Source organism: Leucopleurus acutus, assembly GCF_964270905.1.
Source record: "Leucopleurus acutus genome assembly, chromosome: 16".
NCBI classification, from domain to species: Eukaryota; Metazoa; Chordata; class Mammalia; order Artiodactyla; family Delphinidae; genus Leucopleurus; species Leucopleurus acutus.
The window spans coordinates 15,848,325-15,916,556 of record NC_139158.1 but is presented as its reverse complement, the minus strand read 5'-3'; the positions used below and the strand labels follow the sequence as shown (position 1 = coordinate 15,916,556).

The 68,232-nt window shown below is 51.1% G+C and overlaps 5 protein-coding genes across 7 annotated transcripts in view; 1 reads left to right on the top strand and 4 right to left on the bottom strand.

Moving 5' to 3' along the window:
* Nucleotides 1–18,608, top strand: part of ITGAL (integrin subunit alpha L) — a 39,992-nt gene extending 21,384 nt beyond the window's left edge. Inside the window, exons 17-31 of one of the 2 annotated variants that reach the window (XM_082856654.1) lie at nucleotides 48–199; nucleotides 2,031–2,120; nucleotides 4,444–4,497; nucleotides 4,593–4,663; nucleotides 4,991–5,132; nucleotides 7,034–7,144; nucleotides 7,551–7,630; nucleotides 7,746–7,832; nucleotides 9,261–9,336; nucleotides 14,207–14,320; nucleotides 14,561–14,617; nucleotides 14,709–14,807; nucleotides 15,217–15,312; nucleotides 16,326–16,436; nucleotides 18,432–18,608. In XM_082856654.1, coding sequence (XP_082712780.1) covers nucleotides 48–199; nucleotides 2,031–2,120; nucleotides 4,444–4,497; nucleotides 4,593–4,663; nucleotides 4,991–5,132; nucleotides 7,034–7,144; nucleotides 7,551–7,630; nucleotides 7,746–7,832; nucleotides 9,261–9,336; nucleotides 14,207–14,320; nucleotides 14,561–14,617; nucleotides 14,709–14,807; nucleotides 15,217–15,312; nucleotides 16,326–16,436; nucleotides 18,432–18,605 — 1,514 coding nt within the window. In that variant the 3' untranslated portion in view covers nucleotides 18,606–18,608. Of the gene's footprint in view, nucleotides 1–47; nucleotides 200–2,030; nucleotides 2,121–4,440; nucleotides 4,498–4,592; nucleotides 4,664–4,990; nucleotides 5,133–7,033; nucleotides 7,145–7,550; nucleotides 7,631–7,745; nucleotides 7,833–9,260; nucleotides 9,337–14,206; nucleotides 14,321–14,560; nucleotides 14,618–14,708; nucleotides 14,808–15,216; nucleotides 15,313–16,325; nucleotides 16,437–18,431 lie in introns of both variants that reach the window. The other variant, XM_082856653.1, reaches the window with a different exon arrangement.
* A 6,240-nt stretch (nucleotides 18,609–24,848) lies between these two features.
* ZNF768 (zinc finger protein 768) lies at nucleotides 24,849–27,273 on the bottom strand. Its single transcript, XM_082858260.1, has 2 exons — nucleotides 27,049–27,273; nucleotides 24,849–26,757 (listed from the first exon to the last, which is right to left on the bottom strand). The coding sequence occupies exons 1-2, from the start codon at nucleotides 27,134–27,136 to the stop codon at nucleotides 25,139–25,141; spliced, it is 1,707 nt and encodes a 568-aa protein (XP_082714386.1). The 5' UTR covers nucleotides 27,137–27,273; the 3' UTR covers nucleotides 24,849–25,138.
* A 5,837-nt stretch (nucleotides 27,274–33,110) lies between these two features.
* ZNF764 (zinc finger protein 764) lies at nucleotides 33,111–35,978 on the bottom strand. The gene is made up of 3 exons (XM_082857198.1): nucleotides 35,424–35,978; nucleotides 35,162–35,275; nucleotides 33,111–34,369 (listed from the first exon to the last, which is right to left on the bottom strand). Exons 1-3 carry the CDS (start codon nucleotides 35,617–35,619, stop codon nucleotides 33,456–33,458), a joined length of 1,224 nt encoding a protein of 407 aa, XP_082713324.1. The 5' UTR covers nucleotides 35,620–35,978; the 3' UTR covers nucleotides 33,111–33,455.
* A 10,767-nt stretch (nucleotides 35,979–46,745) lies between these two features.
* Nucleotides 46,746–49,713, bottom strand: ZNF688 (zinc finger protein 688). Of its 2 annotated transcripts, XM_082857233.1 has the most exons (3): nucleotides 49,378–49,713; nucleotides 48,952–49,065; nucleotides 46,746–47,824 (listed from the first exon to the last, which is right to left on the bottom strand). In XM_082857233.1, the coding sequence occupies exons 1-3, from the start codon at nucleotides 49,571–49,573 to the stop codon at nucleotides 47,304–47,306; spliced, it is 831 nt and encodes a 276-aa protein (XP_082713359.1). In that variant the 5' UTR covers nucleotides 49,574–49,713; the 3' UTR covers nucleotides 46,746–47,303. The 2 variants fall into 2 exon arrangements, with proteins under 2 accessions (XP_082713359.1, XP_082713360.1); XM_082857234.1 differs by lacking the exon at nucleotides 48,952–49,065.
* Nucleotides 49,714–62,619: 12,906 nt separating this feature from the next.
* Nucleotides 62,620–68,000, bottom strand: LOC309972957 (uncharacterized protein; the record flags this gene model as incomplete). Its single annotated transcript, XM_082856852.1, has 3 exons — nucleotides 62,620–65,474; nucleotides 67,480–67,593; nucleotides 67,796–68,000. The coding sequence occupies 3 exons, from the start codon at nucleotides 67,998–68,000 to the stop codon at nucleotides 64,291–64,293; spliced, it is 1,503 nt and encodes a 500-aa protein (XP_082712978.1). The 3' UTR covers nucleotides 62,620–64,290.
* Between the last annotated feature and the right edge of the window lie 232 nt (nucleotides 68,001–68,232).

The window sequence follows — 68,232 nt, the reverse complement described above, 5'->3', positions numbered from 1 at the left end:
CCCCAGGATCCGCCATCATTCAACTCTTGCCTTTCCACCCTGCCCAGGGCACCTGGTTGCCAACCTCACTTACACTCTGCAGCTGGATGGCCATCGGACCAGAAGCCGGGGGTTGTTCCCAGAAGGGAAACATGAGCTCAGCAGGAACACAGCTGTCACCTCAGTCAAGTCCTGCACTGGGTTCTGGTTCCACTTCCCGGTAAGGAGCCAGCAAGTCTGCTCAGGGGAGGGAAGGGGCGGACGAGCTGACCGCAGCGGGAGGCAGCCCCAGTGCCAGGCTCGGCTCCATCGCTGTCCAGCACAGGTCACAGGTCACCTTGATCTCCTGGTCCTACCGTTTCCTCTTCTGTATCACAGTAGTAACAATACCTTCAGCATATTTTCTTCTAGTCCTTAATCCACATCCATAGGCATCTTAAACATGATTACAATTGTAAAGTACTTACCATTTTTTCCCTACTCTTTTCACACATCATATATTAATGCTGCAGCCCAGCTTTCAGATTATTTTTAATGGCCACAGAATATTCGGTCCTATGGAATATTCAGGCACGGTGGTGTGTCACTATTTGCCAGGTACACGTGGTCATTTTTCATTATTATTATTGAAATATTTATTTATTCATTTATTTGGCTGCACCAGGTCTTAGTTGCGGCACTCGGTATCTTCGTTTGCCGTGTGGGTGTTTTATTATTAACATCCATCCCAGGGCTTCCCTGGTGCCGCAGTGGTTAAGAATCCACCTGCCAATGCAGGGGACATGGGTTCAAGCCCTGGTCCAGGAAGATCCCACATGCCGCAGAGCAACTAAGCCCATGCGCCACAACTACTGAGCCCGAGTGCCACAACTACTGAAGCCTGAGTGCCTAGAGCCTATGCTCCGCAACAAGAGAAGCCACCGCAATGAGAAGCCCGTGCACCGCACAAAGAGTAGCCCCCCGCTCGCCACAACTAGAGAAAGCCTGCACGCAGCCACAAGGACCCAACGCAGCCAGAAATAAATAACTAAATGTATTAAAAAAAAATGCACCCCAGAAAGAATTTTTTTAAGTTCTTGTTAGTTTAGATAACTGCCAAAATACCCAAATTCCGTTTGCTTATATCTGTTCTGTATGAAATAAGCTTGATATTAAATTTTATTCTGGCCTCAAATATTTCATAAGAGACTGAATACGTGATTGGTATACTCAGTATAAGATTTTGAAGTTTATTTTCAAGTTTTTATTATGGGAAATTTCAGACATACAAAAGTAGAAAAAGAGTTTAATGAACCGCCAAACAGCCATCACCCATTTTCAACAACGATCAGCTCACGATCTCATTTCGTTCAGACCCTCTCTGCCTCCTCATACCCGTAACCCGCATTACAAGATTTGGAAATTTTAAACATAAATTTGCCAGAGAAGAGGCACTGTGACATGATGGAAAGACTTTAGACTTGGGAGTTGGACAGATCTGGGTTCACTTCCCAGTTCTAGCCCTTAGGAAAATTGTGTCACCTTTTTACACCTCACTTTCCTCGTCTCTAATGTGGGGATAATAATGCCGACCTCTTCGAATTGGGGGAAACTTTAGGTGAGGACAAAAAGTCCTCCAAGTGAGCGTCTCCAAAGTGTCAGGCACTGGTAATAACATAAAAGACTGAGACCCACCCCTGTTGTCAAGGAACTGGGATATTCTACTTATTCTAGAGTATTCTTTTCTTGTGCAAACTTTGATAATGGTTGCCTAGAGGAGTTTGACAAAGATTCAGGGACTTCTGTTAGGACTCAGTGGGGAAAAGTGTGGTGGTTGATGACTGATGTCTGCCTTGGGATTGGGGCTGAGGGATGAACACTCGTACTGAGAAGCAAGCTGGGCATATCATAAACACCTGATGTATAGCAAACATCCCTCCACTCCTGGTAAGGTCTCAGACAACTAGCTACTGGAATTTCATCCTTTATAAAGTACGGACAAGTTGTGCCTTTAACTGGAAGTGTGGTAAAGGTTAAACTCATGACATAGGGTGTATTCTTATTGCCCTCAGGTGTGCACTCAAGACCTCATCTCTCCCATCAATGTCTCCCTAAATTACTCTCTCTGGGAGGAAGAAGAGACACCGAGGGACCAAAGCGCGGTAAGAAGAGATCAGCTGGAGAAACTGATAGGAAATAAGGGAGAACAGAAATTCAATTTGGCAGGACTGTATTACGTTGGCTTCAAGCAATAGAAATGAAATATGCTTACTTAAGCAGAAAGGAGTCCATGGGAGTTTGTATTTAAGAGAAATTTGGAAAACTGGGATTGGGAAGATGGAGGACCAGGGTAGGTGGAGGCTCTGGGGGCTCTCAAGAGGAAGAAATAATGGATGGACTTCCCAGGGCACGGCCCCTTCCATGCGTCCCTCTGTGCATCAGCTTCAGACCTCATTAGGCTTCTAACCTGGGCGAATACTAACAGATGCAAATTACAGGGAGAGAACACCAGAAAGCCTAGGACCATCCCTTATCTGTGGAAGGACAGGGTATCCTAATTAGCCTTCTCGCCCAAGGGTATTCCGTTGAGGGCAGGTAGTTCCCTCAAAGCCTAATTGGGGTGCCCTTGTTATGTAAAAGAAGAGGAAAGCACTCTCTATCCTAGTCTCCTGGATCCCACGCTCCCTACCCAGTGCCAAAAGCCTAATTTCCTCTTCTGAAATCCTTGACACTCAGCTGGTGGTTTGGCTTCTGTCGGAAGGCAGCAGGGTCTGATGGAAAGAACCTGGGCCTGGAAGCCTGAAGATGTAGATTTGTTTTTTTCTGGCACAAGCAGGTCTGTCCTTCTTTGGGACGGTTTCCGCATCTCTGCATCCTGAGGCCGCTTTCAGAGCCAGAGCTCCGTGACTGATAAACACACTCCTTTTTGTGGTTTTGGCAGCTTGCGCCGAGTGCCCTGCCCCGCAACCTGCCACCCACTCAGGATGTATAGGGACAGCCAGCAGTTTCTCCCATCGGCACTAATTAAAAGAATAAAATAAAAAAGTCAAACTGTGTGGTGCAGCAACTCAGGCTTCAAAGGAGACCTGGGAATTCCCTGGTGGTCCAGTGGTTAGGACTCCAAGCTTCCACTACAAGGGGCACGAATTCGATCCCTGTTTGGGGAGCTAAGATCCCGAAAGGTGTGTCACCCGGCCAAAAATAATAATAAACAAATTAAAGGCTAATTTAAAAAAAAGGGAGAGAGACCTGAGGTCACAGTTGTCAAAAAGTCTTCCTGGGGGAAGTGTCCTTTGTTCCGGATCTCGCAGAATGAGTAGATTTTGCGTAGGTTGAGAGAGAAGAGGCACGATTTTAAGTTCGGGGGAAATGGGGAGGTGGGCTTAGCTTCTGGCAGGACAACTGAACAAGACAGAGGCCCTGGATGCCCCTTTGGGGACAGGCTGTGGTCTGGTGGGTGGTGGGAAATCTGCATGGGAATGTTGGGGTGGCTGCGAGCAGTCAGCAGAAGCTGCCAGGAGCCCCGCCCTTAGGGGAGGGTCTGGAGGCTGCTTGGCAGATGGCCTGGAAGTGGAGGAGGCTGGAGTCTCTTGAGAACATACCGTTGATCACCCATAAAACAATCCTGTGTCATCATTACCCTCAAATGCCGAATATGGCTTGCAAGGCTGGGGGGAATCTGCACCCTGCTTCCCTCTCCTGCCCCTCCTGACACGCGGCACTCCCACCAGTCCGAGCATCTTCCTGCTCCTTACACGGGCACAATCTCTCTTGCCTTGGCCTTCACGTAAACTGTTCTTTCTTCGTCTCTTTCCATTCTCTTCACCTGGCTCCCTCCTCCTCACCCTGTGGATTTCAGTTGAGATGCCATCCCTTCAGGAAGCTTCCCTGATCTCCAAGCGTAGGATAGGATCCCCTTCTACATCCTCTAAACATACCCTGTACCTGTCCCATCCTCACACTTGAGGGTGCCGGGCCGTTTCTCCCACCAGCCGGGGAGGACGGGCAGTATGTCTGTTTTGATCTCTGCTGGGGGGGTCTGGCCCAGAGCAGAAATTCTGGAAATGTTGAAAAAACTGGCCTTGATCTGATAAGAGATGGAGAGCTGGGGTTCACAGAGGAGAACCACAGGAGGAGCTAGTCCCAGGCAGGGGAGTCTAGAGGCTGCGCGGCCAGGTGCCGCTCCCAGCAAAGCCTGGGAGAACCTGGGGGAGTTGCTCTGTCAAGGGCCAGATCTCATGGCCAGGACAGGAGGTGGACACCCTGAGCCTCCCTCAAGGAACTGCCACCAGAGGAGTGTGGCACAGACAGCCTTGGGCTGAGTCGGGAGGTTGGGGCCTGCCCCGGGAAGGCATTGGCTCCTGAGAGGGCCCTGACCACAGCCAGCCCAGCTGAGCACCAAGCTCTGAGCCCCTCCAGCTCTCCTCCATCAGTTCTGCTGCCTCAACTATTCTCTCCTGTCTCCCCCTCCTCCGTGCTCAGCAGGGCAAGGACATCCAGCCCATCCTGAGGCCCTCACCACACTCGGAGACCAAGGAGGTAAGAGGGGAAGAGGGGCAGACAGAGAGGCCAAGGTCCAGTCCTCCTGGGTGTGGGGATCTGAGCCTCCTGGTCCTTTCTTCTTGGCCTTCCAGATCCCTTTTGAGAAGAACTGCGGAGAGGACAAGAAGTGTGAGGCTAACCTGAGGCTGACCTCCACTGCAAGGTCTGTAAGGCCTCCTATTTCACTCGATGTTTTCCTGAGGCAGCTCCTGTGTATAAAAAGAACATAGGACTTCAGGTCGGAAGACCCCCACGGCCACTGACTCCGTTTGTCGTCTGGGCCTTAGTTTCCCCCTCTGAGAAATGCTGGTGCCTTGCAGCTCTCCTATCAGGAATAGATGAGATCGCAAAACTTAAAGCCTATGCATAGGAGCTTATTTTTGTGTATTTCTTTTTTCTGGCCTACCGGATCCTTCAGTTCTGAAAGTCCCCACCTCTGATCCTGCTTCCTTTGTTGGCCCCCGTAACTTTGCCCTGATCCTCCCCCCAGATCCGGAGTCCTGCGTCTGACCCCCTCCGCCAGCCTCTCTGTGGGGCTGACACTGAGTAACTTGGGAGAAGACGCTTACTGGGTCCACCTCAGCCTGAGCTTCCCTCGGGGACTCTCCTTCCGCAAAGTGGAGACACTCAAGGTGAGCAAGAGGGTGGGGTCTGCCCGCAGACCACGTGCCAGGCTTGTCCTGCCTCTTGGAGCCCCAGGCGGTCAGGACAGCCTGAAGATGTGGGCGGAGGTCTTCGGACCACCTCTGGGTTCTCAGCCTGATGGCCACCCTCGAGCTGTGTGAGCTGAGATACAAGGTTCATCCTCTGTGAGCCTCGGATTCGAGACCAAGAAATGAGGCTGGGGACATCACAGGGTTAGGGGGTTGCATGAAATGGAGAGTGTGACAGAGGCTCATGGACCTGGTGACCAAGAAGTTGTGCACAGGTTCAGGGAGACTGAGCTACCTTCCTCCTAAAGGTGACCAACGTGTCTTTGAGGGATGGCCTGGGTTGTTTTATTATTTCATTATTTTTTTCTTCTAATTTTATTGAGATATAATTGACATACAGCACTGTATAAGTGGAAGGTGTACAGCATAATGATTTGACTTACATACATCATGAAATGATCATCACAATAAGTTTAATGCATATGCATCATCTCGTATGGATACAAAATTAAAGAAACAGAAAAAACATTTTTGTGTGTGATGAGAACTCCTAGGATTTACTCTCTTGAGCTGGGTTATTTTAAGTACAACTTTTATTTTTTAAATTATTGTTACTAAAGTAATACATAATCACCACAGAAACCTGGAAATTACAGAGAAGTTTAAAGAAAACAAACACCCGTACTTATACAACCCACAATTATGACTTTTAATATTTTGGTGTTTATCCTTCTGTTTATCTATACACATAGGTACAAATTATTGATACATTGTATATTTATTCTATATTTTAACTAATTGGCATTTTGCTCTCCATATGGTTATTTTTCCTCCATGTTTTGTTTTTTTTTTTTTTTTTTTTTTTTGCGGTACACGGGCCTCTCACTGTTGTGGCCTCTCCCATTGTGGAGCACAGGCTCCGGACGCACAGGCCCAGAGGCCATGGCTCACGGGCCCAGCAACTCTGTGGCATGTGGGATCTTCCCGGACCGGGGCACGAACCCGTGTCCCCTGCATCAGCAGGTGGACTCTCAACCACTGCGCCACCAGGGAAGCCCCTCCTCCATGTTTTTAAAAAAATTTTGAATTTTGAAATTTAAAACAAAAATGTTGAGCCATACAATATTTGTCTTTTTGTGTCTGTCATACATCGCTTAGCAAGATGTTCTTCACCTTAGCGTTATGTTTTTGAGGTTCATCCCTGTGATAGCAGGTATGAATTTCATTCCTTTTTAAGGCTAATATTCCATCACATGGATAGACCACATTTTGCTTATCCGTTCATCTGTGGATGGATCCTTGAATTATTCTTATATAGCAACATTAAATGCTTTCTTAAGGGGTATCTAGTAAAGTGATTGAGAACTTGAGATCTGGGGTCAAACAGACCTGGATTCAAGTTCCTACCAGATCCCTGCCGGGTTACCCAGTTGTGAGACTGGGGGGAAGTCTCTCGACTGCTCTGAGCCTCTATTTCCTTATCTGATTTTCTTCCCAATCTGAACTGAAATCTGTGGCTTCCAGACAGCAATGAAGATGAAGGGTTTTGTCCTCTTTAGCCCAGGATCAAGTTCATTTTGTAAATGGTTGCTGAATGTGTGGACGTAGCAGCATTTTAACTCTCTCCTGTGATTGTACCACAATTCACTGAACCATTCCCACCTCTTTGGATTGTTTGATCACTTCCAGTTTTTCCCTGTGATAAACAGGATTGCAGTGAACATCTTTGTACTGAACCCCTGGCTGTACCCCTGACTCTTCGGCCCCACCTTTCTGCAAATGTGCCCTGGCCGGGGGGAGGGGACCTGAGGGTTGGTGGCCTCTGGGGAACTCTTAGCCTTGCCCACTAAAACGCTCCTTCTCTCTCTTCTCACCCCCAGCCCCACAGCCAGATACCTGTGAGCTGCGAGGAGCTTCCCGAGGAGACCAAGCTTCAGAGCAGGGCCCTCTCTTGCAACGTGAGCTCTCCCATCTTCAAAGCAGGCAGCTTGGTGAGTGCTTCCAGCCCCCAGGAGTCAAGCAGCCAAGGGGCTATAAGCTCAGGAGGGGAGGGAGCTCCTGGCTCTGGGGAAGGTGAAGGTGATTGGAAAGGCAGGGCTTATCCCTACCCCAAGAGAATGTGTGCAGAGGTGTCCTGTGTCGTGTTTGAGAGCCTGGACTTTGGAATCAGAGAAACCCAGGGTTAGGTCATTCATTTTGTGACCTTACACACATGACTTAACCACTCAGAACCTCAGTATCCTCATCTCTACAATGGGGATAAAACACCCAGCCCAGGGCTTGAGATAAGCCGTCACTGTGACTATGGCAGTGGGGGCATGGGGGCTGTGAGGGGCTAAGGCGGCCCCCTGAGGGCCAGGCGCCTTCCTTCTTCATTCCCGTCTCCTCCCCTGACAGGTTGATATCCAGGTGATGTTTCATACGCTGCTGAACGGCTCCTGGGGGGACTTTGTTGAGGTGCACGCCAATGTGAGCTGGTGAGCAGGCCCCAGGCAGGCCCCTGCCAGCATCTCCTCCCACCCTGGCCTCGGACTGTCACACAGTCCTGGCCAGACTGTCTCCTAACACTGCCCTCTACCTTGCCCCCTGCAGCAACAATGAGGACTCAGGCCTCCTGGGGGACAACTCGGCCACCACCAGCATCCCAGTCATGTACCCCATCAACATCCTCACCAAGGAGTGAGTCCTGAGCGGCCGTCCCCCCTCTCCTCCCACCTCAGCCTCCCCACCCAGGGCCCCAGCCTTCCTCCCGGGGCTATCGATCTCTGAGTCAGATCGATACTTATGGTAGAAGAAAATGTGACTGAATGCTGAGCTGATGTGAGCTTCTGCTCCAGCTGCACTGCGCAGCTGAGGGCTTCCCCTGGAGCTTTCGACACCTCGCGAGGCACCTTGCCTCTCTTTGATTTACTGATGAACAATGAGGCTCAGAGAAGGGAGGGATCTTTCCAGAGTAGTACAGCTAGGAAGTACTGACACCAGGATCTGAACTTAAATCTGTCTTACTGCAAACTCCAGCCAAGCTCTTGAACGTTTCCAGCCGTGCTAGATTCCCTCTTCCCCGGGGCCAAGAGTGCTGGAAGAGATAGAAAAGTTTTCACAGTGACTCTTGCCCACAGAGAGTTTATGGTCAGGTTGGAGAACCCAGACACACAGAGTGAGTGTCTTAGAATGCTGTGGCAGGAAGGACCCATGGGGATCACTAGCTGGGTTTTCTCATTTACAGAAAAGAGGATGAAGCCAGAAAAGGGAAGTGGCATTTTTAAGTCGGCTCAGTGAGATAAGGGCGGGACCATGTCTGAGCCGGGGTCCCCAGTGCTTTTGAACATAAATGCCAAACACAATATTGTCTGAGGTGTGATATGAAATTAGAGCCAGGAAAGATGATGTGAGTTGGAGGAGACTCGAAAGAAGTCATGCAGAATAGGGGCTTGAACTGGGGTCTGGAGGATGAGGAGGTTCAGATAAGGGCTAGGAAGAAAGGCAGCCATTCTCATCAGAGAGACTAGCAAAGGGAAAGGCATGGGGGCGGCAAACAGTGGGGCAGATCCGGGGAGCAGGGGGTGGGCAGGCCCAGAGGATGGTAGGTATCTGTGGGGAGCAGTGGGCAGGCAGACTCGGAAGCGGGCAGGTCTGGATGTCGGGGAGCTTTGGACCTGACCCTTGGGGACAGCAGGGAGCCATTGATGGATTCGGAGGAGGAGCGTGGCAGGATCAGAGAGTGATATTAGGAAGGTCATTAGACGGATGGGGTGGGAGAGCGAGCCAGAGGCTGGTGCACCTCTCGACGAGATGAGCAGTGGGGCCCAAGGACAGTGGAGGCTCCGGCGAGGCGGCGTCTAGTGGGGAGGACACAGCTCCAAAAGCCATCCACTTGTGTCCCAGTCCTTGTCCCCCACTGCAGGACTTTGGGCAAGACTGACCCCTTCAGTGAGCCCTAGTTTCCAAAGGGCAAGAGCAGAGCAGTGTCAGGATGACATGAGATCGTGCCTGCGCCGTCTCTAGCACAGTGGCTGGCAACTCCGAGGCTTCCCCTGGCCCGGGGCCCCCTGGGTGACTGGGTTGCTGTCTTCTCTGGCTTCTACAGCTGCTCCTCTCTCTCCACAGCCAGGAAAACTCCACGCTCTATATCAGTTTCACCCCCAAGGGTCCCAAGATCCACCATGTCAAGCACATCTACCAGGTATGAACCTCAGTGTGAAAGGGTCCTTAGAGGTTTCACGTTCAGCCCCATCCTGAGGCCCAAGGATGCAGAGACCACCTAGACTCAGTCCCATCCTCAACGGGCCCAGCCCTCCACCTCGTTCTGTGATCCTTTCCCTGAAATGCTCCCAGTGGCGCATACTCACCAGCTCCTTTCCAACTCTGGATAAATTATTTCTGGAATCGCAGAACTTGAGAGCCAAAAGGGCTCTGAGGGAGAACCTAGTTTTGGGGTTGTTGTTGTTTTAATTTATTTTATTGAAGTATAGTTGATTTACAGTGTTGTGGGGTGTTTTTGTTTTTTGAAGTAGAAAGTTCCCATTTATTTTAGGATTCAATTATATAGACATTTGATCTCCTAATTGCGTTCTCAGTTAGGTACAGAATCAGATTCATGTTTTCCGGAGAGAACCTAGTTTGGTTTTTTTTGCTGCACTGTGAGGCTTTTGGGATCTTAGTTCCCCAACCAGGGATCGAACTCGGGCCAGCAGTGAAAGTGCCAAGTCCTAACCACTGGACTGCCAGGGCATTCCTGAGAACCTAGTTTTTATTCAAACATTTAATGAGCTACCATTCCAGTTTAGGTACTTTCCTAGGTGGTAGGGCATCAATACATAAAACAGGGTCCGCAACCACTCACCAAACCCAAGTTCTAAGCCTGGACCTTTATACATGCAAGCCCCGTAATTCACACCCAACCGTGAGAGCTTGTAAGACAGGCAGTGTCGTTCCCATTTTACAGATGAGAAATCTGAGGCATAGACAGGTCACGTAACTTGCCCTGGTTACCCAGCTAGTAAGGGGAACAGGTCAGATTCAAGCACTTACTTGTATACAAAATCCATGTGTTTAAGTTAGTGGTCCTCATTTCTCCTGCAATGCTCGGTGCTGTAGTAGAGTCATCATTATGGGAACTCAGAAGAGGAAGGCCGCCCCCTGAGTCTAAACCTTGAGGTGTCTAGGGCTTTCTTGAGGTAACCTCAGAGAGGAGCAGGCTCTGAACAAGCCAAGAGCATTTTCATTTTACCGTGGGGGAAACTGAGGCCCCAAAGAGGCACCATCTTCCCCAAGGCCGCACTGAAGTCAGGGCCGACTGGGCAGTAGCTAGCGGGGAAGGACCCGGGGCAGTTCAATCCCCTGCGGAACAAAGGTGGGAGCCATCTCACCTTGACACCTCGATGTCAGGAGAGGAGGGGCCTTTGGGAAGGTCAGATGCCCATTTGCATTGAAATAGAACGTTCTGAGTGACCAGTGGAGTTGGCTTCCAGTGTCTTTCACTGGGATGGCTCTGGGCTCCCTACTGGGTCGACCAGGCCAGTCCTTTTACCACCAGAAGAGCGGAAAGAGTCCGACAAACCCCAACTCTGTCGCCTGCGCTCTGTATGACCTTGGGCCAAGGATTCACCTGTCCATGCCACAGTTCCCCACTGTGACAAGTGAGGTTTGGGATAAGAACTTCACAGGTGGTCGTGAGGTTTAAATGGGTCACCTGCTTCCTCTAGAGTGCTTGGCGCAGTGCCTGGGGACGTGGAGGTCGCCACAGGGGTGACGTGGGTGTCGTGCTGCAGCCCCGGCCTTCCCAGCTACCTGGAAACCTTACATTCTTGCCTCACTCTGCCTGGAACCAGCTCAACCCCTTGAGCACTCTCTCTCTCTCTCTCTCTCTCTCTCTCTCCCCCCGCCTCTGAATAGTCACCAGGGCTAGATGCCTCCAGCATCTTCAGCCATGCATCTGTCTCACTACTGCCTGGCTTGCCAAGTAGCCACTCTTGCTAAAGGCCCTAATGGTCTCCGTTTTAGCTAAACCCAACACGGCATGGGTCATGGGTGATCCTGTCCCTCCTTCCTGAAGCTGTCCCATTAGTCAGGCCTGTTTGCCTCCAGGAGGTCAGCTCTAATAACTAAGGTTTACTGTGGGCTAAATAGGCATGGAAACCCAGTGAGAGCTGGCCAGCTGGGCCACCGGATCTCCTTCCTCGTGGTCTTCTGCTCCCATGGCTGGTTAGGAACATAGGCTTCAGCCAGACCCGAGATCTTTTTGAAGCTCTGCCACTTAAAGCTGTGTGACCTTAGGCAGCTTACTTAACCTCTCTGAGCCTCGGTAAAACAGGGATAATAACACCTACCTTATGGGGTTGTCAGGAGGCACAAATGAGAAAATGCAATTTAATTTAATTTTTTTTTTTTTTTGGCCATGCACCCGCACCCTCGACAGTGAAAGCGCAGAGTCCTAACCACTGGACCACCAGGGAATTCCCAGAAAATGCAGTTTAAGAACTTAGCACAGTGCTGACACAAACGGTATCAGTCAATATTGGCTGTTTTTAGCATTGTTGTTTTCCCCATCATCCAAGGAAGGTGATAGAACAGAGTGGTTCCAGTCTCTGGAGTCACAGCCTGGGTTAAAATGCCAGCTCTACTACTTGATAGCTTCAGACAAATTAGTGAATCTCCCTGAGCCTCAGTTCTCTCATCTGTAAAATGGGGATGATAGTACTGCCCACCACATAGGAATATTGAAAGAACTAAATGAGATCATGCATTTAGTGAGACTCAGACGAGGCCTAGCATGCTAAGCGTTCATCAAGTGGGGATTGTTACCACCTACGTGTTCTAACCCTCCGTCCTCTGCTTTGTCACCATTGCTATTGCCTCCTAGCAGATTCGGGGCTCTGGGCTTGCGCTACTGATTGTTCTGTTGTGTCTGTTTACACTAGGTGTGTCTCACTTCCAGGGTAAGTGTCCCCCTTCCAAATGACAACTCGGAATTGTGTCCCTCTTGCTCCTCCAATGCACCTGTGCCTGCAGCTGGTCACTGATCTCCTCTGGGATGTCCTCCTAGCATCTTTTGGTGTTGTTGTTGTCTTTTAATGGCTTTATTGAGGTAGAATTCACATACCAATTTACCCATTTAAAGTATACAATTCAATGGCTTTTAGTATATTCACAAAGCTGTGCAACCATCACCATAATCTAATTTTAGAACGTTTTTATTACTCCAGAAAGAAACCCAGTACCTGTTTGCAGTCACACCCCCTTCCTCCCTCCCCCAGCACCTGGCAGCCACTACTTTTGTCTCTATAGATTTGCCTATCCCAGACATTACATATAAAAGGAATCCTACAACATGTGGTCTTTTGTTACTGGATTCTTTCACTTAGCATAGTATTTTCAAGGTTCATCCATGTTGTAGCATGGGTCAGTATTTCATTCTCTTTTTTTTTGCGAAATAATATTCCTTTGTAAGACAGGCCATACTTGATTTATCCATTCTTCAGTCTATGGACATTTGGGTTATTTCCATTTTGGGCTATTATGGATAATGCTGCTAGAACATTCCTGTACAGGTTTTTGTGTGGACGTATGTTTTGTTTCTCCTGGATATATAACTAGAAGTACAGTTGCTCCTCTTGAAGCTTTGGTCTCAGGATGTTCGAAACCAAATTTATCATCTTCCTGTAAGCCAGCATCTCCTTTGGTTTGCTTAGAATCCTTTAAAAGCACCACCTTTTCCTCAAGCAAAACTTCCAAGTCTGGGTGAACGTCTCCTTCCTCTGTACTTGGTTCCACTGTCTCCTCAGGTCCTGTTGTCTATATCCTCTTCTCTCTTCTGACCTCACTACTGCTCAGACTGAGTTCCTCACCTTCTTGCAGCTGGACTATGGCACAGGCTCCCAACTTCTTTCCATTCCATGCCTGCAGTGGGTGCAACCCCCTGGAGCCATCTTCCCCTTGGCTGCCTTCCAGGACTGCCCATTGCTTAGTCGTTGGTCCCTAACTTCTGGCCCTCCAGCCTCTGGACACCAGAATCTCATCCCAAGTCTCCTTTCCAGTTTTATCTCCTATCTCTCCTTCCCAGGCACCCTACCCTCCGCCACATCACACTCACCTGGTGCTCTCCTAATTCCCTGCATTTTCTCTTCCCGCTGGCTTCCCCCATCTTCATCTGTTAATCCCCTCTCTACCTTTTACAGCTAAATTCAAATGCTGCCTTTAACATTAGGCCATTTAAATTTAACTTAACTGATGCTTTTAAAGTGTCCACAAATGTTTGTTGAATGAATAAATGATAGAACCCCACAAACTGGATATGTATTTCCCTGCTTGACCTGCGATTCATTGGTGCTACTCCTGTGTCACCTTCTTCTACATTTCTGGGTCTTCCACCCCTAGCACAGACAGATCTTTTCTATAAAAGGCACTTAGGAAATGCTTTTTTAAAGAAAATCTTGGCTGCGCCGCACAGCTTGTGTGATTTCAGTTCCCCGACCAGGGATTGAACCCAGGTCACAGCAGTGAAAGCCTGGAATCCTAACCAGTAAGCTACCAGGGAACCCCCAGGAAATGTTTCTTAAATAAATTCAGTGCACTTGCCAAAATGTTTTTCCCAAATAATTTTTGCATCTATCCTTGTTAAATGTCCTTCCTTCTTTCACTCATTCAAATAACTACTTTTTGCGAGGCTGGTTATGTGCTGGGTAGTGTGTCAAGGCCATAGGAAATTGCAGGTGAAATGAGCCACAGCTCCTGCCCTCTCACAGCTCACAGTCTAGGGGGGATAAACGCACACAAGCAGATGCTTTGCCATCTTGCTGGGGAACGAGGGTGCTGTGGGAGAGTCAGCCAAACCTTCAGGGATGATGTTTGAGCAGTACCTTGCAGGATGGGCAAGGGTTAGCCACATGGAGGAAGCAGAGAAGCGCGTGGAACCCATGCTGTAAGGTTATGGTTGACCATTGCCCACTGCCTAATGAAGAGCGGGCCCTTGGGTCCCAGCCAAGGAGGATTGGATCTGGGGTGGCCATTGGGGTGGCATTCAGGGCTCTGCAGCCCCTTGTCCTCTGTACCAGGTGAGGATCCAGCCTTCTGTCTATGACCACAATGTGCCCGCCCTGGAGGCCTTGGTTAGGGTACCACAGCCTCACGGCGAGGGGCCCATCACGCACAAGTGGAGCGTGCAGACGGTGAGTGTGGGCCTCAGAGGGAAGGGCGTGCAGGTCTCTGGGGGTGAGCTCATGATGTGGGGGTGGGGGGAGATGTGTGGGGACAGGAGTGAGCATGATTGAATCTGCCAGGGGCCAGTGGGGAAGAACTGGGATGCAAGGTGGTATCTGAGAGTGGGGAAGAATGCAGGTCTGGCCTCAAGGGGCGGGCCTCCCCTCTCAGCTCTGGACTAACTGAAGACCTCGTCTCATCCTTCCCAGGAGCCTCCTGTCACCTGCCACCGTGAGGAACTGGAGAGTCCATCTGATGTGGCTGAGGTGTGGGCCGTGACCTCAGAAACTGGGGTGGGGGCTGGCCAGGGGGCAGGTGGGAGGAGACCTCCCTGACCCCCCGCTGTCCTTCCCGCAGCCTTGCTCACTTGGAGCCGAGTTCCGCTGCCCAGTGGTCTTCAGGCAGGAGATCCTTGTCCAAGTGATCGGGACGGTGGAGCTGGTGGGGGAGATCAAGGTAGCTGGCAACAGACTCCAAGTGGTTCTGGGGGGGCCTCGAGGGGTGGGGGGTGGGCTTCCCCCCCAGAGAGCCTCCTTGCATTTTTTGTTCTGTCTTGAGGAAATAGCCCCAACGTTTACACAGTTGCAGATGAAAGAGGACCACGATTTGTTTAAAATTCGCAGGACTGTTTTCAGGGGCCTACAGATAATTCCTAGGTGTTCTTTATAGGAAAAATGTCCTCCCAACAATGGCAAACGGCACGTTAGAATGCTCCAGGAGAGAATGGGGTAGAGATGGCGCACCCACTAGGACCCATTTTCCTCTGCCTCTGCCCCTTGAGTTGCACTGGGGGGCAGAAGTCAGTGGGGTCTGGGTCCTTGTTCCCTCTGGCCTGATGCCCCACCCCCGCCCCTCCCTCCCACAGGCCTCCTCCATGTTCAGCCTCTGCAGCTCCCTCTCCATCTCCTTCAGCAGCAGCAAGCACTTTCACCTCTACGGCAGCAACGCCTCCCTGGCCCAGGTATCTCTCTACCTCCTCAGGAGACCCGGGAACAGAGGGCAGCAGAGGAATGGGAGGAACCCAGGGCAGAGCTAGGAGAGCTGGAGCTGGGAGTGTGGGCAGCCACAGAGGAGGTTTGGGCTTTAGTGCTGTAAGAACCTCCCCACAGGACTTCCCTGGCAGCACAGTGGTTAAGAATCCGCCTGCCAATGCAGGGCACACGGGTTCGAGCCCTGGTCCGGGAAGATCCCACATGCCGCAGAGCAACTAAGCCCGTGCGCCACGACTATTGAGCCTGCGCTCTAGAGCCCGTGAGCCACAACTACTGAAGCCCGCGTGCCACAACTACTGAAGTCCATGCACCTAGAGCCCGTGCTCCGCAACAAGAGAAGCTACCGCAATGAGAAGCCCGCGCACCGCAACAAAGAGTAGCCCCCGCTGGTTGCAACTAGAGAAAGCCCGTGCGCAGCCACAAAGACACAGTGCAGCCAAAAATAAATAAATTAAAAAGAAAAAAAAAGAACCTCCCCACAGCCAGAGCCATCAGCCTTGGCACAAGCAGACCACAAGGTCAAGATGGGTTTGATGGCAACTCAGCCAAGGGGCCCCCACCCCACACGCAGGGCGTGATGGGAGGGGCCCAGCACGTGCAGAGCCTGGCGTTGAGAGAGTGGGCGAGATGGGTTTAAGAGCAGGAAGCTCAGAGCAGGAGAAGGGAAGGGGCAGCTGAAAAAGTAAGCAGAAGCCAGATTCTGAAAGGCACTGCGTGCTGAGCTGGGGTTCTGGCATTTCATCCCGGGGCTAAGGGAAGACTCTTAAGGGTTTAAGGGGGCCGTGGTGCATATTTGCCTGTTCATTCTGGTGGCTGCAATGCAAGGTGTACTGGAGAGGGGGTCTGGCCCAAGCCCCATGTCGTGCGTGACACAGTCCAGATGGGAAATGCGGAGACCTAGGGATTGAGGCCAGATTCACAAGAAATGTCAGGGGTGGGAACGGCTTCTTCCCTGCACTCCCCACCTCTCCTCTCCCCACAGGTCATCATGAAGGTCGACGTTGTATATGAGAAGGAAATGGTCTATCTCTACATGCTGAGCAGTATCGGGGGACTCTTGTTGCTGCTACTGATTTTCTTAGCTCTGTACAAGGTAGGAGCTTCTGCGAGGAACGGGCACCCAGCCAGGCTGGGGAGAGTGGAATTGGCAGGAGTCAGGGAGCAGAATACCAAGATGAGGGGGCTTTAAAGCCAGAAGGGGCCTCAGCCTACTCCTCCTTCTACAGATAAGGCTACTGAGACCCAAAGGGCAAGCAAGACTTTACCAGCATCCCTCAACAAGCACTGGCAGAGCCAGACCTGGGTACCCAGGGAGAGGAAGGAGAAGGACTGTCCCATATATCGAGGGCCAGGCACTGGGATACAGGGGCACAGAACACATACATGGTCCATGGCTTTGAGATGCTCACAGTCCGTGGGGGACACAGACATGAACATTATGGGGGCTATACTATGTGCTCTGGGCCTATGATACAGGGACCTAACTGAGGTTGGGGGGAGTCCAGAAAGGCCTCTCAAGAGAGGTGGCCTTTGAGTTGGGATTTGAAGGATGAGTAGAAGTTAGCCAGATAAAGAGTGCTGGAGGGCAGCTGTTCCACGTGAAAAACTCAAATATTCCAGAAAAGAAAACATAGAAAATCAAAGTTTCTCCCTATTGCAACCCCAGAGGGTTGTCATTAACAACCATTTTGTTTATATTCCTCCATGTTCTAATTTTATTGTTAACGTATATGTGAATGTGTGAGCATGAGAGAGAGAGAAAAGCCAGTGGATGTGTGGATGTATACAAAACATTACTGTATATACTGCTTGGGAGCTTGTACTTCTCCCTGGATATTATATCTTGATGTCTTTCTGTCTGAGCACAAACAGATTTGCCTCTTGCTCTTTAGTTTTGTTTTTATAATTTTTTAAAAAAACTTATTTATTTTCTTGGCTGCGTTGGGTCTCCGTTGCTGCGTATGGGCTTTCTCTAGTTGCGGCGAGCTGGGGTTACTCTGTTGCGGTGCGCGTGCTTCTCATTGCAGTGGCTTCTCTTGTTGCAGAGCACGGGCTCTAGGCGCGCAGGCTCAGTAGTTGTGGCGCACGGGCTTAGTTGCTCCACGGCATGTGGGATCTTCCTGGACCAGGGCTCAAACCCATGTCCCCTGCATTGGCAGACAGATTCTTAACCACTGCACCACCAGGGAAGTCCCTGCCTCTTGCTTTTTAACCCGGGTGGTTTTCCACTGTCTGGATGCCTCACCTTTTATTTAACAAGATCCTTATTGACGAACGTTTAGATTGTTTGGGATTGACCTTTTTTTAAAACTGTGTGCCAAAAGGTGCTTTTATTATTATTATTATTTATTTAGTTTTTTTTTGGCTGCGTTGTGTCTTCGTTGCTGCGCTCAGGCTTTCTCTAGTTGCGGCGAGCGGGGGCTACTCTTCGTTGCGGTGCACGGGCTTCTCATTGCGGTGGCTTCTCTTGTTGTGGACCACGGGCTCTAGGCACACGGGCTTCAGTAGTTGTGGCACGCGGGCTCAGTAGTTGTGGCGCATGGGTTTAGTTGCTCTGCAGCATGTGGGATCTTCCCAGACCAGGGCTCGAACCCGTGTCCCCTGCATTGACAGGCGGATTCTTAACCACTGTGCCACCAGGGAAGTCCCAAAAGGCTCTTGTTACCAACATCTCTGCACACTTGTCCAGATGTTTTTTAGAATCAATTCCTAGAGCTGGTATTACTGAGCCAAAGAATATATATCTTTTGAGCTTTCACCAGAGAGTGCATGGCCCCTACTAATAAGCCCTATATAAGTGCAGGCTCTTGCTCTTAGTATTACTAGATATTGTCAAATCACCCACCCGCAATAATGGTACATGACATTTTGATGAGCCTCAGGAATGAACTATTAAACATACAGCTTTTTAACATATTGCCAAGAAGCAGGTGTGGCAGATCCCCTCGCCCCATCCCCAGAGCAGATGCCACCTGTCTGTGGCATGTGTGACTTATCCCTATAAACGGTACTTTCATGTTTTGCAGGGGCCGAAGGGTCCAAAGGGCTCTGTGGACTCTTTGTTTACTCAAGTCTTGTCTTCCTACAGGTTGGTTTCTTCAAACGGAACCTGAAGGAGAGGATGGAGGCGACCGTAGATGCTTCAAATGAAACCACTGGAGAAGACACTGGGCAGCCGGCGTCTGGGGAAGAAGCCAAGGACCCGGGCTGCCTGGAGCCCCTCCACGAGAAGGAGGCCCATGATGGAGGTGGCAGGGACTGAGGTGCAGGCTGGATGCAGTAGGCCCAGGACTGGACTCGGGATGCCTGGTGCCAGCCTGCCTCTACCTGAATTTCACCATGTGTCGTTGGGCAAGTCACTGCCCCTCCGTGAGCCTCACTTTCCCTATCTTGAACATGGGCCCATTCCTGCCTGCCTCCTTTGCAGGCTTATGGTGAGGATCCTTTGAGGGATGGGCCAGGAAGGCCGCAGAGGTGAGGCCTTGTAATTATCATGTGGTCCTGGCTCCCACCGGCCCCTGTGAGTTTCCTTCCCTGGAAGAGAACATCTGATCTAAATTTTGGAGAAACAGTCATCTCAGGACCTAGCGACACTCCAGGCCCTCATACCCACCTGCCCTTGGATGTCCACAGAGGCCTCAAGCCCCCAGAACCTTGCGTTGCATCCTCTCCTGCCTGGAATGCAGTCAGCTTTCAATTCTCCTACCAGAGAGCAAATCTCATCTGTGTCACTACATTGCTCCTGGAAACCCCTTGCCCTTTGGCTAACAGTCAGGTTCCTTAATAGGCCTTCCAACGTCTGCAAAACTGGGCTGTTCCCTTCCCAGCCTCTTCTCGAGACAGCCCGCCTCCCTTTCTAAGTGCCAGTTAACCAGCCTTTTCACTTGCCCAGCTCCTTCCTTCACCCAGACTCTTCTCACTTCCTGGAACATTCCTCCTGCCTCCTTTTCCTGCCTAACCCTCTCTCAGCCTTCAGATCTCAGTTCACGCATAACTTCCGCAGGGCAACACCCCAACCCCAACTCAGTTTGGTTCCCATATTATACACGCTTACACTAGCCCGCACTTGTCCTGCATAGCACTGATCATATTCGTTAATTGTTAAGTGATTTACTTAAATTAAACAGTGGACTCCAGCGGGGTAAGGATCATACTTCTTGTTCACCTTGGGACCCCTGGTGGTGTCACAGAACCAGACACATAGTAGGTACTTGAGACAATTTCACTGAATTGTGAGGGTGCCTGTGGGAAGATAGAGAAAAAAGCATGGATGGGCCCCAGGGCAACCCCATCCGACAAGGCTCAGTCTGCCCCAGGCGCCTGCCCCCTCCCTCCACAGCCCCACCCCGGTACTCCATCACATCCCACTGTGGCCCCCACCATCAAGGATGGAAACTATGTCCGTTTACCTGGCTCCCAGTGCCAAGCACAGCGCCTGTACATATTTACCAAATAAATTAAAAATTCTGCCCAATTTTGTGATGTTTTTGTGCTGGTGTGACATTCCAGCCTGGCACAATTAAATGAAAATTTCCTGGAATTAAATGGGAATTCCAGTGGTCAGAACTTGGAGTTTTCACTGCCAAGGAGCCGGGTTCGATCCCTGAGCGGGGAACTAGGATCCCACAAGCCACCTGGCGTGGCCAAAAAAAAAAGAACATTTCCTTCTCAACCCTCCCACTAAGTGGGACCAAAACAGTCAAATCTTTTTTTCTTTCCTTTCTCCCTTCTCCTTCTCCTTTTTCTATTTGCCGTGATGACCCTCAGAAACTGACACGTGCAGGACGTTGTCAGTTCATTCAAAGGAAGCAGCGACAGAGACACAGAAAATGAGGAAAGGTTAGGGAGGCATTGACAATTTATTAAGCTGTGAGAATAGACCTTCTCTGATACCCCCGCTTTAAATTTTTTTTTTAATTGAGGTATAGTCGATTTATGCCCTCCCCCTTTTTTTAAAGAAATGGTTGTTGGGCCTTGACCCTGAAACCGCCTCCCCCCACCCCCCCACCCCTGCCTTAGAAGGAACAGAGGGGACTAGTCACTGCTGCCCTCTTGTGGTCAGTAGGACACCAGGGGAGTATTGAGTAACTCTAAGGTCAGCTCCTGTCCAGCAGTGGGAGATGAGAAGCAACATTTGGTCCCCCAAGCAGTGACCTTTGATGGCTCCCTTCTGCCTACAGCGGAGTAAGTGGACATTCCTGAGCTGGGCACACAGGCTTTCAAAGCCTACCGGCCTCTCCAACCTCATCACCCCCTTCTGGTCCAGCCTCCAAGGAACCATGGGGCTGGCTCCAAAGCAAGACATCAGGAAGGAAGAAGTGAGGCTTATTTTCCTAGAGAGGGGAAAAAAATGTTTTGACCATCAGGAGTATCACTGAACTGCTAAAAGTACATGAAATGATCTGTAAGCCTCATGAAGCATAAGTTATTCATTCATAAGTTATTCATTCCTGCAGGATTTCTTGAGCACTCTGTGTCAGGCCCTGTGCTGTGTCTGAGGACCTGCTTGTGAACATGACAGACAAGTCCCTGGCCTCGGGAAGCTTCACTTCAGTGGGAAAACAGAGCGAAAAAGTAGAAATGTGATTCCAGGTAGTGATAGGGCCGTAAAGAAAGTGAAGAGGGACAAGGGGTAGGGGGTGATGGAGAGGGCCCTTTTACATAGGTGGGCGGGAAAGTCTCTCTGAGGAAGCGAGATTCTGTGACACGAGGAAAAAGTGAATATTTTCATCAAGGCTGGCAACAAAACACAGAAAATCTGGGAGGTTCATTTCAGGAACAGACCTGCTGTCATCACGCCAAGGAATCTCTCTTCCAACTCGCTCAAGAGTACTGTCTTTGTGGTAGTTCCCTGGCAGTCCAGTGGTTAGGATTCCACGCTTCTACTGCAGGGGGCACGGGCTCGATCCTGGTCGGGGAACTAAGATCCTGCATGCCGTACTGTGCAGCCAAAAAAGGAAAAACAAAGAAGAAAAAAAAAAAGAGCACTGTCTTCAAACACCTATGCATCCTTCCTGCCTCTGTGCCTTCACGCGTGCTATTCCCCTTGCCAGCCTGTCCACCTCCACCTGTTTCCTTTTCTTTTGAACTCTTCTCCATTATGGTTTATTACAGGATATCAAATATAGTTCCCTATGCTATACAGTAGGTCCTTGTTGTTTCCACCTGTTTTCTATCCTTTAAAATCTTTCTACTTCAAAGTATTGATACTTCCAAGCTTTTCTCATCCCCTTGGTTCCTGGACAAAGGACCCAATTCATCACCACTTTGTTTATGGCTCATCGGGGCACGTGATGCTGACTCTGTGGGCCCCTCTCTCAAGACTAGGAGATTCTGGAAGGCAGGACTCAGGCCTCACGTGCATTACCAACACCAACCCCTCACCAGGGCTGGCACAAAGGTATTGTTCAATAAATGTTTGATTCAGTGGCCCTAAATGTATATGGGTTAAATCTATTGGTTTTACCCAATTAGAAATTAAACCGGAGAAAAACTTAAAACATAAGAACATCCATGCCTACATTCCACGCAAGCCATCAGAGTGATGACATATGTCATCACATGTCATGCAGCTTCTAGAAAACAGTTCTTTATGGGAGAAACAGAGTGAATAAAAGTAAATAACAAAACAAAACAAAACAAAAAGCTATAAGGGCTTCCCTGGTGGCGCAGTGGTTGAGAGTCCGCCTGCCGATGCAGGGGACATGGGTTCGTGCCCCAGTCCGGGAAGATCCCACATGCCGCAGAGCGGCTGGGCCCGTGAGCCATGGCCGCTGAGCCTGCGCGTCCGGAGCCTGTGCTCCGCAACGGGAGAGGCCACAGCAGTGAGAGGCCCGCGTACCGGAAAAAAAAAAAAAAGTAAAGAACATCTTAGTATCGTTAGGAAAATGGTCAAAACCCAGTCAGCCCGAGGATGGAAACCAGGCTCTGCTGCTTCCTAGCTGTGTCATGTGGGGCAATTTCCTTAACCTCTCTGGGATTCATTTCTTCATCTGTTAAACAGGAATAATAGCAGTCTATACCTCAGAGTCGCTCTAAGCGTTAAATAACACGTGTAAACTGCTTAGCACTGTTCCTAGCGTGTAAGTGCTAATGGTGGTAGACAGGAATGGTTGGTCTATTGTGCAGGAGAAGGGTGTAGTAAAAGCAGCAGGCTGACCACAAGTCAAGAGACTTGGTGCTGGAGCTCTTCCATTAGCCCTTCCACCTCGACCTTGGGGAACACACATGTCCTTTCTGGGTTTGGTCTGCTCCACCTGGCACCTGAAGGTACCTAAGGAGCTGTCATGAAGAGAGGGGTAGAGGCTGAGCAGCTAAGTTCCCACCCTCATTTGAACTAATATTAAATACCAAGGTTACTGGGATTCCCTGGCGGTCCAGTGGTTAGGACTCTGTGCTTTCGCTGCTGAGAACGTGGGTTCAATCCCTGGTCAGGGAACTAAGATCCTGCAAGCCACATGGTGTGGCCAAAAAAACCCCAAATACCAAGGCTACTTTATCAATTAAGCACCACAGGCACTGTACCCAGGTCCTTCTAGCTTTCAAGTGCCTACAGTTGGGAGCCGAAGAAAATTTCAACTCCAAAATAAGGAGATTAGGGCGTCCCTGGTGGCCCACTGGTTAAGAATCCACCTGCTAATGCAGGGGACACGGGTTCGAGCCCTGGTCCGGGAAGATCTCATGTGCCTCGGAGCAACTAAGCCCATGCACCACAACTACTGAGTCTGTGATCTAGAGCCCAAGAGCCACAACTACTGAAGCCCACGCACCTAGAGCCTGTGCTCCGCAACAAGAGAAGCCACCACAGTGAGAAGCCCACGCACTGCAAGGAAGCCTAGCCCCTGCTCGCTGCAACTAAAAAAGCCCACACACAGCAGTGAAGACCCAACGCAGCCAAAAATAAATAAATTTAAAAAAACAAAATAAGGAGATTAAATTGTATAATTGAAATAAATGTTGTAGTAAATGTCTACAAATGTAATATGTCAGGTAGTCAAATGCAGTTCTGTTCGACATATATAGTTACATATATGAACTATATTAAATGCGGGAGTTGGAGTTTTTTAATATTTGAAATTATGTGTGGTAGGGTAGCTGTACAAAAATGTGCATAAAGTTTACAAAGGTCTTTAAAAGACTGTGAGATTCCCCTTGAAAAGAAATGTTCTACATCCAAAATAATTTAATCTTTGAAAACCACTAAACACACCAAACCGTACTGAACTACATGATCTCTAGGGCACCTTTCCGGAGTTGGTAGATCATGAGAGGCTGGATTGAAATGTGCTTAGAGAGGTTATTTGCCCTTGACAAGTTATAAGGCCTGAGGATGGGCGCGGGGCCGAGGGTGATGTCAGGATCCTGAGGCCCAAGAGGCCTTGTGGAGCGATGACTCCCCACCCGCCTGTGAGGCTGAGCTGCTGGGGGCAGGTGGAGCCAGGCAGACATGGTCTGAACGTCTCCTTCATAGGGAACTTAGCAGATGTTCATCTCAAGATGTGCCCTGCAGCTGAGTAATTCCCTGAGGTGTGGCCTGTCCTCCTTAGCTAAGTTCATGACAGGGCACACTCCAGAATTCCCCCAGACTCACGGTTGGCACCAACTCCCCATCATTTCCTGAGGAGCCAAGTGTTAGGAGGCTGAGGCTCAGATGTGAAAGTAGGATAGAGATGGGGTGGTAACAACATGGTCCTAAAAAGGACCAGCCTAGTGGGTCTTAAAGGCTGAAGTTGTCCAACCTTCGTACTGGGTCCAGTATGCTCCCCCTATGGGTGGGGTTGGAACTGCAGACAATCCCTGTAATTCCGGTCAGTCACAGTGTGCACAGAGGGGTGGCTAGAGGTTCCAGCTGGCAGCGGGGAGGGGACAGCCCAGCTGGCTGCTGGGAGCCTGAGAGAGCTGGAACGCAGGCACTAGGTCTGGATATGAGAATCAGGGTCTGTTTTCTGGCCCAAGGACAGACCCTCCGTGTTTGGGAATAGGGACCTCCACAAGGCTGAGGGTTTTCTCACACCTACACTGGACTCCCTTTGTGTTTGTGCAGCATTCAAAGCACAGGACGTGACCTTGCACAGATATGGGTAAGTCATGTCTCCTGAGCCTCAGTTTATAAGATTCAAGTGAAACACTTAATATAAAAGCACTTCCCAGACAAGGGCTTACAGCTTCACTGGCTGTAGTGATGACCTAGTATCTCCCACTGCCCGGGGCACTATCCGTGCACACATTTTAAGGACAAGTCTCTTTTACCACATAAAGGTTTTTATTGAACTCAAATTCAGGGGCTCCAAAGCCTGAGGAAGACAAGGGAGGCTGGGGTTTGCACTCAGAAGCCAGGCCAAGCTTCGGGGCCCCACTCCCCGCCCCGCCTACCCTCACCCCTTCCTGACTCAACGAGGGTCTCAGTAGCTACCAATCTAAGCTACCCACTCTAATTAAGTAACCCAAACCCCCTCCCCCCACCCCCACCTAGCACTTTGCCAAGCCAGGCTTCCACCAAGGGGCATGCTGCTGCTGAGGCCAGCTCTCTGCTGACCTCTTTCTGGATCTCTCCCAGAGCCTCCGGCTGCCAGCTTGGCCTCCCTCCAACCCCTCTTCATAGCCCATTTCCCATAAGTCTCCGTGTCATGTCGCTTCCTCCATCCCGGCCCCCTCTCCTCCTAGAACCCTCGACTCCTCCCTCCTCCAGCGTTTCCCCTATTCTCTCTCAAGGTTTCTCTAGCTCCCTGTCCCCTTCTCTTCTGCCCACCACCTCCCCACCCCGACGGGTCAGCGCGGGTCAGCGCCGGCCCCAGGTCAGCGCCGGCCGGCCGCGTGGGTCCGCTGGTGGCGGATGAGGTCGGAGCTCTGAGAGAAGGCCTTTCCACAGTCATCGCACTTGTAGGGCCGCTCCCCGCTGTGGACCCGGTGATGCTGCAGCAGCGTGGAGGAGCGGCAGAAGCCCTTGCCACACACGGCGCACCTGTAGGGCCGCTCGCCCGTGTGGGAGCGCTGGTGCTGAATCAGCGTGGAGGAGCGATTGAAGGTCTTGCCGCAGTCGGGGCAGCTGTAGGTGCGACCCGGCAGGTGGGTACGGGCGTGGATGGCCAGCACCGAGCTCTGGCCAAAGCGCTTGCCGCACTCAGGGCACTTGAAGGGCTTCTCACGGGCATGGCTGCGGGCGTGGGGGATAAGCGCCGAGCGCTGGGAGAAGCTCTTGCCACAGATGCCACAGCTGAAGGGCCTCTGCCCGGTGTGCACCCTCTGGTGACTACGCAGGGATGAGTTCTGGCTGTAGCACTTGCCACACTCGGGGCAGCTGTAGGGCCGCTCATGGCTGTGAGTGCGCTGGTGCCGCAGGAGGTAGGAGCTGTCGCCGAAGGCCTTGCCGCAGTGTGGGCACTTGTAGGGCTTCTGACCAGAGTGCGTGCGCTGGTGGCGAAGCAGGTAAGAGCTGTCAGCGAAGGCCTTGCCGCAACGGGGACACTTGTAGGGCCGCTCGCCCGTGTGCGTGCGCTGGTGTTTGATGAGGTCAGAGCTCTGGGAGAAGGCCTTGCTACAGACCTCACATTTATAGGGTTTTTCACCTGTGTGGATGCGCTGGTGCTGGATCAGGGTGGAGCCCCGCCCAAAACTCTTCCCACAGATGCCGCAGATGTTAGGCCTCGGGCCCTGCCCACCCCTGGCCCGGCCACCCCGTCGGCCTGGACCACGAAGGGTCCCCGTCAGGCCCAGGGGATTCTGGAGCATCTCAAACTGGGGTGTAGCCAGCAGGGCCCCTGTGGGCATCTCAAAAGGGGGCCCTAGGGGCAGGCCCCCAGTGGGTTGCTCCCCAAACCCCTGGGTGAAAGAGTCCAAAGGGTGGACTCCCAAGGGGATGCTCAAGGGATTCTTTTCCTCAGGATTCAGAAGAATCTCTGCACCTTCCTGGAATTTGGAACTTTGAGCTTCAAATTCAGGGCTCTGGGTTTTGAACTCAGGATTCTGGGGTTCAAATCCAGGGTTCTGCGGTTCATACCCCGGGCTCTGGGATTCATACCTGGAGCTCTGAGATTCATATCCAGGGCTCCGGGGTTCATACCCAGGGCTCCGGGGTTCATACCCAGGGCTCCGGGGTTCATATCCAGGGCTCTTGGGTTCATATCCAGGGCTTTGGGGCTCATACCTAGGGCTTTGGGGTTCAAACTCAGGGCTCTGAGAATCTGATTCAGGGCTTCTGGGTGCAAACTCAGGGCTTGGGGGTACAAAACCAGGGCTTCGGGACTCAAAACCTGGACTCTCAGGCTCAAACCTGGGGCTTTGGGGTTCAAACTCTGGGCTTTGTAGCCCAAACCCAGGGCTCTGGGGTTCAAGCCCAAAAGGTATCTCTTCCACCTCATAGTCCCCAGTGCCTTCTTGCTGAGAAATTTCCTCTTCCTCATTCTCACTCATGTTGCCTGCAGGATCAGAGAATTACAGAAAACCCAGATTGTGTGGGGCCTGGAAGGTCACTGGGTCCCACCATTAGTTGCCACAAACCTTTCCCTCCTCCTCAAGCAGGGTCGCTGGCCCTCGGGCAAGTGCTGAAATTCCCACCTCCCCCTCAGCAAACCCAGGACACCGGGTCCTCGCCCCCGCCCCCTCCAAGTCCCAGGTGTCCAAGCCCCCGGCTCTCTTCCCCTCCCACCCACTACAACCCCCTCTCCCGCTCCCAGTCACGCTCCTCGGAGGGGCGCTCCCTCCCTCACCTTTGAGAGACCCTTCGGGGCTCCCCATTTCGTCAGGACTTTGCACATCCTGGGGCTCGAGGCCCCACGGCGACGCCTCCCGTTCCATCCCCGCCGGCTCCCAGTGCGGCGGCAGTGGCGATGGCGGACGATCCTGCGACCCGGTCTGAGTGCCCCGAGACCCGGGCCCTCGCCGCCCGCCCGCTTAGCGCCACCCAGGGGACTCGGCTGTCCAGCCCCGGCCCCTGAGGCCGGACGTCTTGACCCTGGGCCTCTCCGGCCCGCTGGGCCCCTCCCCTATCCGCGGCCCCGCCCCCACCCACAAGGTCTCGGCTTGCCCTGGGGTCCTCACAGGCCCCCACACGTCGTGACCTCGGAGATGAGAGACTTCACGACTCCCCTTGCCGCCCCCGGATACCGCTCCCCGCCCGGGACCCCGACGTCTGGCCTCCCAGCCCCCGGGTGGGCTGCGGCTGGCCGTCCCCCTCCCTCCGCACAGGAAGTGTCCGTCCGCGGCCAGTTTCCCCCGCTGGCTAGCGCCGCGGCCTCTCTAGGAGCGACTGGAGGTGGAAACTCGTTGGCATTAACCCTGGGCTGGATGGCCCCGGCGTCGAGGTAGGCGAGGACTGGGCGCCCTGGAGCCGGCGGGAGAAGCTGGGGCAGTTTGTATGCCTATGTCCTAGGTCCTGTCCTCCCGGGGGCCTATACGTCCGTCTCCCGGCCCTGCGTCCGTCAGTGCCTGTGGCCAAGGGCGAGGCAACAAGCGAGACCAAGGTCAGCGAGAAGGAGCGACGCTTCCCGGTGCCAGCGGGGGCGGTGTCTAGCTCCCCTTCCCTCCCGGGCCTTGGGGTCAGCTCTGGCCGCGCCTCGGGACCCCACCCCGCCCCTTAGGCTCATCGAGGCTCCTGAGTCTCGAACCCCCCACCTCGAACTCCACTCCCCCACACCGGTGCGCCCACCCCCAGTGCTCCTGGCCCCCTCCGCTCGCTGTTTCTCCTAATCTCACCCTTCCCCCTTCTGGGCGGGCTAGGATCGTTGCCAAGGAAACAGGCCTGCCTCCAGTTTCCAGAGGCACCGCCCCTCCCTCCCAGGGAACTCACCGATTGGTCGGTGCAGCGCGTGCTTTCACCGTCCCGCCTCCTCCCACTACACCAACTGCTAGGCGTTAATGGTCGCCAGGGAACGCGAGGCACCTTTCTGATTGGTTGCAGGGTGCGCAGGCCGGTTCCACCTCTTCTGTGCTTCAGAAGTGCTAGCGGGAGGAGTGGGAGGGACGTCCCTGGCGTCTCCCTTCTTGTCGAGCCTGTGCTTTCAGACATTTTCCCGCCCTCATTTACCCTTCATTAGGTTTTATCTTTCTGAAGAATGAAAGACAAGGCATCTGAGGAAGACACCCTTGACTCCCCAGTCTCTTCTCGCACTCTCTTTCCCAGCACTTTCCTTCTTCCCACAGGTTCCAGGTGCCGAAGTGGCCAGTCGGGGGGGATCCTGCCGCAGAAAGAAGGTTGTTTCCTCTTCTGTTACCCTGCCTCTCCCCTCCACCTTCCCCAAAGACTGAGTTTAACTCAATCCCTTGGAGCCTTTGTCCCTGGTTCCTGGATTTTCTCAGGAGTGGAAGTGGATAGGAGAGAACCAGTCTCCAGTCCTGTCTGACTTGGATAGAGGCTTGTAGAGGAAGGGAACCTGAGAAACACTGCCCTAGGTGCAGCTTTGAATCAAAGGAAAAGTGACCCTGGAAAGACAATTTAATAGGATCCAGTTCTTGTCCTTCTACTACCCTTGCTGCTGAAACTAGTTGGTAGTGTTCTTTCTTCTTTTTTTTTCCCGGTACGCGGGCCTCTTACTGTTGTGGCCTCTCCCGTTGCAGAGCACAGGCTCCGGACGCGCAGGCCCAGCGACCATGGCTCACGGGTCCCGCCGCTCCGCGGCATGTGTGATCCTCCCAGACCGGGGCACGAAGCCGTGTCCCCTGCATCGGCAGGTGGACTCTCAACCACTGCGCCACCAGGGAAGCCCTGGTAGTGTTCTTGACAATTAATGAACCAAATTCTCTCTGTGGGAGTGATGCAGGAACCATAGATTGTGTTTTCTTGTCGCCTTACCAGACAAAGGAAAGGAGGAAACTACTTAGGAGGAAAGATGGCATCTTCCATTCTCCTGAAAGGAGATGAGAACAAGAATTTGGAGAATTCCAAAGGAGAAAAGGCTGGAGAGACGCGATCTCAGTTCTCAGTAGAGGCTTACAGACAGAATCACAGATAGAGATACCTTCCTACAAATAAAGCAGGAGTCCTTTTCTGCCCTCCAGAGGATCAGCTTCCAGCTCCATGCCTCTCTCCCATCCCACTGTCTGTCCTAAAACCTTCATGAAGAATGGCTCACAGGGTCCAGCACTAGAGGGCCCACACAGGCAGAACACCCTACAAGTGCAGTGATTATGGGAAGAGCTGGACCTGGGCCACCTCCTGGTCATCCCCAAAGCACACAAATGAGAGACAAAAGTCTCCTTCATGAGACACTTTTCTCTGACCTCCTACCTGCTTACCCACCAGAAAATTCCCACAGGAGAGCAGCCGTCCCCTACAAAGTATGTGGCGAGTCCTCCAGCCCCAGCTCTGACATGGTCCCTGCCTGCACTCTTCATAGCGTGGGCCACAAGCCCCACGAATAGCAGAAGTTGGGCCAGGGCTTCAGTCTGCTCTGGCACCAGTATTTCCATGTGGAAATTCAGTCTCACTAGGACCTGGCTGACTTCCAGGCAGCCTCCTCCAGCACCGCTCCTCTCTATGCAATGGACTTTTGAGAGGCAGCCAGCCTCTGCCGGCCACATGCCCATAGCAGGGATAGGCTCTAAGCACAGGGAAGACTCTGATGAGGGTTCCAACTTGACCAAGTGCATGTCCTGAGTTGGGCAGCCACTTTGTCCACAGCATCATCCCTCAATGTGCAGCAGCACTGGGGCAGTGTGCAGCCACAGTTCATGGTCCAACCAACTTGGCCCACACCCAAGAGAGTCCTGAAAAAGGTTCTGTGTGAGAGGGGCTTCTGTGTGATCTGCTTCCTCCCTGCATGCAAAGGACAAGCCCTCTAAGAGGGCTTCTGTCAGATGCTACAAGAGATGCCCAGGTATATTCAAGAAGCTTTGAGGTACCCAGAAAGAGACCAATCATGACACAGGCCCCTTTGGGAAGAACAAAGGAAATGGGAGTCTTTGTGTATGGCGAAGTCATCAGCTGGCCTGACACATTTGGAACAGGTCCTGACACCAACCCCTACTCTTGTAACGCTAAGAGCAGCTAGAAAATAACATTTTTACGTTCAGAGCAGTGGTTCTCTCAGACTTCAGCAGCCATAAGATTCCATTGCTGGAGATACAATAGACTAGGGACAGGGCCCAGGGAGCTAGCTGCATTTTGAAGAGATAACTGCATGTGATTCTGTGGCAGAAAGGCCTTACTTTGAAAAATATTGGCCTAGAGCAGGTTTTAGCTTCTGAGTCATAAACGTCTCTGCATGCACTGTTCCTAGGAAGATACACATAAACAAATATTCCCCCCAAATTTAGAGCTTTGGAGCTCAGATCAATACTTATCCTTTACATGGCTTGGACAAACTAGGAAGGGGCCATGTGGTCATGGCCTTGACCTCTCACTCTGGCCATGTGGATGGGGCTCATGTTTTCACTGGTGCAGACAAGCATTTCTCCTGATGCACCAATGAAGCCCTAGGAAAACCCTCTTCCTGGCTTAAATTGCTTCAAGGGCTGAGCCTCAAAAACCTGTGGAAGTGGAGAGGAAAGGGAGCCTTACCTTTAGGGGGAGTATCCGTGCCAAGGAGTGAGGAGCCAAGAAGGGGGTGAGACTGAGGCTTAAGCGTTCCATGATACTCAGATATTAAGTGGGGGGGAAATTGGGTCACGAGGGCAGGAAGCAGAGGAGTTGGTTCTGGTTTGGGGGCCCTACGCAAGTCTTGAAAACTTAAGCGCACTCAGAGAAAGTAGTAATTATACCTTTAATTGGCAAGCTCAGACAGGGTCCAGATCTGGCTTTGAGGCTGACCTGAGAAGTGGTATTGCAGGCTGAGCTTCCCCCAGGCAGTGCTGAGGGGCAGGGGAAGGATGGGTTGGACACTGGCTTCTCTAGGGGAATAAAAGCTGGTACAAAGGTAGCTACTACTGCCAAGGTGCCTCTCCTTACTCCCACATTCCCCCTGTGACAGGTGGCATATGAGCCAATCCTCCTGGTGAAGTTTGGTCTAAGAGAGATCTTGGTGGGGTCAGATTGGAAGATCAGGTTGGAATCAAGTCAGTCCATCACTTTACCTGAAGTGTCTTTTCCCCAAGTTTTTTACCTCTTCCTATAGAAGTTTCTTTAGGTTGACAAATCTGGTTTCTTCCTAAGGCCAGACACAGGGCTGAGTTCTCAGAAGGGAAGTGCACACAGGCCACCGAGGACATAAGTCTTTGCTACTTCTACTTGAGGGGAAGGGTCATCCTGACCAGAGGCAAGAAAGGGTCTGCACATGGCTGGCTGCTTCCATCACCTGGACAAGGCTGGACTCTGACCACAAAGGAATGAGTGGTAGATGGATGATGGAGTCACAGGGTGATGGGGGAGGGATTCTGTGCAGAGCTTGGGAATATAGAATAGTACAGTTCCCTCTGGCTACTAACCCCAAATGTTCCTGGCCTTGCCCCCCTTTGCTGGTGATGGAGGTCCTGAAGAGAGTGAAGATGCGAGCTTTGCTTTTGTTGGCCCTGGAACTCTCATCTAAGGCTGCTTTCTCCCTTGCCTTGTTGGCTATGTGGCTGTTTTGTCACTCATCTTGTACCTGGGCTTCACTAACACTGGGCTGCTCTGTCCCTAGTCTAGGTCAGTGCCTGGGTGTCATCTCAGGGAGTGGGGAGATGCTTCCAGAACCCTGGCTGAGACACTGACAAGGAACTCAGGAGTGGTATGGTAAAGACAGCAGGAAACAAAGAATCCTAGCATCTCACTCTGTGTGTGACCTTGGACAGGTTGCTCAGCTTTCCCCAGTCTCAGTGTCCCCAAATGCAAAAGGATGGAAAAGCTAAAATCTCTTCCAGTTCAAAAATGTGATGAGGTCCTCCTGGCTGGGCCTAGAATAGCAAAGTCTGAGCCATAGGGCTCTCCGAGGGAGGCCCAAGGAGTACTAGAGGGGTCTCTCAGGCCCCTGCCCTTCAAAAACAGGAAGTGCAGGTCAGCTGAGTGGTGCTGAGGTGGAGACACCACTCCATCTGGGGCAAAACATTCAGTCCTGACTGCCTCTTCCTGATGGGCTGTCCTCTCCAAGCAAGATGCTTCCTTCCATATGCAATTATGAGGGTGAAATGAGTTGATGGACAAGACAGTACTTTGTAAACCATAAAATGCAATACGAGCCAAGATCTAACATAAAGCCTCCTTTTACTTCTCTTCTGCCACCCTTTTACAAATATGCTCTCTACCTGAATCCCTGATTCAAGAACAATTGAATGCTGTAGACTACAGTTTGCAAACTCAAATGACTACAGGAACCCAACAGGTCATGGAAATGAGTAGAAAAATGCCAGATGGAGAGGGCCTGCTTTGCCAGAGATGTTGGCGAGCCATGATGAGTGCCAGCTGACACTGGTCAGGAGGTGACAAGGAGTGGCAGGCATGCTGAACTGGAGAGCCTGGTCTCCAACCAAAGGGGCAACTGCCCCTCAGCTCCCACCAATTGTGGTTTTGTGGGAGCTCAGGTGGAGTTGCCAAATCTTCGGATTTTTCAAGAGAGGCCAGAAACCTGGTTTTCTGTGTGAAATATCCTGATTTTTAAATCTTAACCAATAACTCATAACATTTAAATATGCTGGCTGGGCTTCCCTGGTGGCGCAGTGGTTGAGAGTCCGCCTGCCGATGCAGGGGACGCGGGTTCGTGCCCCGGTCCGGGAAGATCCCACATGCCGCGCAGCGGCTGGGCCCGTGAGCCATGGCCACTGAGCCACAACAGTGAGAGGCCCGCAAAAAAAAAAAAAAAAAAAAAAAAATATGCTGGCTGGGCTAAAAAAAAAAAAAAATTAAAGGCTGCTACAGACCACATTCAGTACCCAGCCATCAGTTTTTAACTTCTGCAGTAAAGTCAGTGGGTAAAACAAAGTTCTCCACCTCAATCCTCTTAGAAACAGCCTTTTCTTCCCCAGTGAAAGTCTAGTGGGGGTTCTAACCTCAGCCCTAACTCGGCAAAGGGGGCTTCTAGAGTCTGGGACAGTAGGGAACAAGGTATCAGCAGATGAAGCTCGTGAGGGCCTAAGATGAAACAGTCCTCCTCCCCCAGGTCCAGCTCTGGCTGGGAATTCTGTGGCCTCCCCGGGGCTGCCCTGAGGCCACCCTGGGCCTCAAACAATGTCTAGATCTTCACTCTTTGCCTTATCACTGTTGAGGCCATCACCCACACTCCTGGAATATCTCTGGGTAGTGCTGGAAGCCCACGGGTGGGTCCAGGTCCCCTCGGCCAGAGGCCAGGGGTACAGGCAACCCACTGGCACCCCGGCCCCTGCGCCGCCCCGCCCCGGGCCGATGGACCCACTGGTGCTTGGCCATGGCTGACTTCTGGCCGAAGCACCTGCCGCATTGCGGGCAGGCGTAGGGGCGCTCGCCACTGTGGGTGCGCCGGTGGGCTACCATCTCGGAGCTCTGCCGGAAACAGCGCCCGCAATCTGGGCATGGATAGGGCTTCTCGCCCGTGTGGGTGCGCACGTGGCGCCGGAGGTCTGAGGCGTGGGCAAAGGCGCGGCCACAGTCGGGGCACGGGAAGGGGGTCTCGCCGCTGTGGACCCGCTGGTGCTGGTACAGGGCGGAGCTCTGGCTGAAGCAGCGGCCGCAGTCAGCACAGCTGTAGGGCTTCTCGCCCGTGTGGACCCGGAGGTGGGTGGTGAGGGCGGAGCGCTGGGTGAAGGCCCGGCCACAGTCCGGGCAGCGGTGGGGCCGCTCCCCTCGGTGGATGGCCCGGTGCTTGCTCAGAGAGGAGGCCTGGCTGAAGCCCTTGCCACAGTCAGGGCAACTGAAGGGCTTCTCGCCCGTGTGGGTGTACAGATGCTCCACCAGGGTGGAGCGCCAAGCGAAACTCTTCCCGCACATGTAGCAACCGTGCCTCTGGTCTGCCCTGGGGACCGGGGGATGGGCACAGAGTGGTGGGCGACCCCGGCGAGGCACCTTCGATGGCTGCTCCCAACCATAAGAAAACCCAGCAGAAAAGGGTTTGACAGCCGTCAGCCCGGGAGGCTGAGCGTCCACAGAAAGGATCTTCCCCAGTGCCTCGGTCCCTTCTCTTTGTCCTTTCTCTTCCTTGTCTCTGGAACCTGCTGGGAGATAAGGGGAGAGCTCAGACCCTGGCTTATCCTGGTCCCTGATTCCCACAGCCCACATGGGGACAGAGAAGCCTCTTAGATACAAGCACCTTCTGGACCCACAGCTGCCTCTGGGCCTCAGCTTGGTACAGGCAGGGAAGCTAGGAGTGACACATTTTCCTCAGCTGCACAGGATGGTAAGAAAAGCTGCAGAGACAGAGAGAGAGGGAAGGAACAGAGGCACAGTACATTCTACCTCAGGGCTGGGGAAATGAAGGTCAGAGGGATAACAATTTAGCTTGATCACGGAGGATGAGTGGATGGTAAGGATGCAGCACAAAGAGAGGCATGAAGGTGACTGGCATTGACAAGTTCAGAGGGGCTGGGCACTGTGCAACAGGTGGACAGGATAAGTGGAGGAAGAAAGCCGTGCAAGCCAAGAGAAAGGAGGCTGCTACAAAAATACAACAAAAAGGAAGTAAACTAAAACAGAGGAGGTGGCAGAGGAGCTAGAGAGCAGGCAAACAGCAGACGAGGTGACGCGGAGCTCCAAGGAGCTTAGAGACCAACTAGATGTGAGGGGCTCAGATACCGCGGAGCTGGGAGTGGAGAGGCAGGTATGCCTGGGTCACACAGCCCCTTTCTAGGCCGAATCCAGAGCTAGGCAGGGACCAGGCATAACAACCTTAGCTGGGAAAGCAATTCAGGGAGGAAACTGATGAGCAGGTAAGGAGTTGGCAGAGGGTAGCAGGATGGGTCAGACCCAGAGGAAGTCCCCACGGGACAAAGTACCCACTACTTCACCTGTGTCTGCTTCTCTAAGACACTCTCCCGTCTCAGGATCCCGGGCATCTGGACCCCACAGTTCGGCCTCTTCCTCCACCCAGGAGATGAGGGCTGGCTTGGTGCCTCGGAAGCCTGGGGGAGAAGAACGCAAAGTCCACGCTGCAGGGGAAGCCGCCGCCCAGGGTCGCGACTTTCTGGGGTCTCCCACTCCACGTGCAGGACCCAGAGGTTGGGCGGGGTGGACGGGGTTGTGGGCGCAGGCGAGCAGGTGGAGCCTCACCGAGCGCGCCCAGGTGGCCGTAGGTCTCCCGCATCACGTCCCGGTACAGGGCCCTCTGCGCGGGCCGCAGACACCCCCACTCCTCCGGGGAGAAGTACACGGCCACGTCCGCGAAGCTCAGGGGCTCGGGTGTCCCCCACTGGCGCCCGGCCCCGTTAGGTTCCCGCGCGGGGAGCGGGGCCGGGGGCGGCGCCATCGTAAGTGCCACCCCGGCGGCGGGCCAGCGCCAACCCTACCCGCCGGGGTCCGCGGAGCCTCCGCGATCCAGGACGCTCCGTGGCCCGGCCCGAGGGTCGGGGCGCCGTCGTGAGGCCGGGAGACCAGGGTCGGCCCCTCGAGGGCCCACGGGGAAGGCTGAACACTAAGAGCGGGTGGCTGAAGGTGCACCGAGAACCAGAACTGGAAGATGCCTTCCTAAGAGATGGCGGCAACGCGGCCCCGCGAACTTCGCTCCCGCGCCATCGTGCCCAAATGACGCCGCCCCGGTGTCTCCAGGTGGCTTTGTCTTCGAGCCCTCAGCCAACATGGCTGCGGCGGCTACAGGCGCCCGAGGAGGCGCTGCCACCAGCCCGGAGGCGGCGTTCCCCAGAGCTTGGCGCCCGGCCCCGGAGGCGCGGCGGCCCGGCTTCCCCGCCGGGTCCCCGCGCCCGTCGCGCTGGAGGCGCAGCCGCGGCCCCGCCCAGGTTTGGAACAGCGACCTCCAGCCCAGACCCCAGGCCGCTCCGCGCTGTTAATTCAGACGTTCAATTTCGTCGCTGGCCATCACTGGGTGACAGCAGGCTTCCCCCAATGTTGAGGGTAAAAAAAAAATGGAGCGGGTGAAAGAACCTTCTCTACTGGAAGCTTGATAAGCCTGAAATTATGGGAGCTTCTGTTTCAGGAGATCGTGGGGGCGACTGGGGAAGAGTAGGGTGAGGTCTGAGAAAGGTCGGAAGGACCCTCTTTCTGTAAGCTTACGCTCCCCCGACATGCCCTACAGGACGTCTCCCGAACATCTCTTTACCTCTAGCTCAAGCTTGGCTCCTGAGCTCCTGATCACAGAGCCACCTGTCACCTTGCCCCGGCATGGATGGCCCACAAGCACCTCGGACTCTGCGTGGCTCAAACTGAACTCATCCCTTTCTTCCCATAACCTGCCCCTCCTGGGGTCTTTGTCTTAGCAAATGGCACCAACTCTCTCCATCATTTCTACCTCCAAACCCTCTTTCTCACCGGACACATTTATTGACTGTCTAGTCTGTGCTTCCCACAAGCCTTCATAAATACCCTGCCCTAAGAAGCCTTGATATTTTTCCTTTGGCCACTTAAATCAGTCACAGCATTTCACACACTTCATGGACATGCACTTCACATCTTCAGCAGCTCTGGTGTCCACTCTGGAGCTCTTGTCTGTTTGCCTCCTTCCAAAGGCCCCCCTGAGGCTTCCACCTGACATCCTGTACCCAGTGGCTGCTTCTCCCTAGGGGAGCTGGGCAAGTAAAGAGTTGATCTCAGCAGGAGGGAAGGGGAAGACTTAAAACTTGGGAGGGGTCAGCCTGGCCAAGGAGAGAGGCTTGTTGCAGGGTGGTCCGTGGAGGGTAAGGACTAAGGGTGCAGAGTTGCCCAGGGGCTCAACCCCAGCAAGTTCTCTTAGCCTCTCAAGCCCCCTGAAGAACACAAAAGAAATTAGAAAATTTCCATTAAGAGTAATGGCTTTTTGTCACCTGTCAGTGCCCATCCCTATCGCACACTGGAAGAGCCCTGGGTAGTGCTGAAAGCTTGCAGGGGGGTCTGGACTCTCCTGGAGAAGAACCCTGGGCAGAGTCTGCACTCCTGGGTCAGACCCTGAGGACCATGGTACCAAGCTGGTGGGTCTATTAGTGGCCTCTGGCTGAAGCACCTCCCACTGTGGGGACAGTAGTAGGCCTGCTTGCCTGTGTGAGTCAGCAAGTAGCATGAGAGGTACTGCACTAGCTGCAAGTAAAGGGTCCCTCTCCAGAGTGCACTGGGCCGGGACTTCCCCGGAGGTCCAGTGGTTGGGTCTCTGTGCTTCCACTGCAGGGGGTACAGGTTCGATCCCTGGTTGGGGAACTAGGATCCTGCACGCTGCGTGGTGTGGTCAAAGAAAACAACACAAAACAGAGCGCACTGGGCCAAGTTGAAGGTAAAGGTAAAGCATGACTACACTTGGTGTGGGGATGAGGGCGTGGTGTGAGTGCCAGGTGTTGAAGCTGGGCACAGACTGAGGGCCTGGGAAAGTCCTGACTACAGGGAGCCTTGGCCACAGGCTCCAAGGCCACGTCAGTGTCTCTGACCCCACAGCCTCACAACAGCTCCCAGATAGACTTCTGCTCACCCTTTCCAAACGTATCATTTTTCTGAGTGAGTGCTGGGAAACAGAGCAGATTCAAAACTTACCATTTTTCCTGTTAACTCTCCAAGGCCTACGTATGTTCAGGTAATAGAATCAACCTTCACAATGACAGAAGCATTCAGATGGGTACCCAGCCCTGGAAGCCCCCTTCTAGACTGTACTGGCCAGTTGAGGGCTCCCAAGTCAGGGACATTCCCACCCACTCCAGGGCCAACCAGAAGAGATACTCTCAACCAGAAGGGCAGCTGTTATAGGAACCAGGGACCTGGAAGACAGATGAACTGCCTCCATCCTAAATTTGAATTCACACATTGCCACTAACCTATGGTCTGGATGATTCATACAGTGTGACCTAATCATGTGACCACTTGGATGCCTCAAAGCCAATTAAGTGAGAAAGAGAAGGTCAAGATTGCAATCTCCAGTGGGTGTCATAAATTCAGGTCAGTGAAAATTAGTAATGCCAGCAGTAAAGAGCATATAGATGGTGTTTCTTGCTCAACAAACGTTTTCCCTTACAGTTGACACTGGGACATCACCTCCACTTCCCATCTTTCTGGCTTTCTCTCAGGCTTCCTCCTCCAGAGGATCCTGAGCACCTGTACCCCACAGCTGGGTCTCCTGCTCCACCCATTTGATGAGGGCTGGTTTGGGGTCTGGCAAAACTGGGGAAGAACCCTAATCATCCAATAAACAGATCTTAAGACTACCTACGCATGCATTTAATGAAAATGTATTGGGCATCTCATGTGTGCCAGGCATTGTTCTAGATGTTCCAGGTATTAGAGACATTGGTGAACCAAGATAAAGTACCTGCTCTAAGAGAGATACCAGGTAGGAGCTTTGCTGGCACAGGTGCAGAGAGGACCTTTGGGCAGATTGTACTCAGGGCTACAGAGATGGACACAGAGCTGCAGCTTAGAGGAGACTTCCAGCACAGGGCAGAAGAGCTCCAGGAGGAATTTCATTTCTTTTCTTTCTTTCTTCCTTCCTTCCTCCCTCTCTCTCTTTTCTTTCTTTCTAATTTTTATTAGAGTATAGTTGATTTCCAATGTTGTGTTAGTTTCAGGTGTACAGTGAATCAGTTACACATATACATATATCCACTCTTTTTTAGATTCTTCTCCCATATAGGCCATTACAGAGTATTGAGTAGAGTTCCCTGTGCTATATACTAGGTCCTTATTAGTTATCTATTTTATATATAGTAGTGTATATATGTCAATCTCAATTTCCCAATTTATCCCTCCCCCCCAAGGAACTTCTTGAAGATGGCATTTGAGAAGGGCATTGAAGGGTGTTAGAGTTGGAGGTCAGTGTATAACACAGCCGAATAGCAAGAACAAAGGCTCATTAAGCTAGAAGCATGTCCAAAGAACAAAGATTCTACTTAGCTGGAGTCAAGGAGATGGCTTGCCTGTAGGGAAAGATCTGGTTTGAGTCCGTGGAGGTTAGTGTGCCATGCGCCTTTAAGGCCGGTACAGGTTCTGAACTTTTTTTAGAAGTTTTTGCAGTGTTGAAATCTGACCGGAGAGGGTCACTTATGAATTTAGGCTGATCTGGCGAGGATGCCGGGAAACAGAGTCACTCTGACTCTGTTGGAGTCAGGCTCAGTGGATTCAGGCACCTGGCCCTGTTCGTCCCACCCACCCCCTTCCCTTTTCAGAGATCCGGGATGCTGGATCTCACCGAGCACGGTCAGGTTAAGGTATGCCACCGCAGACATCCCCACTCCTCGGGGAAGAAATACAGGAACACCTTCACGAAGCCCGTGGCCCCCAGCCTTCTCCCAGCTCCTTCCCGCCCGGCCTTCACCGGCACCTGCGCAGGGAGCCCAGAGCAGGGCCGGGGACGGAGTCTTGGGCTCACCCCCATATCCCCGGGTTGGAACGCTGGTGATTCGGCCTGCGGTGCTGGGTGGGGGTGGGTCCCTCCGGGCCCAGACGACCGGAAGTAGCTTTGGGTGGGGCCACTCTAGGATGGCGGGAAACGGCTCGTTACGCGAACTCGTTGGTCCCAGGGCCGGGAAATGAAGAAGCCTTCAGAAGAGATGGTGGCACTCTACCGTGCTTCTACTTTAGCGAAAGGCATGTAACAGCTTCAGTGTCGGCCTGGCGTTGATGATATGGTATACTCCCCCCTCGAGTTGTCTTCTCTTGCTGTTCCGCTAGTGGCTTTGCAAGGGCCTGTTGCCCGTAGTTAAGATGGCCGCAACCGCTTCGGCGCCCGCGCTCAGGTCGGGTGGGTAAAAGGTGAGGCGCGGGTGCAGGCGCGGGTGCAGGCGCGGGTGCAGGCGCGGGTGCAGGCGCGGGTGCAGGCGCGGGTGCAGGCGCGGGTGCAGGCGCGGGTGCGGGAGGGCTGGCGGCGGCGAGGGGTTTGGGAGACGGGGACGCTGGGCTAGGAGTGGAGGGGCTGTCCGGCCAAATGTCCTCTTCCCAATCCCCGCAAGAAGGCCCACTCAGTGACCCGGTCATTAAAATATATTTTTTTATTATTGGCAAACTAATTCATTTCTCAGGTTTTTGGGTTTTGTTTTTTCATTTACAAGGTACATAAGAATATTCAGTGAATGCCCTCTCCCCCAGCCCCCCACCATTCCTCTAATAGTTTCTTAAATATCCCTACAGTGATTGTGCCTTATAGAGATAGTCAGTCTGTTTGTCTATAGTACTTCCACACATTTACTAGCTCTTACTGAGGACACTGGGCCGAATGCCTCTCAGTCCCTTAGAGTTCAGTCATTTTACAGAAGGGAACTGAAACCCAGTTAGGACCCAAGGTCAGGCAGCCCATTAGTGACTCGGGGTTTTCAGACTCCTAATGCGAGCCTTTCCACCGCCTCCTGGCGCTGCCTCCTCCAGGCTCCCAGAAAAGTAACATGAATGCTTCAAATTTACTGGCCCCTGCTGACATTGTGAAACAAACTGGATTCTCGTTATTAAGTCATTATTGTTGTATAAAAAGTTAGACGAGGGACTTCCCTGGTGGTGCAGTGCTTAAGAATCCGCCTGCCAATGCAGGGGACATGGGTTCAATCCCTGGTCCAGGAAGATCCCACATGCCGCGGAGCAAATAAGCCCGTGTGCCACAACTACTGAGCCTGCGCTCTAGAGCCCACGAGCCACAACTTCTGAGCCCACGTGCCACAACTACTGAAGCCCGGGTGCCTGGAGCCTGTGCTCTGCAACAAGAGAAGCCACGACAATGAGAAGCCCGCGTACCGCAACGAAGTGTAGCTCCAGCTTGCCGCAACTAGAGAAAACCCGCGCACAGCAATGAAGACCCAACGCAGCCAAAACTAAATAAAAATTTAAAAATAAACTTATTTTAAAAACAGAAAGGTTAGGGACTTCCCTCATGGCCCAGTGGTTAAGACTTCACCTTCCAATTCAGGGGGCACAGGTTCGAGCCCTGGTTGGGGAAGTTCCACATGCTGTTGGGCGTGGCCAAAATAAAATGTTAAAAAAAAGAAAAAGGGGGACTTCCCTGGTGGCACAGTGGTTAAGAATCCGCCTGCCAATGCAGGAGACACGGGTTCGAGCCCTGGTCCAGTAAGATCCCACATGCCCGGGAGCAGCTAAGGCCGTGTGCCACAACTAATGAGCCTGCGCTCTAGAGCCCGTGAGCCACAACTACTGAGCCCTCGTGCCTAGAGCCCGTGCTCCACAACAAGAGAAGCCACTGCAATGAGGAAGCCTGCGCACCGCAACAAAAAGTAGCCCCCGCTCACCACAACTAGAGAGAGACCATGCACAACAATGAAGACCCAACACAGCCAAAAATTAAGAAATAAATAAATAAATTTATTAAAAAAAAAAAAAAAAAGAAAGAAAAAGGGCTTCCTGGTGGCGCAGTGGTTGAGAGTCCGCCTGCCGATGCAGGGGACGCGGGTTCGTGCCCCGGTCCGGGAGGATCCCACATGCCGCGGAGCGGCTGGGCCTGTGATCCATGGCCGCTGGGCCTGCGCGTCCGGAGCCTGTGCTCCGCAACGGGAGAGGCCACAGCAGTGAGAGGCCCGTGTACCGCAAAAATAAATAAATAAATAAATAAATGCACAGTATTGGTCCTTCGACTCCTGGATTTAAAAAAAAAAAAAAGAAAAAGAAAAAAGTTAGATGAGTTACTGGATGACAGGACTCATTTGCTTTCATGCTCCATCTGAATGTGCTTCCATTTCCAAGCTCCCCTAACAGAACAGTGGCCGACTATGCAAGAGCTGCAGTTGGTTCTGTGATGTGACTAAGACATTAATAATATTAGCTTATCTTGATCGATCACTTACTGCATGCCAAACTCTGTTCTAAGTGCTTTTGCCTGTTAACCCTCACAACACTTCAGAGATAGGTACCCTTCTGGATCAGGAAGCTGAGGCGCAGAGGAATGACCTTGCCCCAGGCCACACAGCTAGTGACGGTTCTGACTCCAGAACCCATGCCATGATGTCTCCAATTATTGAAGGCACAATGTCAGCAACCAGAGACAGGTGGGATTTTAGGCCAGGTATGCAGTTGTAATGTGGGGTAGGGCAAGAAGCAGGGACGTAGGAAGTCAGAAGAACTGCTTTTGGTCACCTATGCAATTCCATACTGTTGTATTAAATGTAAAGAGAAAAAATTAAAATGATGTGCTCTAAGCATTAAAAGGATTGTGTTTAGGGGTCAAGTCACGGGGAAAAAAATATATCATTCGAGTGCTTGGGAGGTATGTGAAATTGCCCTGCAGGAGGGTGACAGGCTTCACAAAAGGCACCCTGTAGCAGCTCTTGCTCAGGCCATTGCTGATTTAGGCCTGGGGTCTCCTACCTGGTCTCTGGGCATCCAGCCCTTTGCCTTTCCCATCCATCCGGCACTGCAGCCTGGTGTAGTGAAAAGATCAAGAGCATCAGCTGAGAAATCGGGAGCTTTAGGTTCCAGGCTTGCCTCTGCCACTAACTCAACTGTGTGGTCTAAGCCAGGCCCTTCCCCTCTCCGGGCCTCAGCCTTTCTCAGGGTGTATTCTGTGGAACAGTATTCCCATGAGATAGGAACAAGTGTTCTTCCCCGTGCCCCAGAGAGTCCCCTCCCACCCTCGGTTTCCCAAACCCTGCTTCAAACATTGGACCAGACAGCTCCAAGAGCTCCCCGCCAGCTCCAAGATGCCTCAGTCCACCCTGTCATCACCTCCAGGTCCACCCCAGGAACTGCTCTTCCATCCTCCTCACTCAGCCAGAAACCTTATCACGGTCCTGGTGCCCCTCCAATGACCCAGCCCCCATGTGCAGCCCTGGACAGGCCCTGTCCCTTCATCTTCCAGTGTTTACCTCCAGCCCTTCAACTACTCTCCATTTCCACTCTATCGCCCCCCTGCAGTCCACTCTCAGAGCAGCCAGAGTGGGTTTTTAAAATGCAAATCGGATTACCTTGACCCTTGACACTCTGCTTAAAACTCCCTAGTGGTTTAATCCCTAAAGTAGTCAAATTCACAAAGACAGAAAGTAGAATGGTGGTTGCCAGGGGCTGGGGGAAGGGGGAATAGAGCATTATTGTTTAAGGGGTACGAAGTTTCAGTTGGGGAAGATGAAAAAGTTCTGGAAAGGGATGGGGTGATGGTTGCCCAACATCGTGAATGTTGAGCAATGTTGGGCAATGTTAATGCCACTAAACTGAACACTTAAAAATATTTAAAATGGTAAATTTTGTTACATATATTTTACCACAAAACAAAAACAAATGATACAGTGGCTTCCCAGTATATTTAGAATCAGATCCAAACTTCACATCATGGCAAGCAAGAGCTCTGTGACCTGCCCCTTTCCCACTCCCCACACTCCTTCCCCTGCCTCCAAACTCATTTTCAGCACCTCACCCAAACTCATCCCTACCTCAGAACTTGGCACTTGCCGGCCCCTGTTTAGAAGCCCCTCTCTCCCACACCCTGTCCCCAGCAACCCCCCTACCCCAGCACCCACCCACCCCCGCCTCTGAAACCCTGCCCTCCCCCACTCCCACATCCTGTGACCCTACCCGGTTCCCCTTCGCTCCTTTTTTTTTTTCTGGCCACGCTGAGCGGCCCTTTGGTTCCTTCTCATCCTTTGGATCTCATCTCAAGCGTCTCCTCACCAAGGCCCGGCCTAGGTATCCCCCCCGCAACAGGCACTTCCAGTATGTCCTCTGTTTTAGTTCCTTTGTAGTGCTTGTTATTTGCAATTACAGTACCTTGTCTTATTTATGTACCGGCTTACCACTTGTCTCTCCCCACCCTACCCGAATGTAAAGTCCAAGAGGATGCCTATGTCTGTTTTCCTTGCTATACCTTGGCACTTAGAATAGTACCTAGTGCATGGTAAATGCTTAGTAGATTTTTTTTTGTTGTTTTTTGTTTGGTTGGTTGGTTTTTCTTTTCTTTTTTTTTTTTTTTTTTTTTGGCTGTGTTGGGTCTTCGTTGCTGGGTGCAGGCTTTCTCTAGTTGCGGCGAGCAGGGGCTACTCTTCGTCGCAGAGCACGGGCTCTAGGCACGTGGGCTTCAGTAGTTGCAGCATGTGGGTTCAGTAGCTGCGGTGCATGGGCTCTAGGGCACACGGGCTTCAGTAGTTGTGGCGCACGGGCTTAGTTGCTCCACGGCATGTGGGATCTTCCTGAACCGGGATGGAACCCATGTCCCCTGCATTGGCAGGCGGATTCTTAACCACTGTGCCACCAGGGAAGTCCCTGTAGATATTTGTTAACTGGATAAACGAGAAAGAGCAGACAGCACTTGCCCTGTGCTGAGACAGCTCTGCTTGACACACTGTGCCTGGTTCTGCTCCCCCCTCCTTGGTGGCTCCTCCACTCTCCAGCTCCCCCTCCTCTTTGACTCGCCCCCTCCAGTACTGGTCACCCCTGGACCTTCACACCCTCCCACTCCTGATTGCCCCTTGCCCAGCGCCCAGGCTCCCTTGCTTACCTGTTCACAGCTCATGTTGTTCATTCACTGAGCCATGCAAATTCTATGGCAGAAGCCTCTCAGGAGTATCTTTCTTCCCAATTCCAAGGTCAGCAAACAAGAGCAACTGCAAGAAAGAGTCTTGCTTTCTAGCTTTGTCCCACTCTTGATCGCTTCTGCCTGGGGACAAACGCCAAACAGATCTCTCATGTGCAGGCTCTTCCCACGGAACACACTCCACACTGTTTGACAAAGACATTTTTTTTTTTAAGAATATTTCTTTTTTTTAATATTTATTTATTGGCTTCATTAGGTCTTAGTTGCGGCACGCGGGCTCTTCCTTGTGGTGCACAGGCTCTCTAGTTGTGGTGCATGGGCTTAGCTGCCCCGCAGCATGCAGGATCTTAGTTCCCTGGCCAAGGATCAAACCGGCGTCCCCTGCATTGCAAGATGGATTCTTAACCACTGGACCACCAGGGAAGTCCCGGCAAAGACGTCTGATGGGACCTGTCAAACAGCCTTGCTACTGCTCGGGGATTTTCTATGGCTCCTCAGTGCCTACAGGGTGAACTCCAAGGTCCCCGCTGGGATCCTTGGTCCTCCCAGATTGGTCCCACTTCTCCGGCTGCATCTGTCATCCATTATTCTTTACTTTCAATCTTTATGTTTCAATCAAGTGGAACTGCCAACCATTCCCTATACATGCCCATCCTGGTTGAAATCTTTCTCATCCTTCAAGGCTAGTTTGAACCACCTCCTCCAGAAAACCTTCCTCGGTCTCCTCTTGGTCCTCCTCACATATTATTTTGTGTTGTATTTGAATAATAACAATAACCGATGTTTATTAAACACTAATATTCAAGGCACCATTCTGTGTTATCTCATTTAATCGTTATGTCAGTCTTATGAGGTAGGTGCTATTATTATCCAGGTTTTATAGATGAAGAAACTAAGGCAGAGAGAGGTAACTTGGAGCAAGAAGTCATTTGCCCACGACTGCAGAGCTATAAAGCAATTGAGTCAGGATCTGAACCCAGACAGTCTGACTCCAGAACCCATGTCCTTAACCTTTACTCCATGCTGTGTCCCTCTTTTATCCTTTTTAGGAAATAAGGCTCCTTCGCTTCTTCCTCTGCCTAAAAATCTCACTACATACCAATTCCTCTTAATGCTATGGGAAGCACAACCACCTCCTTCTCCAAGCTACACTTCCTGGCATATCACCAACCAGGATGGGTTAAGTGGTGCCTCTGGACTTCCTCCATCACAGCCCAAATCACTGTTTTGAACATTGGACTTGAGTCAGTGTCCCTGGCGCCCTGCACAAAACCCGTCTTCAGACGGTGTTTGCTGAATAAAGGAAATTAGCCTTCCTCATCTTGGGATTCCCTTATAACCTGGCAGTCTCTCCAACAGAAGCCACTCAATATATGGTCACTGAATGTTGACTGCCAAAGGTCTTTGGCCTTGGCGGGGCTCTCATTTTCCTGCTGAGACTTCCCCAGACAGGTGAGACTGGCTCCTTCACTTCACCCTCACCTGAGCCCCTGACCCCTGTTCTGCCCAGATCTGACTGCTCATAGGAAGTGGTAGATATGTGTGGGCACAGTGCCAGTTTCCAGCTTTCCTGCTTTGTAGCAGTGAAACTTTGATCCTCAGTTTACTCATCTGTGAAACACAGCTGTTGCTATCCATCCCTGCCTCCTTAGCAGACTTCTTTGCATGGTCTGAAGTGTAAAATATCGACAATCATTTTCAATTGTTTCAACAAATGTTTATTGCACATTTACTGTGTCATACATATTGTTACAATTTCAGTCTTCACACTAACCCTTTGAGGTAGATATTATTATTATTATTATTTTTTGTGGTACGCGGGCCTCTCACTGCTGTGGCCTCTCCCGTTGCGGAGCACAGGCTCCGGACGCGCAGACTCAATGGCCATGGCTCACAGGCCCAGCCGCTCCGCGGCATGTGGGATCTTCCCGGACCGGGGCACAAACCCATGTCCCCTGCATCGGCAGGCGGACTCTCAACCACTGCACCACCAGGGAAGCCCGAGGTAGATATTATTGACCCTCATTTTACAGATGAAGGAGCTGAAGCTCAGGGAAAGCATGTGACTTAACAGCTACGCCTTGGGGACAAGTTGCAGAGACTAGGTCTGCACCCGGTGTTTCTATATCCTTTCCACCCACTCCACTGCCTGAGCCTCCTGTTGGTGTCAGTTACCCGCGGCTAGACCATGCCCTACATCTGAGGCCCCCTCCTCGGCCTTAGTCCCCCACAGCATTTACCTCTGCTGCATATAAGCAGCGGGGATTTTTTTTGGAGACAGTGTTTGCACATGATCTTGGCTGCACCTGCTACTGACGTAACACTTTGAGAAAAATCCAGCATGTCACTCTCTTCATTTTTTAAGAAAGACTAGGGAGAGGAGGTGTCAAGTTTAATCTCTGAATCTTTACAGGCACTTTTATTTTTACAGGTTTGGAAACTAGAGGGATCCTTGAGGGAAAACCAAGGGATGAATTTTGGGTCCCAAATCCCTGACTCAGGAGCCTCCCTCAGGGCCCAGTTAGTCCTTAGCGCTGAGGTCAGGCTCAAGCCCAGCCAGCGGGAGCCGCTCACCCGCACTCTTTAAAGATGTCCGGGTAGTGCCGGAACAGCACCGGCGGGTCCCGGTCACCTCGGACTGGGGCCCGAGGCACAGCCCGGATTCCGGGCCTCCGGCCCCGCCGGCCCCCAGAGCAGGAGCGGTGGATCCACTGGTGCGCTTCCACGGCAAACTTCCTCTTGAAGCGCATGCCACACTCGGGGCAGGGGAAGGGCCGCTCACCCGAATGCATGCGCCGGTGGCTGACCAGCAGCGAGGGATAGGTGAAGCGGCGGCCGCAGTCTGCACACACGTGGCGCCGCTGGCTGGCCTGAGCATCTACACTGGGCACCAGGGCCGGGGGCTGCGCACCTGCGCTCTGGTCACAGGCAGCTTTGCTGGGTGGCTCTGCTCTTGCCGAGGTTTTGCTGATGGTTGAGTCAAGGTTGTTTTTAACCAGCTCTTCAGGCCTCTCCTTCCTAGGAGTCTTTTCGGATCCTTTGGCTCCTGGCCCTGTCTTGGGTTCCTCTTCCTTTTTGTTTGGGGCATCTCCTAGGAAACAGGAATCAAGTTACATTTTAAAACACATTCGCTTATATCGTTTCAGGTTATAGGATGCTTTTACTTAAGGAAGTGCCAGAAAAGTACTGCCCAGTGATTAACACACAGGCTCTAAAGGGTGGTAAACAGGGGTCAAATCTCTTAAGAGTGATTTATCTGGGCCTTGCTTCCTCATGTGTCAAACGGGAATCATAATGGTTTCTTTAGTTCACAAGTTTGTTGGGAGGATTAAATGAGTAAAAGCATCTTAAGTACTTAGTAAATGCTCAGTAAGCAATAGCAGTACTTCCCTGGTGGCGCAGTGGTTAAGAATCCGCCTGCCAATGCAGGGGACACGGGTTCCATCCCTGGTCAGGGAAGATCCCACATGCCGGAGTAACTAAGCCTGTGCACTACAACTACCAAGCCTGCGCTCTAGAGCCTGCGCACCGCAACTACTGAGCCCGTGTGCTGCAACTACTGAGCCCACGTGCCCCAGCTACTGAAGCCCGCACACCTAGAGCCCCTGCTCCGCAACAAGAGAAGCCATAGCGATGAGAAGCCCACACACCGCAAGGAAAAGTAGCCCCCCGCTTGCTGCAAATAGAGGAAGCCCGCGCGCAGCAATTAAAACCCAATGCAGCCTAAATAAATAAATAAGCAGTAGCTATTATTATGGTGGTTTCTCATTTTTTTGCAGGGTTAAGACATTTACAGAGGAGTAAAGATATTTGCTCAAGATCACTCTGCTGAGGGATGGTGAAAGGAGAAGAGCCAAGTTGTCAATTACTGGCCAATTACTGCTTTGCCTTGTTTAAGAATGTGAAAGGCAGACCTGAAGCTGCTTTCATTCTTAGGGGATTTTAGTTGTCCCTGAAAAGGGGAGAATGAACAGCGCTTCTCCCAGAGGGAGTCTCAGACTTGGGCTCCTGATTATCTTACTCTGGTCTCAACTTGACTACTGTACCAAATTCTGAAAAATTTGTATCAGGTCTGACTCTTTTCCTTCTCCCGTATCCAACATCTGTTGACTCTTTCATTCCTTTAGGGATGCTGGAGGTGGCGATCTGAAAGAAAACACTGCTAGACAGGAAGCCCTGGAATACTGGGGTTGGGGGAAACTTGGGACCATCCCTCACCTCTCAGAGCTCCTCCCAGGCTTTCCCCCTCCTCAGGATCCTGGGCGGCGGGGCTCCAAGCCTCACTCTCCTGTTCCATCCAAGAGATGAGGGCTGGTTTGGGGCCTGGGAATCCTGGGAGAGAACAGGGATCACAGTGCTGGCCTGAGAGGCTGCCCTGGGAAGATGGCATCCCCCTGTCAGGGTGAGGTCACCTCCTCAGAATTTAGGATCAACCTGGACAGGGTCTGCAGTGCTCCTGCCTGAAGCAAGCGGATGCGAGATGGAAGGACTCTCGAGAGGGTACCTTAAGCGCTGGGGATGGGAGGTGGCTGGTGTCGTTGGTGGAATAGTGCGGGATTAGGCCTCACAATCCTCCGGGTCCTCATGTCATCTCCCCTGTGAACCCCAGTGAAGGAGCAGGCGAACTCTGACCCGGAGCCTCACCGAGCGCGTCCAGGTGGCCGTAGGTCTCCCGCATCACGTCCCGGTACAGGGCCCTCTGCGCGGGCCGCAGACACCCCCACTCCTCCGGGGAGAAGTACACAGCCACATCCGCGAAGCTCATGGCCGCAGGCTTCTTGCAACTAGGCCCGGTCTCCCCCGGTCTCAGCACCAGGAGCGGGGCCGGGGGCGGCGCCATGTGGCCTCCAGCCCAGAGCAGCGGCCGCCTGCTCCCCGCGCCTGGCCTCAGCTCTCGTCGTCCACAGGAAGGGCTCCCGAGCCCGGGGCCCCGCCCAGTCTTGGCCTCCGAACTCAGCCGAAGGGAACCGAAGTAGCAGGGTTGGCTGTTTGGGATTCGGGATTCTGATGGGGACAAATAAACACCCTCGGTGTTTAGTCACTTCCTGGCAGCTTGGACACACACACCCGGGTTAAGGGACCCGTAAGGTGCCTTCAGAAAATATGGCGACATCCAGGCTTCAGTTGTCACTGGCTGCTCTTAAGGGCGCCGTCCCTTGACCGTATCAAACATGGCGCTGGTCTGGCTTTTCATTGTCCACTTGACCTTAAATACAATGGCCGTGCAGGTGAGTTTTAACGGGTGGGAGCTGAGGGGAGCTTTCCTGCCATCAAGAAAGATGGACGTGCCCGCGGCTTCCAGCACTCCCGCTGGCCGCGTTGCACGCCGGTGATTGGCCGCGACAGCAGGAAGCGGCTGTGCCGCGACGCGGGACTGGCGGGGCGTTTTCACGCGGAAGTCTCTGTAGGCGGGATCTGGAACCCAGCAACGATCTCGGCGTTTGTGGAGCTCGGGACTTTGAACTCGATGGTCTCCTTCTGCGCGTCCCGGCAGCGGGATCCGCAAGCCGGTCTCTGGCCCCTGCGGGAAGACGCACACACCTGGCCAAACCCTGGGGGCAGCCGAGGTAGAGATCAGGTACACGTTTACACTTGGGTGCACAGCTGCGGAGCCGACCCGACTCCTTGCACCGGCAGTTCCGCTCGCTCATTTTCTGGACTGGAGCCGCCGGCGAAGGAAGGTGCTTGGTGAGGCTGGAATTGGAATGGAGAAGTTTTAAATTACTTTTTAAGTTTTTCCAAAATAATTAACGTACGTGGTTTTTAAAAAAGTAATACAAAAGGTTTGTAATGAAAAAGGCAGCCTCCCTACCCATTCACCCTGTTCCCTAGAGGCAACTACTTTAAACTTTTTATTAACTTGAATTATATTGTACATACAGTAAAATGCACGGATCTTCAGTGTGAAATCCGTCGAGCTTTGACAAATGTATGCCATCACCCAAAACAAGATGTAGGACATTGGTATCACCCATGTTTCCTTTCCAATCAATACATACTTTTCTATTGTGATATATTGCATAAAATTTTAACCATTTTTAAGTTTTTAATTCAGTAGCATTAATTACATTCACAATGTTGTGCGACCATCACTAGTGTCATTTTTCAAAACATGATTTTCATCCTCACAAAAGAAAACCTGGAACCCGTTAAACAGTCCTTCCCCATTCCTTTCCTCCCCCCACCCCCCCAGCCCCCTCTCCACCCCTGGTAACTTCCAATCTACTTTTTCTCTTGGATTTTTTTTTTTTTTTTTTTTTTTTTTTTTGCGGTACGCGGGTCTCTCACTGTTGTGGCCTCTCCCGTTGCGGAGCACAGGCTCCGGACGCGCAGGCCCAGCGGCCATGGCTCGTGGGCCCAGCCGCTCCGCGGCATGTGGGATCCTCCCAGACCGGGGCACGAACCCGTGTCCCCCTGCATCGGCAGGCGGAATCTCAACCACTGCGCCACCAGGGAAGCCCCCTTTTCTTAAAAATTGTGATAAAATGTACATAACATAAAAGTTATTTTAACCTCTTTTAAAAAATCATTTTAACCATTTTTAAGTTCAGTGGTATTAAGTACATTCACAGTGTTATGCAACCATCACCACCATCCACTCCAGAAATTTTTCATCTTCCTAAACTGATTCAATACACTTCACTCTTAGCCATTTCTTCTGGAGCTTTCATTTTACACTTTTTTTTTAAATTGCTTTTTCTTGGTATACTCATTTTAGACACTATGGGCACCCTGCTATGATACTTGATACTTAATTTCTAGCCCCATTCCCTTGACCTCTTTACAACATACTTAATGCAATAAATTATTTATTTATTTATGGCTGTATTGGGTCTTTGTTGCTGCATGCGGGCTTTCTCTAGTTGTGGTGAGCAGGTGCTACTCTTCATTGCGGTGCGTGGGCTTCTCATTGCAGTGGCTTCTCTTGTTGTGGAGCACGGGCTCTAGAGTGCAGGCTCAGTAGTTGTGGCGCACGGGCTTAGTTGCTCCGCGGCATGTGGGAATCTTCCCAGACCAGGGCTCGAACCCGTGTTCCCTGCATTGGCAGGCAGATTCTTAACCACTGCGCCACCAGGAAAGCCCATTGCAATACATTATTGTAAATAGCATTTCCTATATATGCTATTATTATACTTCCTTTCTTGTCAACTGTTTGCTTTTCTTCAATTTTATAATTGTCTTTTCTCCTTGTGTTATCTGCTCTGCTTCTTTAAGTTGTTGCAAATTACCAAGGGGAGCATCAAATCTCAAATCCCCATTTTTTTCCCTGGGAAATCTCCCTCCTTGGGCCCTCAGCCCTCTCTCCAAAACAGACTGGGCCTCAGCTGTCATCCAGGGTCTTCCCTCCCTGCCCTTGGGTTGTATCCTCTGCTTCCTAGACTCAGTGTCTTCCTATTTTTGAGTTGAGAGGGGTCATCTCAATGGCTTGCATTGGACTGACTACAGGTGCTAGATGTTTTCACTCCCACCTTTGGAATATTTCTGCAGTCAGGCAGGATGCAGACTCTAGTTGCTAAGCGTGGGGCCGGTCACTGGAGATCACAGACGGATGAGATCTACCAGGTGTCTGTTGGCAGCAGCCCAGTCTGGTCTTGGAACAATTCCTTGCTTGCCCTCCTGCCTGCCCTACATGCCGAATCTCCCCTTTGTGCTCAGAAATGTTCTTTGCTGATCGTGCTAGTGCCTTTTCAGTCTTTATATTTTCTGGCCTTGTCCTTGCTGTTTTTCACCGGAAATACTTTCTGGCTTTAAGTGTGACTTCTGCTGATTTTGCCTCAACAATTATGTGCTTATTTTAAAACATTTTGAGTTCTGGAGGTACTTCACTGTGTGAACAGTGTAGAAATGGGAGTAAGGAAAAAAACAGATCCTCAGAAATAAGTATCCTTTTAAACAGGGAATCAGGGGCTTCCCTGGTGGTGCAGTGGTTAAGAATCCGCCTGCCAATGCAGGGCACACAGGTTTGAGCCCTGGTCCGGGAAGATCCCACATGCCGCAGAGCAACTAAGCCCGTGCACCACAACTACTGAGCCGCGTGCCTAGAGCCCGTGCTCTGCAACGAGAAGCCACTGCGATGATAAGACTGCGCACTGCAATGAAGAGTAGCCCCTGCTCACTGCAACAAGAGAAAGCCCGTGCACAGCAACAAAGACCCAATGCAGCCAAAAATAAATAAATAAATATATTTAAAAAAACAAAACAAAACAGGGAATCAACTTTATGTAAAGAGAAGCTATAAAGCATTTCACTTGGACCAAAAAATACTTCTGTTTATTCAGGTACTATGTTGTAAATCATTTCTCTTTGCACTAGGGATGGAGAAAACTTAAGAAGATGGAGCTAAGTACACTTGGCTGTTAACCATCAGATTGCAACGTTCAAGACTAAAACTGAAAAAAAAAAAAAAGACTAAAACTGTTTGCTCATAAGTGGTTGGTGTCATGTTTTTCCTGCCAATAATTATAAAAATACAAAAATGATGCTTTCAAATTGTTTTATTGCCCACCAAACTGTAAATGTTTGTTGAAGAATCTTGATCAGATAATTATGAGAAATTAGGAAACACGCAGGAGGTCATTATAGTTCATAAATTTTACTTGTCAGTTTACATCTGAATAATGTAATAATATAATATGCTTAAGGCCACACAGCTAGTGGGGACTGAGCTGAACCTGGAATCCAGGTCTACCAATTCAGGAGAGGCTATGTGGTGAAGTAAAAATAACCCTCAGTTCCCATTAATAATCATCTTTGGAACCCAGGTATTTGGAGAAGCAGTCTTTTGGTCAAGAGATATTTGAGCCACCTAGCACCACTCCTGACATACAGACATGCTTAGTCCCCCCCCCCCTTGCTTTTATCCCTTCAAGAGTTTCCTGTTCTAAAGTAGGGCTAGCAAATCTAAATAGGTCAGAAAGACCTCTCAACTGTTGACACATACAAACATTACAGTAAAAATTAAGTCGGAAGATAACTATGCCTTGATTTCAACTCTAATCACAAGTAATATACTCCTCCTTTAAAAAAAAAAAAATTCCCCAGCATCATATTTCCAGCTGCTGTGGCCCAAGAATACATCTTTACTCAAAAGATGCAAAATCCAGGAAACATGCAAATATCTGGGGGAAAAAAAGCACATTGCAATTACTAGTTCATAAAAATTTGGAGAAAAAACCCTTTAAGCTCACTAAGTTTGATACCTTTGTGCACTATGTGCAGAGCAAGTGTGGGGCAGGAGAGTTCCTCACCTGAAGCCACTGTCCTCTTTACGGCCACCCCTAAGTCTTCAAGACCAAACAATGCCAACAGAGGCTTGACACCACATGTGTGTCCTTGCTAGCTACTTGACCTGCTCTGGGTAAAAGACAGAATCCTTGTATGAGCTTCCCCAGTGCGGACAGGCCCGAAGCGTGCTCTCTATTCCAGGGAGCACCAGCTCCTTTAATAGGCTCTTATATCTAGGGTACTCAGTCTCTGAGGAGCGGGAGAGATACAGTCCAGAAAGCAGAATGCACTAAGGGAGAAAATAATCCAGAAAGAAGAGCCAGTTAGGTGAATGGTTTTCAGTGAAGTAACCTCAAGTGGGACTTGGAAGAGGGACCAGGAGCCTCAGCCCAAGAACTGAACACTAGTCGCGGGTGGCTGAAGGTGCACCAGAACTGGAACGTGCCTTCCTAAGAGATGGTAGCAACGTGGCCCCAAGAGTGCTACCAGTCTCAATTTAGCTGTTCTGTTGAGCCCTTTCTGCAGATCAGGTGCAGGGAAACACGGAGGGGCTCTGGAGTGGGCAGTGTGTGCTGAGGCTCCGAGTAGGGGAGGCGGTTCTCCAAGGTCACAACCTGGGGTTTGAAGTGAAGGACCTTTCCCTCGTTTCTGCTCACTGCTGCAGAGATCTGGATCCTGGGCCTCTGGGTTCCACACCTCCACCTCTCTTTCCACCTAAAAGATAAAAGCGGGTTTGGGGCCTGAAAATCCTCACAAAGGAAAACACTGGGCTCGGCTGAGAACCCGAGAAGAGAACTGAGGGCGCTTGCTCGGTGCTCCACACTTCCAGCCCATCGCCCCTGGGCGCATCAGTCCCCGCTTCCCACAGATTACTGGGTCCTGGCTGGGCCGCCGGACCTCACCGAGCGCGCCCAGGAAGCCATAGGTCTCCCGCGTCACGTCCCGGTTCAGGGCCTTCTGCGCGGGCCGCAGACACCCCCACTCCTCCGGGGAGAAGTACACGGCCACATCCGACAAACCTCACGGCCCCTGGGCTGCTTTCCTTCGTCCGCCCGGTCCCGGCCTCCCCAGGCACATCCGCCAACGGGAACCGGACCGGGGGCGGCGCCACGGGAAACCCTGCTGTGTTTCGCAGAGAGGCTTCCGGAAAATGTGGAAACGTAATTACCTGTTTCCGGCCTTCCTTGGAAAACGTCCTGAAGGCCCACAGTCCTGCCCTTAACTAAGATGGTGCCCCTCCGGCCTCAACATCCCTCGCCTTTCTTATCTGCCCTTCCATGCCAAGGGGCAAATCGGAAGGGAGGTTGGACTCCACGGCGTAACCGTAGAGAGATATCGTGCGTTGATTGGACAGCGCCGGTCGCTAGGGGAAGAAGGAAGGCTCTGATTGGTCTTTCCGGAGCGGTCTGTTTGAAAGGCCGAGAGGGAAGTAGCGGCAGATCCGAAGGTGGCCGGCGGTGCAGGATTTCTCTTGATCTGGCTTTTCTGGGTCGGCATCTAAGAGAGAGGTTCTAACGGAGTAAAGGTACTCATTTCTGCTACTCTCATGAGACCTCTTATGGGCAGGTCCGGGGCTTGGAGGTGAGTAAAAGCCCAAGGGCAAGACTGAGGCGGGTTCTGGAGGTAAGGGAGTGAGCTCTGGTACTCGGGCAGGGCTAGCCCGTGGGCTGTGGAAATGCGTTCCTACCCAATATTTGATCTGGCCCGTGCTCCAAGGTCACAGATGTCTCCCCTTTTACAGACAATGAAACTGAGTGACGGGGCAGGTGACAGCTCACGGGGCAGCAGAGCCAGATTCAGAGTCATCTGGCTCCCGTTTCGGTTGAACTTAGGTTCAACTAAGTGCTTAGGGTAGCGCCTTGCACAAAGTACTCAATAAATAGGAGCTTATAGTTGTTATTGTAATTATAACACTATCTAGACCCTGCCTCAATCAGAAAACCTGTGTCAAATTACAGCTCATAAATGAACAATAACACTGAGGAATGAGTCAGATCATCTCTTAAGATTTTTTTCAATTCTGGATCAAGGTGGTGGAGTGGGAAGATCCTGAGCTCACCTCCTTCCAGGACACACCAAAACTACAACTACATATAGAACAACTATCTCTGAGAACTGACCTGAAGACTAGCACAACAGATTTTCTACAACTAAGGATATAAGGAAAAGGCCACATCGAGAAAGGTAGGAAGGGCAGAGTCCTGGTCTAGTGAGAACCTCCCCCACTCCCGTGGGACAACCTACAAGCAGGAGGGATATCACAACCGCAAAGGTCCCCCCTGAGGAGCAAGGGGTCCATGTCCCACATCAGGCTCCCCAGCCTGGGAGACCTGCACCGGGAAGCCAAGCCCCCATAACATCTGGCTTTGAAAACCAGCAGGGCTTACATCTGGGAGAGCCCGAGGGCCGTGGGAAAGGGAAGACACTCAATTATTAAAGGACTCTCGCAGAAACTCACTTGCTCCAAGTCCTAGCACAGAGGCAGCAGCTTGAAAAGCGCCTGGGCCATACAAGAAGGAGATTCATTGACTAATTTCAGGGCATGCACCGGAAGGGCAGGGATCTGGTGGAATTTTCTCTGGGGATGGAAGCACTGGCAGACGTCATTTGTTTTTACTTTCTTGCCACGTAGCTGGCCTGGTGCTGGTGAGCACTATTTCTATCACTCTCCATCAGCCTAGCTAACACCACGCGCCCTGCCCCTGCTTTCCCCTGAGGACCCAGGGGACCAACCTCACCCACCAGCACACCTGCAACATTTGCTGCCCAACCGCAACAGGAGGGCACATGCAGCCCACACAGGGGATACCCCTGGAGCACCTGGCTCTGTTGATCGGGGGAGATTGCACCACTGAGCCCACAGGACACCTCCTACGTAAGGCCACTCTTTCAAGACTGGCAGATGAAGCTGATTTACATAGAAATGAACACAGAGGGTTAGGCAAAATGAAGAAACTACAGAATATCTTCAGAAGGGAAGAACAAGACAAAACCTCAGAAAAAGAACTAAACAAAGTGGAGACAAGCAGTTTATCAGATAAAGAATTCAAAGTATCAGTCATAAAAATGCGCATCGAACTCAGGAGAAAAGTGGATGAATCCGGAGAGGTAATCTGTGAGGAAATCATCAAAGGGCTAGAAGATCTGAAAAACAAAGATTTAGAACTTTTGAATTTATTAACTGAAATGAAAAATACACTCGTGGAAAGCAGCAGGAAATCAGAGAATGCAAAAAAACCAAAACAGACCAGTGATCTGGAAGACAAATGGAAGTTGCCCGATCAGAACAGCAAAAAGGGGGACTTCGCTGGTTAAGACTCTGTGCTCCCAATGTAGGGGGCCCAGGTTCAATCCCTGGTCAGGGAGCTAGATCCTGCATGCTGCAACTAAGACCCGGAGCAGCCAAATAAATAAATAAATATTAAGGAAAAAAAAAGGAATCCCCAAAAAACAAGAATAGGGTCTCCACCGCGGGTCCCAGCAGCTCCAGTGTGGGGGAGAGTGGCAGCAGCCAGGCAGCCCAGCTTCAAGAAGGCTCTTGGCAGTCTGGCTGGCACACCAGGGAAGTCCCTATTTACTCTCTTTTAGATCCTTTTCCCATATAGGCCATTACAGAGTATTGAGTAGAGTTCCCTGTGCTATACAGTAGGTCCTTATTAGTTACCTATTTTATATATAATAGTGTGTATATGTCCATCCCAATCTCCCAATTTATCCCTCCCCCCATCCCCCCGGTAACCATAAGTTTGTTTTCTACATCTGTGACTCTGTTTCTGTTTTGTAAATAAGTTCATTTGTACCATTTTTTTAGATTCCATATATAAGCGCTATCATATGATATTTGTGTTTCTCTGTCTGATTTACTTCACTCAGTATGACAGTCTGTAGGTCCATCCATGTTGCTGCTGTAAATGCTTTTTTTTAAGAGGTGAAGTCATTTGCTGGTTGTTTATTTTTTGGTACAACCAGAAAGTAGTGGGATATTGAATATGGGAGGTTCTGATTGTCTTGGGTGTCAGCTTAACATTCCATAGATGGGGTAGCTTTTCTATCCTATAATACAAAGCATACTAAATGGCAATTGGAGTCAATTGTACATTTAATGTCTTGAACACTTTTTATATATTTATTTATTTTCCTTTTTTTTTTTATTGGCTGCGTTGGGTCTTAGTTGTGGCACACAGGATCTTTGTTGAGGCATGCAGGATCTTTCTCATTACAGCGTGCGGTCTACTTGGGCTTCTCTCTAGTTGTGGCATGTGGGTTTTCTCTCTCTAGTTGTGGAGGATGGGCTCCAGGGCACGTGGGCCCTGTAGTTTGCGGCACGCAAGCTCTCTAGTTGAGGCGCAAGAGCTCAGTAGTTGTGGCATGCGGGCTTATTTGCCCCATGGCATATGGGATCTTAGTTCCCCGACCAGGGATCAAACCCGCATCCCCTGCGTTAGAAGGCGGATTATTTACCACTGGACCACCAGAGAGGTCCCTTGAACACTTTAAATTACTTCTCTTCCCTTGTTGTTTTTGGTAGAATTGTTTCCTAAAGCAAACCACTCCTTGATCTTGGCTCTCCTGGTCAGAATTTTGTGCACTCTGTAACATCGTTGGTCCTGGTAGTCCAGTTTTCCTAATAACTTTGTTGATGTGCTATGAATGATTGAAAACTTGAGTATGTAGTGTATACGATATTAAATTGTGAATTTAGTGGGACTTAGGATGTAACAGCATATCAACATTTGAAGATATGGGTACTTGATATCCTGTTAAGGGAATTTGCCTCCAAATTTTAAGCTGGAAAGGCACTGGAATAACTGTTCAGAAAAGAATCATGGGGGACTTCCCTGGTGTTCCAGTGGGTAAGACTGCGCTCCCAATGCAGGGGGCCTGGGTTCGATTCCTGGTGGGGGAACTAGATCCTGCATACATGCTGCAACTAAGAAGTCCTCATGCCACAACTAAGAGTCCACATGCCTCAACTAAGCCCTGGCACAGCCTAAGTAAATTAATTAATAAATTTAAAAAAAGAAAAGAAAAGAATCATGGGAATTTCCTGGCTGTCCAGTCGGTTAGGACTCTGTCTTTCCACTGTAGGGGGCACAGGTTCGATCCCTGGCTGGGGAACTAAGATCCCACAAGCTGCGCAGTGCAGCCAAAAAAAAAAAAAAAAAAGAATTACAACTACATAATTTTTTAGGTTTTTGGTATGTATGTTAAGAATTGTGTACAGAGCTTCCCTGGTGGCGCAGTGGTTGAGAATCTGCCTGCCAGTGCAGGGGACACGGGTTCGATCCGTGGGCCGGGAAGATCCCACATGCCGTGGAGCAACTAAGCCCGTGCACCACAACTACTGAGCCTGTGCTCTAGAGCCCATGAGCCACAACTACTGAGCCCACGTGCCGCAACTACTGAAGCCTGTGTGCCTGGAGCCCATGCTCCACAATGAGAGAAGCCTCCGCAGTGAGAAGCCCATGCACTGCAACAAAGAGTAGCCCCCGTTTGCCGCAACTAGAGAAAGCCCGCGCACAGCAACGAAGACCCAACACAGCCAAAAGTAAATAAATTTATTTTAAAAACTGAATTGTGTACAAATTGAAATGCCTGTGTACTGATCCTCGAAACAACTAATAAAATCTCAATTATGAAAGAAAAGAAAACAAAAATGAAGATAGTTTAAGGGGCCACTGAGAGGACATCACGCAGACTAACATTTGCATTGTAGGGTCCCACAAGCAGCCAAAAATAAATAAAATAAATAAAATTTTTTTAAAAAGAAAGAAAATGCAAATTCACATGAATTTTTTAAAATTTATTTATTTAATTTATTTTTTGGCTGTGTTGGGTCTTCGCTGCTGCACGCGGCCTTTCTCTAGTTGTGGCGAGCAGGGGCTACTCTTCCTTGTGGTGCACGGGCTTCTCATTGCGGTGGCTTCTCTTGTCGCGGAGCACGGGCTCTAGGAGCGCAGGCTTCAGTAGTTGTGGCATGCGGGCTCAGTAGTTGTGGCTCACAGGGTCTAGAGCGTAAGCTCAGTAGTTGTGGTGCACAGGCTTAGTTGCTCCACGGCATGTGGGATCTTCCTGGACCAGGGCTCGAACCCATGTCCCCTGCATTGGCAGGTGGATTCTTAACCACTGCGCCACCAGGGAAGTCCCTGCGTTTTATTTCATAAAATAACCAAATGCAAAAGAATGTATAGTCAAAAGTAAGTTTCACAAGAGCGGAACTCTTATACTACTGGTGGAGTGTCATTTGGTACAGTCACTCTGGAAAGCTGGCAGTATATACTAAAGCTGAAAATATGCCATACCCTATGACCTAGTAATTTCATTCCTAGGTGTATACCCAACAGAAATGAATACATATGTTTACTGAAAGACATGTGCTCACAGCAACATAAGTTGCAATAGCTCAAAACTGGAAACTATCCACAACAGTAGAATGAATAAACAAAGTGGGATATTCACTACATGGAATACCATTCAGGAATGAGAATGAATCATCTCCAACCACATGCATAATATGGATGAATCTTATAGGCAAATATTGAGCAAAAGATGCCAGACAAAATAGTATACATGATTCTATTCATATAAAGTATAAAAACAGGCAAAACTAATGCAAGCTGTTAAGAATCGGGACAGAGGGTTACCTTTTTTGTTTCTAGGGTGCTGATGAGATTCTGATTCCTGTTCGAGGTGCTGGTTACTCAGATGTGTTCAGTTTGTGAAAATTGAGCCATGCACTTGTGATATGTGAACTTATTTTTGTATTATGCTTCAATTTTTTACAAAAAGTCTCTCCTCTAGTGCCTTTCCCCTCCCTAGAGGCAATTTCTGTTACCAGTTTCTTATGTCCTTCCTGAGTTATTTTACTTTTTTTACTTGTTTTTTTGGCCGCGCGGCATGTGAGATCTTAGTTCCCCAAGCAGGGATCGAACCCACGCCCCCTGCATTGGAAGGCAGATTCTTAAGGCAGGTTCAGACTGGACCACCAGGGAAGTCCCCCAACTTCATTCTTTTTCATGTCCCAGCACCACCTGTTGAAAAGACTTTCTTTCCTTGCAGTGTCTGGCACCTTTGCTGCAAATCAGTTGATCATAAATACAAGGGTTTATTTCTGGAAGAACATTTTGTCTTATTTAATACATTTCTCTCATTTGGATCTCGAAGAATTAGAATCCCTGAAAACTCTAGTTACTTCCCTTCTCCCATGCTCAGCCACCCTGGTAGATGGCTGTAGGTACATTTGGAAAAGGGTAGGAAGAAGTTTTACAGTGTTTTCCAATGTAACATGGTCCTTCATCAAGGGGACCCAGCCTTCCCTTATTCAAGGGGCTCTAGGTCTGGAATTGGCTCAAGTCTGAGAATTTGCTGAGGGTAGAGCCTTGTGTTTTTTGGCATACTCAGCAAGATGTGTAGCAACATGAGAGACCCATGGAGGAGCATCTCCTAACACTGACTTTATGGGGTTCTCGTACCAACTATAGATTGGCATGTATATAAAATGCTTAATGCCACGGTACACGGCACATCATAAAGGCTCAACAAAATAGCTAGAATACTATTGCAGTAGGCCAAAGAATAAACAGAGTGGATGTAGTGAATGTAGGCTACTGTTGTTTTAAAAAACTTAGCTGCAAATAGGAGATGGGGACGGAAGCCAAAGGGAAATTTCTTTGTTTTCAAAGACAGATTTTACCATGTTTATAGGTTGGCATGTATATAGTCCAGGCAAAAGAGGGACTCTGAAACCATAAAACTGAGAATAATAGACGGAGCAAAGTCCCTGAGAGGGCATAAGGAGATGAAATCCAGGCACACCTATACAGACAAGCTCTGCGTATGAGGGACTTCCCATGAGGTGGGGAAGCAAGTACGAGTGGTCACACTGGTAAATATGGAGTCACAGCAGGGAATGGAATGTTAAGGGAGTTCCTGTTTGACATCCTGTGTTTTCTTGGTGAAGGGGAAGGCAGTCACTGGTTCGGGGCTATAAAAGACATAAACAACGTTGAAGGTTCAGCTGAGGATGGAGTGGAAAGACTGGCCCCTCTCAGCAGCACTGTGAATTTTTTTTTCTTCATAGCTCACATATAGGCATGAGGACAGATGGGAGATATACCCATATTGGGGCTGTGGATTAGTTAATTCTTTTGGTTGCAAGTAACAGAAACTCAACTTAAACTACCTGAAGCAGGAGGGAGAATTACGTGGAAGAATACTGGGATCTCCCACTGACTACAGTTAATTGTCAAAGGGATCCTGGGACTGAAGTGCATTAGGAAACCTAAGAACTTGTCTGTCATCTCGGCCCGCCACAGACCACATACTGGGACTTGCCTACCAACGGCTCCCAAGTTCATGAGTTACAATCCAGGCCCAAAGAAATTTCTAAAATTCCTAGGTAAGGAAGTAGTTGGGTCAGCCTGGTGATAGAGGTAGGGAAAAGAGGCAGTTCTGAAACAGGAGGCTAGGCAGAATTCTAATAGGTTTCTGCTAGGAAAGGGCAGGTTTCCATCAGAACTGTAAAAATGTCTACTTAGTCAAGGAACTAGATTTACATTTTATAAACAGTAATTCCGCACAGAACATAATCATTCATCAGACATTTTAATGAAACCCAATCTGGTATGACCCCTGCTTTTGGGGTAGCCCATCAATCCAAGGAGAAACAAACAGTTACAACGCAACTTGCTAAATACCAGAACAGGTAATTACAAATACCCTGTGCCCCAGCTACACCCCCCTGGGGCTGATACCAGGCGGACTGAGGGAAGAAGCAACAGGGGTAGGAGGATGACCCACACCAGCTATTGGAATATGCGATATGTCATGTTTAGAAATTCAGTTTGGTACAGCTACCCAAGGCAAAGTGGTAGGCCTTGTTTACTTAATTCAGTAAAGCTTTACTGCACACCTACTTAGGAATGGGTGCCACGGAGGCATGTCAAAATTAAAACACATTGCTGCTGCTGCTGCTGCTGTCTGGAGCTTTTATTAGGGAGGCAGGGCATGAACACAACTTGATGACTACAGACTCTTCCTGCTTTGTATTCAGTTACCTAACTCTTTAACCTCCTTGAATGGCCTCACTTCATTTCATGAAAAATGTTCACAGAGGACTCATGGAAGGTTTTGTGCTAGTGTCCTGATTCTGATGAGACTCGGGGAGGAGTGAGACCCAGTTCTCAAGAATTTTCCAGCTACTGGCTGCCTGGAACTAATCCAAATCCACCAGATAAAGTACAACAAGTTGGTCCTGGTTCTACTTCTTGCTGCCTAGACCACAGCTCCCGTTTTTCCTTAAAATTAATCTTCTCCCAAAGCTCACTGCGCTTATGTCCCAGACCCATCTTGAACCAACTTTCCAAACACAGGATGCAGACGTCTTACTTCACAGCATGTGGTTTTAGAACAAAAGAAAAAGCTTAGGTATTTAGGTGTCTGAAACCCAGTAAATTCCTGGTACACTGCTACCACCCCCAAATCCAATGCAATCTAGAGCTGTTAAAACAAGTACAGACCAAGGAGGTACAGTGTGTACTGTGATGCTGGCTTACTTTGTATGATCCTTTAAAAAGGACATTGAAAAACCAGCACCTGTTTGGGGAGAGATCATGTGTGGGACTTGAATACCTATCTTTAAGGAATGACTGACCAAATTAATGCTAATTAACCTGAAAACATGGGGGCAGAGTATCTGTGGTTAAGTTTTCTGAAGGGCTGCCATGTAGATCAAGTTTTAAACATATTCTGGGCAAGGCTTCCAGGGAAGGAGAATGTTGTTCTTAAGGGCCTTCTAATTGTCAGAGCTGTCCCACAGTGAAATGACCTGCCTTGTGAGGTAGTGAGCTCCCTGTCAAGGGAGGTTTTAAAGGGTAGAAGACCACTTGGCAGGAATATCGTCAAAAGGGGGCTAAACCAGGTTTGTTTAAACCTGGCATGGAGGAAGAGGCAGAGGAGGAGAAGATCTTGCTCCCCATAAATGGGATCCTCCTGACTGCATGCAAGGGGACAGGTAATCCCTGCGTGCACAAACTAGAAAACACAAAGCCCGTAAATTAGATGGGGAGAACTTTTAGCCCAATATCCACACACAGAAACTCTTTTAGGATAGGGTAGGCTTGGAAAACTTTAACCAAATAATGTCACTTGTCCTACTGGGACTGTCTGTTCTAGACACATGTATTAAGGCAGCCAGCGTGGTAGAATAAAGTTCAGCTCTGTGCAGCAAGAGACCTGGGTTTTAGTTCTGACTCTGCCCTGTATAACCGGGGGCTCCTTTCCTTTTCTGGGCCCCTCCGCAAAAAGAAATGAACTTACACAGTCCTTCCCATTCTAAAGGGCGTTGCCTTTCTGGCTAGGCACCCCTATAGCAGATCTAGGGCTACAGTTCTGGACCCCAGGGCTACACTTGTGGACGGCCAGAGACCACCTCTGGCGGAAGCAACGGCCACACTCGAGGCAGGGGAAGGGCTTCTCCCCAGTGTGCAGGAGTTGGTGCTGAGCCAGGTGGCTCCACTGGGCGAACCGCTTGGAGCACAGGTCGCAGGCATAGGGCCGCTCGCCCGAGTGGACGCGCCGGTGACTGGCCAGCAGTGAGGGGTAGGCGAAGCGGCGGCCACAGTCGTCACACGCGTGCAGTTTCTCCTCGGTGTGCGTGCTGCGGTGTATGGCGAGGGAACCACTCCGCCGGAAGGCACGTCCGCAGTCTGGGCAGGGATAGGGCTTCTCTCCCGTGTGCAAGAGCTGGTGCTGGAGCAGCGTGCTGCGCTGGGAGAAGCGGGCCTCGCAGTGCTCGCAGGCGTAGGGACGCTCTCCAGAGTGCACCCGCCGGTGACTGACCAGACGAGAGGAGGAGGAGAAGCGCCGCTCGCAGTCCGGACACGGGTAGGGCTTCTCGCCCGTGTGGATGCGCTGGTGGATGACCAGGGCGGTGCGCTGGCGGAAGCGCCGGCTGCATTCCAGGCAGGTGTAGGGCTTCTCTCCGGTGTGTGTGCGCTGGTGGATGGCGAGCAGGGAGGGGTAGGCGAAGCGACGCCCGCAGCTGGGGCACTGGTGGGGTTTTTCACCCGTGTGTGTGGTCCGGTGATTGGCCAAGGACCTGCTCCTCCGGAAACAGCGGCCACAGTCAGGACAGTGGTAGGGCTTCTCGCCTGTGTGGATAACCTGGTGCTGGGAGAGGTTCTTGCGCTGGGAGAACCGCTTGCCACACTGGTCACAAACGTAGGGACACTCCCCAGAGTGTGCCCGCCGGTGACTGACCAGCAGGGACGGGTAGGAAAAGCGGCGCCCACAGTCTGGGCAAGGGTAAGGCTTTTTCAGATTCTGGGCACACTTGTGGCTCTGCAGGGCCGGGTGATCGGGAAAGGTACAACCACAGTCAGGGCAGATGGGACCTCCGGATGTTTGCCTGGGGATTAGGCGGGGTTTGCTGGGCCGGCGGCCTCGCTTCCCCTTTCGGGGTGCCTCCTTAGGCGGGAATACTTCCTTCTCTTCATTCTTCTTTCTGGTTCTGGTTTCTACAGAAACACAAAGGAGAAATTAATTTAACAAACACTGGGCTCCTACTCTCTCCTATTTTAGTGTTACAGGTTATAAAACGGACTCGGCCCGTCTTCAAGGAATGTTAGTGACAAAGACAACCAACCAAGTGTGACATACGGCTATGGAAATATGGAGGGTATTACAGGAGCCCCTAATCCAGCTTGGAGAAATCAGGGAAGGTTTCTTGGAGGAGATTAAGCTGACTTTAAAAAGGTTTGGGGGGCTTCCCTCGTGGCGCAGTGGTTAAGAATCCTCCTGCCAATGCAGGGGACACGGATTCGAGTCCTGCACCGGGAAGACTCCACATGCTGCGGAGCAACTAAGCCCGTGCGCCACAACTACTGAGCCTGCGTTCTAGAGCCCATGAGCCTCAACTACTGAAGCCCGCACGTCTAGAGCCCCAGCTCTGCAACAAGAGAAGCCACTGCAATGAGAAGCCCATGCACTGCAAGGAAGAGTAGCCCCGCTCGCCACAACCAGAGAAAGCCTGCGTGCAGCAAAAGACCCAACTCAGCCAAAAATAAATAAATAAATAAATTAATTAAAAAAAAAGTTTTGGGGACTTCCCTGGAGGTCAGCGCTTCCACTGCAGTGGGTATGGGTTCGATCCCTGGTCCAGGAACTAAGATCCCACATGCCGCATAACGTGGCCAAAAATAAACAAATGAATAAAATAAAAAAATAAAATTTTTTTTCAGTTTTTGAAGAGGTAAGTATAAGGCAGGAAGTGGAAACAAATGAGGTATGATTTGGCATTGACTAGGTCATAAGGCCCTTTAAGCCAATGCTTCTCAAATTTTATTGTGATCCAAATCATTTGGAGGGTTTAATGAAACAGATTGCTGGGCCCTACCCCCAGTTTTAGATTCAACATGTCTAGGATGGGGTCCAGGAATTTGCATTTTCTAATACATTCTCGACTGCTGCTGCTGCTGCTGCTGCTGCTGGTCTGACGACCACACTGTGAGAACCAAACCTAAACGTACATCCAAATCAACTGAGGCTATTAAAATATGTATATGTTCATAGATATCCATAAGAGTAAATGAGTCGTTCTGGGATGGGGTCCAGGAATCTGTATTTTCACCAAGTTCCCCAAGTGTCTTAGATATAACTGACAGCCATTTGACAACCTGCCTTGGCAAAAACTGAAAGGTTTGTTTTTTTTTGTTTTTTGCGGTACGCGGGCCTCTCACTGTTGTGGCCTCTCCCGTTGCAGAGCACAGGCTCCAGACGCGCAGGCTCAGCGGCCATGGCTCACGGGCCTAGCCGCTCCGCGGCATGTGGGATCTTCCCGGACCAGGGCACGAACCCATGTCCCCTGCATTGGCAGGCGGACTCTCTACCACTGTGCCACCAGGGAAGCCAAGCTGAAAGGTTTTAAGCAAGGAAATATCATGTCCGATCTGAATCTTAGAAAGATAGCCCTGCTCTTAGAGAATCTGGCACTGAAACTCCAGCCCAGACAGTTGCATCTGCCCCTGTAGGTGGATCTGGGGGGCCCTTCTACCTGAATGGCCTTAATCAGAGCCTTGCTTGATCCTGAGGAGACGTGCAGATTCCTGCACTGATCGGGGTCATTCTGCCAGAAGGGCAAACAGAGGCCCCTGCACCCCAGGCCACTGTTCCCCATAAGATCCCTTCAACCAAAACCTGGAAAAGTCAGAGGTATAGGCTCTCTCAGTCAGAGCCCAATTCAAAGCATGCTGGAAACAGAGTCTTTGGAAGGAGGAAGGAGGGTTGTAGCTCTTTTGAAAAGCTCACTGATCCATTTACACAACAGACAACTGCAGGTAGTCAGTTTACAAACTGACAAGTGAATCTTTGGTAGAAGGACTCGACACCATGAAAGAGACAGGAACCCTGAAGTTGTAAAAACGAACACGGTAAATGGAGCGTGGGTCATAGGTACCCCTAGCCACGGAAACTCTGGACTGAGTCATTAGAGGCTGCAAGCCCTCCGAGGCATTTTTCACTTACTTCTTTGGACTGTTACCCTCCTTGGGCACTCCTGTGGATCCAGAGCAGCCGGTTCCCAATCATCGGTATTTCGTTCCAACCAGGAGATGAGGGTTGGTTTGGGACCTGCGCACCCTGGGGAAGAAGAATCAGTCAGAGGCCCAGCTCGTACATAACGCTGGGTAGACTTATCTACCCGGTGGCATCTCCTACCAAACCCCTGTCCTCCCGCCCGACACAACCTCTTCGCAGGCCAGGACCATGGACACTCTGGACTCCCACCCCCAGTTCCTCCATCCCTTCAGGTCCCGCGGAAGCGGATTGGGGCGGGCCTCACCGAGCGCGCCCAGGTGGCCGTAGGTCTCCTGCATCACGTCCCGGTACAGGGCCCTCTGCGCGGGCCACAGACACTCCCACTCCTCCGGGGAGAAGTACACGGCCACGTCCCCGAACTTCACCGCCCTCGGCCTCCTTCCCCTTCTCCGGCCGGGTCCGGCCTCTCCTGGTCCCCGCGCGGGGAGCGGAGCCGAAGGCCGCGCCATTGGACCCGACAAGCCGGCGCCACGGCTGTCCCGGCCTTGGCCGCTGGGCGCTGGCGGGCCCCGGGATTTGGGAGCCCAAGCCGGATCCGGGCGGAGCGTGCCTGGGGAGACCAGGAGGGAACAGGAATCGGCCGCCGGCGGGGCTAACGGAAACCTTTCGCTGTTATTCAGGAAACCCCTGCCCGAACTTGGGTGAAAGGCACCGGAAGATGCCTTCAGGGAAAATGGCGGC

Excerpts from the sequence above, each read along its gene's own strand:
- ZNF768 (XM_082858260.1), bottom strand. The coding sequence starts at position 27,136 with ATGGAACGGGAGGCGTCGCCGTGGGGCCTCGAGCCCCAGGATGTGCAA. Across the intron at positions 26,758-27,048 it reads CCCCGAAGGGTCTCTCAAAG|GCAACATGAGTGAGAATGAG; the intron begins GTGAGGGAGGGA and ends CTGATCCTGCAG.
- ZNF764 (XM_082857198.1), bottom strand. The coding sequence starts at position 35,619 with ATGGCGCCGCCCCCGGCCCCGCTCCCCGCGCGGGAACCTAACGGGGCC. Across the intron at positions 35,276-35,423 it reads CGGCCACCTGGGCGCGCTCG|GCTTCCGAGGCACCAAGCCA; the intron begins GTGAGGCTCCAC and ends CTTCTCCCCCAG. Across the intron at positions 34,370-35,161 it reads TCTTAGAGAAGCAGACACAG|GTTCCAGAGACAAGGAAGAG; the intron begins GTGAAGTAGTGG and ends ATCTCCCAGCAG.
- ZNF688 (XM_082857233.1), bottom strand. The coding sequence starts at position 49,573 with ATGGCGCCGCCCCCGGCCCCGCTCCTGGTGCTGAGACCGGGGGAGACC. Across the intron at positions 49,066-49,377 it reads CGGCCACCTGGACGCGCTCG|GATTCCCAGGCCCCAAACCA; the intron begins GTGAGGCTCCGG and ends GTTCTCTCCCAG. Across the intron at positions 47,825-48,951 it reads CCTGGGAGGAGCTCTGAGAG|GAGATGCCCCAAACAAAAAG; the intron begins GTGAGGGATGGT and ends CCTGTTTCCTAG.